Raw genomic sequence first — 70,012 nt, 5'->3', positions numbered from 1 at the left:
ACCTGTTCATCTGATATATAGAACTCGCCTCTCGTTGGGTGTGTAAAGAGGTATATTTTGGGGGTGAGTGTGTGTGTGCACATACACCTCTTATACACCCACCATGGCCCATGGCTGTGATGATACCTGTGTGTATATATATGATCAGATGTGTGTGTGTGTGAATGTCTCACAAAAAATGGAGCTCACAGCCCTGTGGGAAAGGGCAGTGAGCAAAGAGCCTGTGAAAACACAGTGTAAAGGTGTGAGGGCAGGTGTGAGAGCAGGCAGCCAGGGGCCGGCCTCACTCCTTGAGGTGAATGGGAGAGGGAACCTCAGGAGAGGGAGGGAGAGCGGCCCAGGTGTGTGCAGGGCCCAGAGGTGGGCGAGTGGGCTGCCAGCAGGGGGGCGAGGGGGCCCCCAGAGCAGGGAGGGGTGCCGGGGCGGAGGACGGCGCTCACGGCTCTTCCTGTCTCCTGCGTCTGCCCCGAGCTGGGGTGTCACTCCGCTTTCTCTGGTCCTCGGTTTGCAGCCGAAGCAGAAGGAAGGCCTGGCCTTCGAGGTCAGGGACATTAGCTGTAAAGGAGGGACGGATTTCGTGGGTGAATTCCCGAGCTTGGAGAGACTGTCAGGGCCTGGCTGAGACCTGCAGGCCGGGTGGGCCTTGCCTGGAGGAAGGCGCGCTGGGCTGTCTGCCGCCCCGCACCGCAGCGTTTTCTGCTCCACTGAGAACTGGCCCGTGTCCTGGCAGCACAGAGACAACTCTGTACCGCTGAAGGGCACTTGGGGTCGGCAGATGGAGGCTTCCTGTCGCAAGGGGCCTGTATGGGAACCCAGATGATCGCCCCAGCCGGCAGTCCTTGGCCGCTCCTGTTGGTTTTGTTTGTTTTTTATTTTTTTCCTTTGACTCTTTCAACTTTAGCATTTATTTTGCTGAGACTTAATTTATCCTGTCACTTGGAAGGCTCAGTTCTGTCCCCAGCTGTGCCCGGAGCAATTAAATAAATGTTGAAGGAACCTGCTGGAACTTTTGCTGCTGAGACAGGAAAACCACCAAACTTGCTGTGAAAAGAACATTGGGAACAGTTAGCTGTATTTTTCCTTTACTTAGCATCTTGCTGATGAGCCTAATAACGCCCCAGAGATGCTTTTCATTGAAAGCCAACTGTGAGCACAGCATTTATATTCCGTCAAGTCCTCAGAATGTTCCAGAGGGGAGGGTCACGTGCTCAGTTTGCAGGTGAATAAGCTGAGCCTCTCGGAGGTGACAAGACCTGCCTGGACTGGCCCTCCGAGGGGACAGAGCGGGCTTCACCCTGGAGCAGTGCAGTGGAGCGCCCTGCTTCGGACACTCAGGCCCGGGTCGTGGTTCTACCTCTAAATTCGTTAACTTCCTTACCTCTGCATTTCCCATCTGCACAAGTGGAGGTTATAGAAACACCCAGCTCAAGAAAAAACGAAGAATTTCTGCTCAGCCACAGATGCCATTGAGGAGTAGTCGAGCTGCAGTTGCGGGAGCATTGCAGTGTCTGGAGCTCACAAAGGGCTCATTCTGAATATATAAAGAACTCCTACAAACCAACAGTAAAACTCAGGCAACCTAATGCAAATGTGGGCAAGAGACAGGAATGAAAAATTTACACGTGGAAACGTGCAAATGGCCACTGAGCATCTGACAAGATGCTCGACAATCAGGGAAATGACAGAGCAACGTCCTTTCACATTGACTTGAAGGGCCAAAACCCAGAGTAAAAACGAATGCATTAATCGATCAAGTCCCCCCGCCCCGCCCTAGTAACTTCACTTCAGTGTGAGCCGTGACCTACGCGTATTACTGGTTAACAGTCGCAGAGTGTAGTCACAGCAACATGGCTTTGGAGGGCATACTGTGCGCGAGGACTGTGGCTGGCTCGTCCTTAGAGTGGGTGAGGCTCCCTGCTCAGACCTTCACCTCGTTTTATCGCTTAATCCGTACAACCACTCTGCAAGCTAGGTATTATCATTAATATTTTTCTTCTTTAAAACTCTTTGTGGGACTTCCCTGGTGGCACAGTGGTTAAGAATCCACCTGCTAATGTAGGGGACACGGGTTCGAGCCCTGGTCCGGGAAGATCCCACATGCCGCAGAGCAACTAAGCCCGTGCGCCACAACTACTGAGCCTGCGCTCTAGAGCCCATGTGCCACAACTACTGAGCTCGTGTGCTGCAACTACTGAAGCCCGTGTGCCTAGAACCCATGCTCCACAACAAGAGAAGCCACCGCCATGAGAAGCCCATGCACACCACAAATAAATAAACAAATTTATATATATTAAAAAAAAAGCTCTTTGTGTTATGCACCGAAGTTTGCCACCCCCCCATTCATATGTAATGTTTGCATCTGGTTTTGGTATTAGAAAAACGCTGGCCTCATAGAATGAGTTGGGAATTGTTCCCTCTGCTTCTATCCTCTGAAAGAAATTACAGAGAATTGGCACAATTTCTTTTTCTTTTTTTTAATTAATTAATTTATTTTTGGCTGCATTGGGTCTTCGTTGCTGCATGTGGGCTTTCTCTAGTTGTGGCAAACGGGGGCTACTCTTCCTTGCGGTGCGCCCTGGCACAATTTCTGTCTTGAATGTTTGGTAGAATTCACCAGTGAACCCATCTGGGTTTGGTGCTTTCTGTTTTGGAGGGTTATCAATTATTGTTTTAATTTCTTTAAAAGATACAGCCATAACAAGGTTGTCAATTTCTTCTTGTGTGAGTTTTGGAAGATTGAGTCTTTCAAGGAATCAGTCCATTTCATTTCATCTAGGTTGTCAAATTGTTTGGCATAGGGTTGTTTTAGTAGTCTTTTATTATCCTTTTAATGTCCATGGTATCTGTAGTTCTGTTCTCTTTGTCATTTCTGATATTAGTAATTTTTGTCCTCTTTCTGTTTTTCTTAGTTAGCTTGGATAGAGGCTTATCAATTTTATTTATATTTTCAAATTGCCAACTTTTGGTTTCATTATTTTCCTCTCTTGTTTTTCTGCTTTTAATTTCATTAATTTCTGCTCTAACTTTTATTATTTCTTCCCCCCTGCTTACTTTGGATTTAATTTTCTCTTCTTTTTCTGTTTCCCTAAGGTGGAGCCTTAGATGATTGATTGTAGATCTTTCTTGTATTCTAATGTATGCTTTCACGGTACTCCACAAACTCTGATGAGTTGTGTTTTCATTTTCACTTAGTTCAAAATATATTTAAACTTCTCTTGAGATTTCTTCTTTGACCCATATGTTATTTAGGAGTAGGTTGTTTAATATCCACGTATTTTGAAATTTTCCAGCTATCTTTCTGTTACTGATTTCTAGTTTATTCCATTGTGGGCTGAGGGTAGAAACTGTAAGATTTCTTTTATTTTAAACTTGTTAAGGTGTTTTACAGACCAGCAGGTGATCTATCTTGGTGAATGTTCCAAGCAAGTTTGACAATAATGTGTCTTCTACTGTTGTTGATGAAGTAAATCTATAGATGTCCATTATACTGATTGATCGCGTTGTTTTCAACTATGTCCTTACTAATTTTCTGCCAGCTAGATTCACCCATTTCTGATAGAGGAGTGTTGACATCTCCAACTGTAATAATGAATTCATCTATTTCTCCTGGCAGTTCTACAACATTTGCCTCATGCATTTTGATGCTCTGTTGTTTGGTGCATACATATTAAAGTTTGTTATATCTTCTTAGAGAATTGACCCCTTTATCGTTATGTAATGCCTCTCTTTCTCTCTCCATGTATATATTTATATATGTTTATATTTATAATTTTAAATAAGGACTGGTAGCAAAATATATAGTGTATATATATTTTTTCTTCCAGTCTATGATTTGTGTGGTAGGTAGGCAACTTCCAAGATGGCCCCCAGAAGATCTCTGCCTCCTGGTTTCATGCTTTTGTTTAGTTCCCTTCCCTTGAGAATTTTGTTACTTCCTTCTAATGAGTAGAACATGGCAGAAGTGATGATGTGATTCTTCCAAGAATAGGTTAGTTATGTAAAGACTGTGGTTTCTCATTTGATCTCTTTCTTTATCTCTCTCTCCTTCTCTGTCTCTCTCATCATTTTCTCTGAGGTAAGACAGCTTTCATATTGTCAGGACACTCAGGCACCATATAGAGAGATCCACTTGGCAAGGAAGTGAGTTATCCAGTGAGGAACTGACATCTGTTCACAATCACATGAGTGAGCTTGGAAGTGGATCTTTCAGCTGATTACAGCTGCAGCCAAAACTTTGACTGACTTCAAAGTGTTGCAGCTAAGCTGTTCCCAGATGGGAGACCCTCAGTAACTTTGTGAGATAATATATGTGTTTGTTTTAAGCTGCTAAATTTTGGGATAATTTGTTGTGCATTAATAGATAACTAGAACAGATTTTGGCACCTGGAAGTGGGTGCTTACATAACAAAATGCTAAAATGTAAGAGTGGCTTTAGAACCAGGCATTGAGCTTTGATGAGGTATTTGTGAAAGTCTAGGGTGCCTTGAGGAAGCTATTTATAGAAGCCCCATGGTCTTTGATAAGGGCTTACAGGAAAGTGAGGGGAGTTTTACTGGAAACTGAATAGAAGGGACACCAGTTTTGTAGTGGCAGAAAGTTTGTTAATGCTATTGCCCGCGTTAATGAGGAAAGTAGGAATTATGGTTAATGAACTGAGACGTCTTGCTAAGGAGTTTTCCAAGCAAAGTGTTGGAGGTGCCACCTGTTTTCTTTTTGATCCTTATAGTAAAATGCAAGAGGATATAGATAAACTAAATTAAATGCTATTAAACAAAAAGGAGCCAGGAATATGTGGTTTTGAAAATTCTCATTTTCTCCAGATGACAAACGGTGCTTCAGTTAAGAGATGAGCTCTAAGAAAAACTCAAATCCAGGGCACTGCTAGGAAAACGGGGAAAGAAATCAAGCCAAGGGTGTGACCATGAAATCCTTTGTTAAGACCTTAGAAGGATCTGAAGTGGTGCCTCAGTCATAAAAACACTTTCAGAAGAGAATAAGGATACGCCCCAAAGACCCCTTTACTCACACGATGGTACCTCTGTGTGGCACAAGGACATTGTCTGCCAGCAGAATGCCAAAGTATAGAAGGAATTGCCTCAAGGAGCCCCAAGATTTGCAGGACACCTTCCAGGTTCTTAAAAGAGTTAAATATGCAGGAGCACCACCAGCTAGCTGTGAGGAGGGCAGTGATAAATCAGAATGAGGAGAGGCCTTATGGTCCCCGGGATTGTGTGTATGGGCAGAAGTCAGGGTGAGAGAGCTGTTTAGCTAAACACATTTTACACCTTTCATGTAAAAGGAAAGATGGGTCAAATAGCAGAACTGAGAACCCAGAGGGCAGAGCAAAGAGCCAGAGAGAATTATTCCCAGGCAGTCCAGACATAATTAAGGAGCTTCCAGAATTTCCCAGCTAGATTTCAAACTTGCTATGGTTCAGTGACACCTTTGTGCTTCCCATTTCCTTCCTTTTTGTACAGGAATGTCTATAGACATTATCTTACTCCTGACCCACCATTGTATCTTGGTGTGTGGGGATGCAAATAACTTCTCTCTTTAGTTTTACAAGTCTACAGATGGAGAAAAACTGTCCTCAATGAGCCATAATTAAGCAACTACACCTGAGGAGCCTCATCTACACTTGGGCCTAATATAAATGATAAGATTCTAGACTTTGAGCTGATGCAGTAATGGGATGAGATTTTGGGAACCCTGGGATGGAATGAGGAGGGTGTTATTCATGTGGGATAGAAATGAATCAAATGAATAGAATACACAAAAATATGGGATGTATTTCTGAGATTAGATTATGAAACAACTCTGGCTTCCATCTTGGGGTTTTCTTCTTCCCATCTCCCGCTCTCTCTCTCTCTCTCTCTCTCTGTTTCTGTCTCTTATTGCTTATTCTGGAGGAAGTCAACTGCAATGTCATTAGTCAGTGCTGTAGAAAAGATGCATAAATGAGCTTGGAAGTAGAACTTTTGAGTCTTGTCTGTGGACATAGGAGTGATCTTGGGAGTGGACACTCCCCCAGTTGAGCCTTTAGATGACCACAGCCCAGAATGACATTTGATTTCTGCCTCAAGAGAGACCTTGAGCCAGAACAACCCTGCTAAGCTGCTTCTACATTCCTGACCCATAGAAACTGTAAGATGATAAATGTTTTGTTGTTTTGTTTTGTTAGTTTTTGGTTTTTTTAGCCTCTAATTTTGGGGTAATTTATTAATCGGTAATAGATAATAGAGCTATTCTAGTTTCTTTGCATTTCCTCGTAAATTTTAGAATTAGCTCATAAATATGTACCCGAAAAAAGAAAATCTGTGAGGATTTTGATTGGGTTTGCATTGATTGAATCTATAGGTCAAATTTGGGTGAATTGATATCTTAACAGTATAGAATATTCCAATTCATGACCAAAAATTACCTCTCCATTTATTTAGGCTTTCTTTAATTTTAAAATTAGTGTTTATAATTTTGTGCGAATATATCTTGTGCTTATTTTGTTAGATTCACACTGAAGCATTTCATTTCTTTGGTGCTATTGTAAATGGTACTTTTAAAATTTCAATTCCAATTGTTTATTGCTAGTATATATAAATATTATTGCTAGTATTTAAATATTTTGTATGCCTACTTTGTATCCTGAAATTTTGCTAAGCTTATTTATTGTCCTAAGAGATATTTTATAGATTCTTTGAAATTTTCTGTATAAACAATCATGAAGTCTTCTTAACTGGCATTATCTACTAAAGTTAAACTGTGACCCAGCAATTTTAGTTTACTTGGTATATTTGCAATATAAATCAGTACTTACAACCCTCAAAAGATATACAAAAGATTGCTCATAGCAGCTTGAGTTATAATAGCCCCCAAAGTGAAACAACTCAAATGGCTATCAACAGTAGAGAGGATAAATAAGTTTTGTATATCTGTGTGATAGAACACTGGGCAGCAGTGGGAAAGAATGAAGCACTGCTACCTGCAACAGCATGGATGACTTTCACGGGCACTGTGGTGAGACAAACAAGCCAGACCAAAGAGTATACATTATGTAATTCCATTTTTATAATGTTCAAAAGCAGGCAAAAGCAGTTTATGTTATTAGAGATCAGAATAGTCCTCACCCTCGGAGCAAGGTATTAATGGAAAGGAACACAAAGAAGCGGGCCTTCTTTGGTTCTGAAAGTGTTTTCAGTCTTGACATGAACGGTAGTTTCACGGGGATTCTCATGAGAATCACTGAGCTGCACACTTAGTATTTGTGCATTACGGATGGGGATGGAGGAGATTGGAGGACCTCATATGGAGATAGTGACCTTGGAGGTCACCGAGGGAGGGCAGATGACTACAGAGAGATGAGGGACAAGAACAGCCCCCCAGAGGGCACTAGCCTGAGTGAGAGGGTCCCACCAAAACTGTCTGGGTAGGATGGCCAGGGTTGTTTGGAAAGAACAAGTATTGCCAAAATAACATCAGACGCTGAAGAGCGAGCTGGGACTGACATGTACGATGCTGATATTCCCAGCAAAGACAGAAGGGCCAGACCAGACAGTGAAGTTCTTGGGAGAAGCCACTCTTGACATCCCGCAGGCAACTGAAAATAAACTGCAGTCCTTGCCTCTCCCTGGAACTTAGGAGAAACACCATGCGTGGTTGGGTTGTTTGGAGGACGCAAATGCCGCATTGGGGAATACTGCTAGCTCCAATCCACACCCTAAAGAAGGCCATATTTGAATGGGGGACTGAACAACAGCAGGTTATATCTGAGTCGCAAAAAGCGGTAGCTCTACCATGCCCTTGGCCCTGATGATCCCCACTCAGTTATGACTCTGGAAGAATCTGTAAGTCATACTTTGCAGACTGGAGCTCATGGCTAAAGCCCGTGAGTGCCGCCCAGTGGCAAACACTGGGATTTTGGACCAGGGCGGTTCCAGACCCAGCGGTGATGGCACGCACCATCTGAGAGACAATCACCAGTTGCTGTTGGGCATTGAGTGCGAGTGTCCCTAAGACTGAGGACATAAAATAGTCCTGAAGCCGGAGATACCCATAACGTCTTGGGTGATGTCAGAGAAACACTGTGATGAGGAGGGACTTCCATGATGACATGGAAATGGACGTTCAGGAGCATGCTGCCAGGGAGTGGGGGGGCCGGTTCCTTGTATTCACGGGCTGGGAGCCTCTTCGCCCATGGCTGGCTCTAGAACCACCTGCGGAGTGGCCAGATCCCGCTGCCACATGGACAACGTCCTATGACCGTCTCTTGATTGACCAACCATAATAGTCTTGGTTTAGGAAAGGCAGCTCAACCTGGACGGGCAGCGTCCTGTCCGGGCACTCCAGGAGGCTGTAAACGGGTCCTGATGGGAAGAGACGCTCCGGACAAGGCTTTGCATACCCGATGGTAGATGAAAATGCTGAAATACTGTAAAAAGACTGGAAATAAGATACTGTACCGATTTGGACCACGGAGCTACATTTCTTCAAACCCGGAATACGCTTTACAGCCCACGGTGTCCAACAGTGGGCAAAGAGACACCATATCCGGTGGATACATCATGTAGCATTTCATCCTCAGAGTAGTGGTTTGATAGGGAGTTGGAAAGGGTCATCGAAACGCTTGTTTAAAGGATACGTAGGACTGGCTCCCTCTCAGCACGAGGGAGGCCGGGAGAGGGTCCCTACTCAGTAGCCCCCTCCTTTGCTGGGGGAGGGGGAGGGGGAGACGCAGTTCTCAACTTTCCTCTTCCTGTGCAGTGGTCCTGGGACCAGGGCTGCCACCGCAGGTGCTGGAAGCAGGGAAGTCCCCTCAGCAAGAAACTATAAGGATGCTTAAACCTTTAGGCCAGAATTTCCGAGGGAGCTGGGGTGACTTGTGCCCCATTCTCTCTGGAAACATTGGAGCGGGCGGGGAATGCAGCGGTGTGGTCGGTGGTTGAGGAGGCCCATGGACTCTGCCCTTGGGTGCCCCCCCATGTGGGGGGAGCAGGCTGAGGGGGAGGCCCTTGCTGGACTGGCATTGCTGCCAGGATTCTGGACTAGCACAGGGGCTGAAACTAATGTCCCTTGCAAAGGTGGAAAAGTTTGGGCTAAAATCGATGACAAATGGAGAGAAAGAAAGATAACACCTGAGGGCAAAGGAATGCAGAAATGTGGTCTGCAAGGAGGGAAGTCCAGACAGCTTCCCAAATAGGACACGGGAGACCCCCTGTGACTTTGAGAGAACAAACATTTCTTGAACAGTGCCAACCTAAAAGAAAACGTGAACCAATGAGACTGATAACGGAGAAGGCATCTCTCCATTAATAAGGAGTAACTTCCCTCTATCAGCACCATGGGCCAACTTAGGTCACACGTCTACCTGAAGCTGAACTCTTTCCAAGGCAACACTGTGAGCTGGTTTTCTGAATTCTGGGTTCTTGTGGATCTATTGAGGGCAAATGGATGTAACAACCACGCTTAGTATACAGGCTTAGACTAATTAATACTCTCCCAGGAGTTAGGAACAGGTGGTCTTGCCCCAAGTCCCACGGACTCAGTAGGGAAGGGATGGGCACCCAGACAGACTGGTGCCCAGGACTTCTGTTCATCAGAAGAAACCAGTGAGAGGATGAAGAATGGAGAATATACCAATATACAGAGTGGAGAATATACTTGTAATACAAATAAATTACCAAAAACACTAGAAGTTATGAATACAGAATTCAAATCAATGAAAGAAATACAGTGAGTTCAATTAAAAACAAGTAAAAGACTTAAGTCTTTTACCAGGGGGTAAGAGGATAAGGGGTAAGGAGGGGAGGGATTAATTGGGAGACTGGCATTGACATATACACACTACTATATATAAAATAGATAACTAATAAGGACCTACTGTGTAGCACAGGGAAATCTACTCAATACTCTGTAATGACCTATATGGGAAAAGAATCTAAAAAAGAGTGGATATATATATATGTATAACTGATTCACTTTGCTGTGTACCTGAAACTAACACAACATTGTAAATCAACTATATTCCAATAAAAATTAAAAATAAAACCAAGTAAAAGACTTAAGTAGTTGTTTCTCAAGAAAGAGAGCCAACTGGACGCTAAGTATATGAGCAGGGGCCCAATTTTATCAGCAGCTAGAGAAATGCACATTGAAAATGTAAGAAGATATCCAAATGGACAAAAACGTATAAAAATGTGAGCTCCATCCACACTCTTCATTAGTTGGTTTGTTTTTATTGCGTGGACGTAGTACAGTTTGCTTGTTAAAGGACATCTGAGTTATTTCCAGCTTTTAACGATTATGAAAAGAGCTGCTGTAAACATTCGTGCACAGGGTTTCGTGTGAATATACACTTGGCTTTACAAGAAACTGCTGAGCTGTTTCCCAGGGTGGCAGTACGACCAGAGTTGCAGCCGCGCCAGCAGTGTCTGGGAGTTCCCGTCTCCCTGCGTCCTGGCCAGCAGTGAGGTTGTGGCTAGTGGTGGTGCACACTTTTTCCTGTGCTTTTGGCCGTCCTTTTATCCTCTTTGATGAAGCGTCTGTCTGCCCATTTTGTAATCGGCCATCCTTTTTTCATTCCATTGGCTTTCCCGAGAGCAGGAAAGTCACTGGCAAGTTGGGGTATTTATTCATAAGAATGACAACCTCCCCTCTGCACCCTCCTCCCCATGTCCAAGCTCAGTGATTCTCCAACAAGGGCAGCCCCAGACTCCCTGGGCAAGCACAGGTCTCTAGGTCACTCCCGTTTCTCCTGCCAACACAAAACCATCTTTTGGAAATGTTTGCAAGACGGGCCTGTTTTGGCTGAGACTAATACAATGGTGTGTGTGTGTTGATTACATAGATGGGAGAAAAGTTCTTATGCCAGAAACTCAAATTTCCCTGCCCCTTTGTGAGTAATAACATCCATGAACCCTGAGATAGGGCAGGGTCCCCACCGAGTCCATCGCCCTGGACCACGCCACGGTCATGGCACATGGAGCAGCCCCTGTCTCCAAGCAGGAGTCATACCCCTCCCCAGCCCCAAAGGAAGGGGTAGCAGAGGTCTTGGTAAGGACAGTGCTGTGTGGCTGGAGACTGAGTGGACGGAGGGGGAAGCTCGGTCAAGGGCCTGGACACCTGGACAGGGCACAGGGCTGTCAGCAGAGAAGCCCAGTAGGGCTGTGCCCCCAGCAGACGTCACCAGCAGGGGCCAGAGGCCCGGGACGGGAGGTTCCGCGCTAATTGGTGCTGTGGGCAGTTACATCTCTGCGGAGGGGTAATTGGACCCTGGAGCCCCACATCTATGTGGGATGGGGAGGAGGCCAACAGCCGTTCTTCCGGCGCCGCCTTTGAACTGGCAGATGCTCAGAGCCAGGCGGGCGCCTCAGGACGGGCCAGGCCACGCTGGGGGCCGCCCGCTCAGGGGTCAGTGGGCAGAGAGGAGCGACGCCCGGCCTGTGCTGGGCTGGGGGAGGCCAGGGACACCTGCGGCTCTCCAGGTAGGTTTCCGCGGGGTCCTGCCCCTCGGTGAAGAGGCCGGTCTGGCTGCCTCTGGACCTGGTCCCTCGGGGGGAAGTGTTTGGGGCGGGGCCAGGGTTGAGAGGTCCCTCACCACCAGCGGCCCCCGGCCCTGATCTCACAAGGTGGGGGCTTCCTCCCCGCGTGCTTCACCCCACTGCACCCCGCATCTCCAGCATCCTCCCCCCGAGCTCTGAAGTGCCCCACCCAGGGGCACTCTTGCCACCGCCCACTTTGTCCGCCCCCCAGGAGACGCCCCCCACTCTAGGAACATGGGGGAACCCCTGCCCAAGGACTGCTTGTCCCTGCCCTCCACCCCAAGCTACTTATAGGAGGCTCTTCTCTCTCTCCCTGACCCAGGCCTGCCTGCCCTGTCCCCCTCCCGTTCCCTCCCGCCCTCACAAGGAGGCTGCTGAACCTGGACATGGAGGGACGTTTTCAGACAAGAACACTCTTTGTGTCTATTCCCCGTTTGCTGCAAAGCCAGAGCGGGTGTTGGTGGGAGAAGGGGGTGCAGGCTGGTGCTGTCTCCACTTTGCTCACGTCCCCTATCGGGGGTGCCCTGAGCCTCAGTGCAAGGGACCCCCGATTTGGGGGAGAGCTACCCCTGCCGCCTGCCCTCCGGCCCCGCATCCTCCCCTCCAGCTGCAACACCTGCTCTCCCTCCTCTTCCTGCTCACCTCCGTCTTCGTGCTGGTGGAGCACCTGGCCGTCATCCTCACCTTCTGGGGCAGCTCCTCCCTCCACAGGCCCATGTACTACTTTCTGGGCATCATGTCGTCCCTGGAGATCTGGTACGTGTCTGACATCGTCCCTAAGACGCTGGACGGCTTCCTCACGCAGCGGGGATGCGTCTCCTTCATCGGCTGCATGACTCAGCTCTACTTCTTCAGCTTCCTGGTGTGCACCGAGTGTGTGCCTGGCCTCCATGGCCTGCGACTGCTGCCAAGCCATCATGACCATGGGGCTGTGCGTCCAGCTGGTGGCCTTCTCCTTCGTGAGTGGCTTCACCACCTCCGTGATCAAGGTCTACCCTATCTCCAGCGCCACGTTCTGTGGCTCCAATGTCCTGAAGCACGTCTTCTGTGACATCTCCCCCATCCTCAAACTGGCCTGCACGGACTTCTCGACCGCCGAGCTGGTCGACTTCGTCCTGGCCTTCATCATCCTGGTGGTCCCGCTCGTGGCCACCATGCTTTCGTACGGACACATCCCCCTGGCCGCCCTGCGCATCCCCTCGGCCACGGGCCGTCGGCGAGCCTTCTCCACCTGCGCCTCCTACCTCACCGTGGTCACCATCTTCTACACGGCCTTGATCTTCATGTACGTCTGGCCCCAGGCCATTGATTCCCGGAGCTCCAACAATCTCATCTCTGCTGTTTACACTGTCCTCACCCCAATCATCAACCCCTTGATCTACTGTCTGAGGAACAACGAATTCAAGGATGCTCTGAAAAAGGCTCTGGACTTAGGTCAACTTTCACAGTAGCACAATTAAATGTCCTACAATCTCACCTGTGGTGCCAATAAAAACAACCTCTTACAGGACACTTTACTTTCTTTAATAGTGACAATTTATGTAATTAAATTAATTAATTAATTAATTAGTTTAGTTTTGGCTGTGCCACGCAGCTTGCAGGATCTTAGTTCCCCCACCAGGAATCGAACCTACGCCCTCAGCAGTGAAAGCGCAGAGTCCTAACCACTGGACCACCAGGGAGTTCCCACTTTACGTTTTTTAAAGTAAATTTTTAAATGAAATTTAGCAAATCTACAGAACTGTGAATAAATAATAAGTCTTCATCTGGATTTGTTTTCATAAAAGAACCACACTTATGTCACCAGCACCCAGATCAAGAATCAGAAGCTACCCTCACGCCCCCGGCCCCAAGATTTCCACTATCTGGACTTCTAACACCAGATACTACTTTTGACGTTTTTGAGGTTTTTATGAATAAAACAATGAAGGATGGTTTTACATTTGACCTCTTGCATTCATTATGATGCTTGAGTGAATGCTCAATGTTTCTGCCTGTAGCAATAATACACGCATATAATGTGTACTATCCCACAGTACAAATACATCACAATACATTTATGCATTTTACTGTTGGGGATAGAATTATGGATACTGCCTATTATGGGTAGTGCTGCTATAAATAACTGGTTGGTGTCTTTTCGTGAATGTACATACAGTTTTGTGAGCTGTGTGCTAGGCCAGACCTACGTACATAAAGGCTATGCCTACAATTCCTGAAACAAAAGATTCATGTATGATCAGGCTTCGTAGAAACAGCAAGACTGTTTTCCCAAGTGGGTGCATGAGAATTCCAGTAGCTCCATATCCTTACCAACACTTGGTATTCTAAGCATTCTCTGTTTGCCATTCTTCTGGGGTTGCAGAAGAAGTTCTCACTGCAACCTTAACTCGCATTTCCAATGACCAAGGCTGCTGGGCACTTTTGTAAGTTTAGTGGTTTAATGTCCTTCTGGACGTGCCCTTTCTGAAGGGCCCTTGCAATCAAGTCTTTTGCCTATTTTTATATTGAGTCACTTTTTCTTTTTAACATGCAGGAGTTCTTACATATTGTGGGTCCATGCCCTCTGTTGGTTATATTTACTGCAAAAATGCCCTAGTGTCTGGGCTTGCCTTTCATTCTCTTAACGGTGCCTTTTGATGAAGAGAAGTTCTTTATTTTGATGTCCAATTTGTTCATTTTCCCCCTTTAGAGTTAGTTCTTTATGTTCCATTTGTTTGCTTATTCCAAGATCATGCAGATATTCTCCTGTTTAATTCCAGAAGCTTTATTGTTTTACCTTTCATGTTTAGATTCAGTCCATCTGAAACTGATTTTTATTTATGGTATGAGATATGGGTCAACATTAATTCTTTTCTATAGGGATATGAAATTGACAAGAACCCACTATTTATTGAAAAGACCATGCTTTCCCCTATGCAATGTCACCCTTTTCATAAACCAAATATCCATCTATCTACCTGTCTACCCTCATCTCTTTTTGGACTCCTCATTCTGTCCCATTGGTCTGTCTATTCCTGCACTAATACCATGCTGTTGTAATTACTACAGCTTTTTCATATATCTTGATACCTGGTAGTAAATCCTCTGTCCTTGTTCTTTTTCTTCAAGATCGCCTTGGTTATTCTTAGTCCTTCCCAAATGGGGGTTGGGGGAGATACATTTTAGAATCAGCTTGTCAATTTCAACAAAAGAAAACTTGGGGGGCTTTTTATTGGGATTGTATTAAATCTATAGATCAATTTGGAGGTAACTGTCCTTTTACAATTTTGAGACTTTTAATCCAAGAATAAAGCAAATCCTCTCTTCATTTACAAGTCCTTCAATTTCTCGATACACTTTTGTGGTTTTCAGTGTAGGGCTCTTTCACATGTTTCTGGGGATTTGAGTTTTCTGCGTTTTTTTAAAAAAAATTCTAACACAAATGGCATCCTTTCTTTTATATTTTTAAAGTTAAAATTTTAAATTTTTCTCTCTCTTTCCTTGTTGCTGGTACATAGAACACAATTTTTTAAACTTTCTTCTTGAAACAATTACAGATTTACAGGAAGTTTCAAAGAAAGATGGAGGGAGGTTCTGTGCACCCTTCACCCTGTCTTCCCTGATGACACTGTCCTACATGATGGTAGCCTCCACATTGGGACACTGACTTTGATGCAATCCACGGAACTTAGATTCTACCACTTATACATGCATTCACCTGTGTGCGTGCACCTGTGTGTGTGTGCATGAGCATGTATATGCAGATACGCTTGTAGCTCTATGCTATTTTGTCAGCTGTGTAGCTTCGTGGACCACCACCATCAAAATACGGAACGTTTCCATCACACACCCCCATTCCCTAGCCTCTGGTGACCACTAATCTGTTCTCTATCTCTATATAATTTTGTTATTTCGGGGATGTTATATAAGCAGAATTATACTGTATGTAATCTTCTGAGATGGACTTTCTTTACTCAACATAATTCTCTCCAGGGGTCCAGGCTGTTGCCTGTATCAACAGTCCATTGGTTTTTCTAGCCGAGCAGTGTTCCATGGTATGGATGTACCACACTTTGTTTAGCTGTTCACCTTTGAAGAACAGGTGGGTGGTTCCCAGTTTTTAGCTGCTAGGAATGAAGCTGCTACGAACATTCATTCGAGTTTCTCTGTGAACCTAAATTTTCATTTCTCTGGGGTTAATGTTTAATAGTATAATTGCTAGGTTGTATTACAGTTCATTTTTAGTTTTACAACTTTTCCAATTTGGAAACTGCCAAACTGCTCTTTAGCAGAGTGGCTGTACCTTTTTACATTCTTACTAGCAGTGTGTGAGTGAACTAGCTTCTCTTCATCTTCTCCACCATTTGGTGTTATCACTATTTTTTTAATTTGGCCTTTCTGGTAAGTGTGAAGTGGTATCTCACTGTGGATTTAATTTACATTTTTCTAATGGCTGATGACGTTGAACATCTTTTCATGTGCTTATTGGCTATCTGTATAACCTCTTCAATGAAATGTCTGTTCATGTCTTTTGCCCACTTTTTAATTGGATTACGTGTTTCTTACTGTTCAGTTTTGAGATTTATGTGTTCTAGATGCGAGTGCCTGGTCACACCTGTGGTCTGCAGGTGTCCACTCCCAGCCCCATCCCCAGAGTTGCCTTTTCATCCTCTAAGGGTTTCTCACAGAGCAAAACTTTTTAAAAATTTTGATGAGGTCCAATTTACCAATATTTCCTTTTTTGTATTATGCACTTGGTGTCAAGCCGAAGAATTCTTTCCCTAGTCCTAGGACAGTGATGTCTGATATTTAATTTAAGGTTATTTTGTTTCCTACAGGGATCACTCTCCCTTTTTCGCTAGGCCATCAGTAAAAGTTGTTAAACACAGAACTTTGTCTTGGGAAGTGAGATGAAGGGTGTGTGTTTGCTTGGGGTGAAGCAGGAAAGACGACCGGAGTGCTGGAGGGAAGATGCGAACGGGGTGGACAGTGGCGCAAGGCCAGAGAATCCGACAGGGAGGTGTCCCCACCCTCACCACCCCCCCCCCCGACTTCTCAGATGCGCTGGCAAGGACACGGAGCTTCTCAGACATATCGGAATGTGGAGCTAAGCCTTGGGTAATAAGCGGTGACTCCACCGGGCCGGGTGACTTAGGGCTACCTGGTCACACCTGCTCATCCAGCTGTATTTGAGGTGCACCTGTGATGCGTTAGGAGCTTTGCTTGGGGCTGGGGCACAGTGGTGTAGGGTCTGGAGGTGGCCCACGCTCTCGGACAACGCAGGGTGTAGAACACTATTCTCTGTGTGGCTCATCTACATCAGAATTAGCTGGAAGCTTGTTAAAACACATTTCAGGGCCCATCCCAGATCTTCTAAGTCAGACCCTCCGGCATTGGGGACTAGCAATCTGTATTCTGGACAAGCAGGGATTCTCTTATTAGAGAAACATCCATTGAAAGGACCTTCGTTTTTACAACTCCATGATCATTCTGCAAAGTTGAAAACCAAATGAAATTTAAACAAAAGAAAAGTTAGGGTGTTAAAAACAATAAGCCCGAGGAGGAGAGTGAAGATTATAAAACCTTTTCAAATGGCAGGCGTAGTAGGTAAGAAATCTCACGTTAAAGTCACCTACTAACCTGAGAAGAACTGAGGCCCCAGGTCATTGGGTCGACCGCGGGTTTAACGGGGGAATGAGGACAGCTTTTGTTTGCATGTTACTCAAGGTGTCAACACCACCAGGCGCGCCAAGGGGTATGAGACCTCTTAGACCTGGAGTCGTGAGCCAGGCGGGGAGATGGGCCCTGGGGAGGTGGAGGACGCGCGGACCTCAGCCAGGCCGGCCCTGCTGGACGAGCGCCGTGGGGCGGGAAGGTCAGTCTACGGTCCTTCTTCAGAGCCTCTCGGACGCCCGCGCTCGTCCTGGGTCGCTCTCACACCGGCCCTCCTTTCACCCCCCGCCCCAGCCCCAGGCCGCCTTCCTAGCCTCGGGTGGTTTGTGACACTTTCAAGGAGGTGGTTTTGAAGTCCGCACCTGCCGGTCTAGGGAGTTCGGGAGGGTGGCGAGCGTCCTGGACGCGGGATGTGCTGCAGCAGTAACTACGAGGTCCGGGGCGGCCTCGGCTCCCGCACTGCGCGCCCTCAAAACCGGGCAGTGGGCAGGCCTCCCCCTGGAGCCCGGGCGGCGGGAGGCCCTCCCCTTGGAGCCCGGGCGGCGGGCGGGCACGACAAGGTCCAGAGGAGGCGGACGCCAAGGCAGACCCGAAGTAAATCAGCCCCCGACTGCGCTCCGCGCGCCTGCGTCCGCCGCCCGGAAGTTCCCGACAGGCGCGGCGCGGGCATCCCGGCCGTGACGTCACTGTAGCGCGCCGGTCGCGGGAGGGGCCCCGTCGCGACTGCGTCCCCTCGGGTCCTTGAGCCGGTGCTGACCGCGGAGCCATGGCCTTGAGGCTGCTGAGACTGGTCCCCGTGTCCGCGACCTCTCGGAGCCTCGCGGCGGTCGTCCAGCGCGTGGTGAGGCGGCGGCGGGCGGGGGCCGCGGGTGGGACCTGGCTTGTCCTCCTGGCGTCGCCCCTTCCTCACCTCCCGGGGCCTCCCGGGGTCATTCTCGGGGGGATCCCACTGTCCCCTGGAGTGTTTGGTCCTGAGTCGCGAGGGCAGGCCTCGGAAGGGCCGCCGCGAGCTTCTCCAGGCCGTTTTCTCTCAGCTCCGAGCAGACGTGGGGCCCGGAGGGGAATGGGCGGCCTGGCCGCCCTGCTTGGGGAGGCCAGGTTGCAGATATCATTACCCAGTGCGGTTGTGCGATAGACGAATGAGCTGGTGTGGGCGAGCCCCGAGAGCCTGGGGGCGCTCATTCATTCATTCATTCATTCATGTGGCAGCGCTGTCAAGGGCCAGGTGAGGGGCGATGTGACGTTGAGCAGAAATGACAGAAGGCATTCAGGTTAGATCTGGAAGGATTAGGAGAACTTACTATGGTCGAGACAGTGGAATGACATTGTACGCGGAGCCAACAAGACAAGCAAATGAACTGTGGCTGGAAACCTTAGGAAAGCTATTTTATGACAGTGACTGTATCATAGCTCCTTTGGGTACTAGTGGCTGGAGCAGCGTTGGTGTCGAACTGTAAAGGGACTTGACCTCTGTGCTCAGGATTTTGATGAGCAAGGATTTTGAACAGAACAGTGTAATAGTCTTATTAAAAAGTCGTATAAATGCTTTCAGGAGATAACTCGGGCTGCAAAATAGAAGAAAGAGAGAAAGAATGAAAGAGGGAAAGGTGATTGTCTTTATAACACCCAGCGTACTTCTCTGCATTAGTGAACGTGAGGGCCCCGGAGTAGAGGGGGCTGCCGGGCACCCACTAGGTGGACCCACCTGTAACTGTGTTCACTTCTGGACGCTACTCCCTACAAGGGATGTCGATGGACTTCAGTAGGTCCAGAGAAAAATGAATAAGATGAAAAGGGTATACAGCTTGTTACTTGGAATAATTGAAGGAATTGGAAATGTGTCGTGAAAGATCACTTATTCCCTGTGATTCCAGAGAGCAGAAAAATGGGACTGAGGGTGGGAAATAATAGAAAGACTATCATAACCATAAAAAAGCACTTTCCAAAGACTTGAAGTCAGGGAATAGTTGATTGCTTTATTCACATGTCACTGTGCCCCTGCTGTGTGCCACATCTGAGGTATATTCAAGTTGGGGATACAGATGGGAAACAGTTTGCACATGGCTCAGAGGTAGCCTGGAGGGGAGAGTGATTTATTTCTGGGATGCAGGGTACCCATATGATTAACACCCCGTCACTTATCTGCTACTCTTGCCCCATCCGGTCCACTTGGCACCAGCTACCCTGGCCTTGCTCATCCTTGCAGTACTCTTGCCTCAGGGTGTTGGCGCTTACTGTTCCCCCCGCCCGAGAGGGAGACGCTCTTCCAGGTAGCCACGTGGCCAGTTCCCTCACTGCCGTCCAGTCTTCGTTCAAATGTCACTCTTTCTGTGAGGGTCCCGTGACCACCCGTTTTAACGTACATCCCATCCCGTAAACCGTCCTCCCCTTCACAGCACTTACTTAATATGCTGTATAATTACTTGTTTTGTTATCCTATGGAATTTTTTGGCTCACTGCTGTATCCCCATTATGTAGAAAAAAGACTGCATAGTATAGGAATCTAATAAACAGTTGCTGAATGAATAAATGAATGCGTGAATGACACACAGTTGCTGCTGAGTAACTTAGGTATTCACAGTTGTTGGGATTTGAGAGTTTTGGAATATATAGAGAATATCCTGCCATTTACTATCCTGGTCTCCTGTCGATGGACCTTTGGGTGGTTCCAGTTGTTTGTTGTTGCAGGTGTTACTTCTATGAGCATTTTGATACGTATCATTCCTCCTGTTTGCTTCTCTTGGTTGCGGTGGTTTCTCAGATTCTCCTTGTTTCTGATGACCTTGGCAGTTTTGAGCAGTACTGGGTGGGTAGTTTGTCCCTCCGTGGGACTCGTCTGATATTTTCTCGTGACTTGCCTGGGGCTGTGTGTTCTTAGGAGGAAGAGCACAGAGGTAAAGTGCTGTTCTCATCACATGATATGAAAGGTACACTGTGAGCCTGACTTACCACTGATGACCTTAATCACCTGGCTGAGGTAGCGGTAGTGTCTCTGCTGTGAAGTTACTCTTTCTTCCCCGTTTCCAGCGTGTCCTCTTTGGAGGGGGGTCACTGCGTGCACACAGGGAGTGGGGGATTATGTGCCCTTCCTGGAAGGCAGAGTAGCCACATAAATTGTTTGGAGTTCTTCTTTATGGGAGGTTTGTCTCTTCTCCGCATTTATTTATTTATACCAGTATGGACTTGTGTATATTTATTTTATATTTTGGGGTAAAGTTCAGTACAGCTCTACTTTGTTACTCAGACTGTTCCAGCTGTGGCCATTGGGAGCTCTTTCAGGTGGCTCCTGTATCCCTGTAACCTGCCCCTCATGGTGTGTGTTGGAGCACTTCCTTACTACCTGGCCCGGCAAGATGGTAGTCATAGAATCAGCCGTTTCTCTGAGGAGCCCTTGTGCCTTTCACTGGAGAATGACATTAGAAACCAAGACCTAGGTACTCCGTGTAATTGATCTTGGAGTATTGTTGCTTCTAGGTCCTCTCAGCAGACAGAGCAAGGAAATGTACTATACTAACCTGTGTGTATACCCATATCTATAAGTGTTTCTCTGCGTGACTCTCTGCATCTGCAGTCAGCTAAACGTGCGTTCATACTGACGTCTGTAGCTCTGATCCAGTACTGCGTGGGTCATGCCAGCGCCTCCCCTGGCTGATCGGTGGGTTTTTTTTGTTTTGTTTTTCAGGGATAGGGGTTGTTTGAGTTTTAGTGTGGAGAGTAGATTGGGACACTGGAGACAGGAGATGGAGCAGGCATTTGCGTTGCAGACGAGAGATGTGAGGATGTCCGCAGAATCGGTGCACCGGGGGGAGGGAGGGGCCGCTGGCCAGAGAGACTTAAGATTAGGATCAATAGGGTTTTGTGAGTGATTATGGAGTTGGAGGAAGGAGGAGGGTATCAAAGGTGACTCTTGTCTTTGCTCTGTTCCGCTTGGTGGATGGTGGATGGGGAGCTTGTGAGGGGAGCAGATTGGGGTTTGGGGTGTGGATGCTGAATTTCAGTTTTAGGTCTGTTAGCTTTCAGGTATTTTCAGAACATCTAAGACATCAGGAGCTGTTTAAAGGCATGAGCTAACCCGTTCCCGAGCTCAGGACAGGAGCCTGCACTAGAGAAATGTTCTTTATCCCCTTCCGCTCTGTCTCCTCCTCCCCCTCCTCCCTGCCTTTCTGTCATCCATCCATCCATCCATCCAATTTTTACTGAACGTGGTAAGTGTGTCCTGTTCCAGGCCCTGAGGATTTAGCAGTGATCAAAACAGGCAATCCCCTGCCTTTACGAACTTACGTTGGGGGTGGGGCTGAGAGGCAGTAATTCAACAAGTAGGTTATACAGATGTCCATGTTGGCTGTTTTGTCACCAAGGGTCTTCTTGGCATTTATATTTACCTAATAGCTGCTGATGCCTGCGGTGACCAGAATGCTCACGTTGTGCTGTTCTGTGATGTGTGTTTTTCAGGGAGGAATTCATACAAGTGTCCAGTGCAAGCTGCAGTACGGCCCGCTGGCATACCTGCTTGGTGAAAGAACGACCAAAAAGCTGACAGAAAAGAGCAAAGTGATAACTGTAGATGGCAACATATGTTCGGGGAAAGGCGAGCTTGCAAAAGAAATAGCAGAGAAGCTAGGTATGAACTTGTGTCCTGCAGAGTAACACGATTTTCTCAGATATACAGTTACTTATCTGAGTTGGATTTTACTTTAATATTGAGTAGATAGAATTGCGCCTAAGGTAGGTATTTTACACTTTTGAAATATTTACTGAAAAAGTTGTTTTTAGTCTTTCAGATTTGGAAAATTTTAGAAGTCCATGCTGGTTGTCAGTTTGAATTGGGACTTTATCTTGACCATGTAAGCAAAGCAGTTTCCCAGGAGCAGTCTCATTTGAACTGTGTAACAGCCCGTGAAACAGGGCTGACATTCTGCTCTCACTTACGGACGGGCAACCTCAGTAAGAAGCTGGGTCACAGGCTGCTTAGTATAGGGCCAGGCGTCCACCCCGTTTCCCGACTCTGGAGCCCGTGTCGTCCCTGTGCCTTTCTCTAGTATTTGACAAGCCGAAGCCCAGTTGCATGCAGCGGGCACCCACGCTCAGGGGCAGCTCTCCTCAGGAGGAGTTCGTACGACGGTACAGTGGGAAATGCTGCCATGCAGCCCTGGAGCTTCATGCTGCCCTTACACACGTGCTTCAGACAGGTCGTCTTCCGTGTCTCGTGTGCTCCCTTTCACGCACCAAGAACACAGGTGTCAGGGCAACTTTCCCCAGGTCTTCGCCGACCGGCCTCAGCGATGGTGTGCAGGTGCACCTCGGCCGCTCGCTGGTGGGATGCGCCGTGCCCATAGCACGTTTTGTCCGGTTGTTTCTCTCCTCAGGCCTGAAGTACTTTCCCGAGGCGGGGATCCATTACGCAGCCAGCACCACCGGGGATGGGAAACCCCTGGACATACAGCTCAGCAGCAACTGCAGTTTGGAGAAGTTCTACGATGACCCGAAAAGTAACGACGGCAACAGCTACCGCCTGCAGTCCTGGTTGTACGCCAGTCGCCTCCTGCAGTACGCGGACGCCTTGGAGCATGTGCTGAGCACAGGTGCAGTATCTGTGGTCGGGTAGCTGTCGGGCATGTGCTGCACTTGAACCCTTTTCTGAAATGCAGTCGTTTTAGATTGCCGCTCATTAGAGCTTTTTTTAAAGGGTATTTGATGAGGCAAGCTCTGGCTTTCCAATAAGATCATGGATTCTCTGAGATGCGTGGGGCGGACGCCCCGGGGTCTTACTGAGCAGCTGGGATAGGGGCAGGGTTGCAGTGGGCATCGGTGGGGGGGGCGGCGGGGCGGGGCAGGACCTATGGTTCAAAAACGAAATCCTTTTCTCTAGTAGCCGGATGCTTTCGTCAGGGCTGAAAGAATGAAACAGAACATTGTATCGCCAAAACCAAAAAAGTATTGTAGTTTTGAAAATGATTTCGCACTTAGAAGTGCATGTATGTTCTTTTGAAAATATTTGGTTTGGAAATGGAATTGTAAATAATTTTTTCCCTTTCTAAAATGAAAGGGCTAGTTTTCATTGCTTTAATTACTATCTGAGTTTTGATTTTTTTTTTTTAAAGTAGAGGGAAGGATTTTATTTATTTATTTACTTATTTATTTTTGGCTGTGTTGGGTCTTTGTTTCTATGTGAGGGCTTTCTCTAGTTGCGGCAAGCGGGGCCACTGTTCATCGTGGTGCGAGGGCCCCCCACTGTCGCGGCCTCCCTTGTTGCGGGGCACAGGCTCCAGATGCGCAGGCTCAGTAGTTGTGGCCCACGGGCCTAGTTGCTCCGCGGCATGTGGGATCTTCCCAGACCGGGGCTCGAACCCGTATCCCCTGCATTGGCAGGCAGACTCTCAACCGCTGCGCCACCAGGGAAGCCCTGAGTTTTGATTTTTGTTTCCATGTTTTTAAACAGGGCAAGGTGTGGTGTTGGAACGCTCCATCTACAGTGACTTTGTCTTCTTGGAGGCGATGTACCGACAAGGCTTCATCCGGAAGCAGTGTGAGTCCGGCTGGCAGGCTGGCCTTCCCGGGCGCGTGGGGTAACTTGGTAAAGGCCCTGCTAGACTCACCCTTCAGTTAGTATGCGTTTTGTGAACATGTGTTAAATAGATGAATAATGCCATTCCACAGGAAAAACCAGTTCCTTCCACCCTCTTTCCTTCCTAAATTCGTCTCTCCCTGTGAAAGCACAGTGGTGTCCAGGATCCTGAACGCACAGCTTAAGCCGAGTCTCCACACAGCCTCCCAGGAAACTTCCCTGGCTCTCCAGCCACCTGTGGCACAGCTACGTGGCTCTGTGACCTGTGGCTAGCTTCACGGAGTGGTCCTGTTCCCGTGCCTCCCTCACTCCTCTTTGCTGGCCCCTGTGACTGCAGCATTCTCGTCCTTTCCTTCTCTCCTGCACGTGCTGGTCTAGTGCTTTTAGGGACACTAGCACTGGGTTGGGGGATTGTTAAAAGTCTGGCAAGTGACCAGTGACAAGAATAAAGGCTCCTGGCTAAAGTAGTCTGGCCACGAGGAGCGAGGGAGCCCGTCCGGTTGGGGCCGGGTGTCTGGAGCTAGGCGTGTGCCAGACAGGGCTGTGGAAAGGCCGTGTGGTCGTTCAGCCCGTGGGCATGTTCACGGCGAGCTTGGTCGCCTGGATCCAGTAGGCGGCTAGATCTGGAGCGCAGAGTACGAGCGGTCAGTTCCTGAATGGGGAGACCGAAGCCAGCCAAGGCTGACCGGCGAGGGGGCCGCCCTTGGTCTGCGGGCCCATCCTGCTGTCTGCACAGTCCTGGTGCCTGTGCGGAGAGCAGCCGGACCCCGTGCTTCTGAGCCAGGCGCTGAGTCACGCAGACACTCGGACAGCCTCAGGGCCAGCCAGCCAGCCTTGCCGGGGTGCGCGCTGTGTGCCGGGCTCTGCCTTAGGTGAGAAGGATGTGAGAATCGGTGAGACCAGGCCCCTGCCATCCTGGGGGCAGGGGTGGGAAAGCAGCCTAGATGCGTGGTTGCAGTGAGCGCGCTTGCTGGCTGCGTGGCGTGGTCCCCGGGTGCGGAGGGAGCGTGTCGAGAGCGTCTGACCAGTCGGGAGACGGGGTGTTGGGGGCAGCGTCCCTGAGGAGTGAGCCCTGGCTGAGCCGTTGGTGGTGCCGCCACAGGAGCTCTGTGGGCAGCAGGGGCTGGCGCGGCCTGTAGGGGGCCGTTGCTGGCGGAGGGGCAGGCCGGGCCATGCTAGCAGGCCGGGCACCTTGGCCGGGACGCTTAGGTTTCTCCTGAAAGTACTGCGGAGCCCCTGAGGGGTTTTAGGTCCGGGAGGCATGTGGTTAGGTTTGAATTTGTTTATCTGAAGGGTACGTTCAGGGAAGGCAAGTCAAGGAAAAGGAGACCCTTGGGAGGAAGTCGGGGTTGGAGGGAGCACCGCGGGAGGGAGGCCCCTGGCGGGCAGTGGAGCAGCCTGCTGGGCTGGGTGGACCTGGGCACGGGGCGTGCATTGGCAAGCCGGCTGGTCAGCTCTGGGGGAGAGGAAGGGTGGACCCAACTGGGCCGATGGGGCCACCAGCGAGGAGGACCTGGAGGGACAGCGGGCTGAGAAGAGGTAAAGGTGCACCCTCACATGTGGCCAGGCACACTTCAGATCTGGCCTTTAGAAAGCTCTTAGGCTGGGGCTTAAATCCCACTGTTGGTGTAAGTTGCCTGATTTCTCTGGCCTGATTCTTTTGGTCTGTAGAGATGAGAAGCACCGCCCTGCAGGGTGGCTGTGAGTGCTGCGGTCACCGTGTGCCAGCCTCACGCGTGTGCAGCCGGCGGTAACGGCCATGACTGTTACGTGGTTCGCAGGTTGACACATGGCTCTGAGAACCGCGTGTACCTTTGCCCTCTTATTTGAAGAGAAGTGTGCGTGTGAGGGCTGTCCGTGGACCGTCGGCTGACAGATGGTGCCTCTCTCGTGCCAGGTGTGGACCACTACAATGAGGTGAAGAAGGTCACCATTTGCGAGTACTTGCCCCCTCACGTGGTCATCTACGTCGACGTGCCCGTTCCCGAGATCCAGAGCCGGATCCAGAAGAAGGGAAACGTAACTCAGCCTTTAAGTCCGAGACCACTGTCTCTTTATGTGTCCTCGTTACGTTTAAAATAGATCAGCGCTTCACACCGATACTTATAGTGGGGTGCTGTGAATTCCTGATGGCCCCTACAGGGACGGGGGCACGCACATGGGTCCCCCCGGGAGAGCGGGCACTTGTGTGATGGACGACTGAAGAAGGCCCCGGTCACTCACTGCTCTCCTCCAGTGCTCTCCGTCCCTGGTGCCATCCTGCCATTGTCCCCTGGCCCTGGGTCACCTGAACCACTCTGAGGATGGGCGCATCTCCTGACAGGACTTCCCTGTGTGTTTTCTAACGGGCTTTTCATGCCCTGTTGTTTCCTACAAGTTGAAAATAATTTCTAATACCCTTTCAGTTTACCACTCCCATATGTCGGGCCTGTCTTCCTCCTTTTCCTACTCAGTGACCCTAAAACGGTAGAGCGGTGATCTCCACACACGTTCATTTACTCTTAGGGGCGTTGAGACAGTCCGGTGCCTCGAAACCCTGCGATTTGAAGTTGGCTCTGCAGGCGTGATGCAGGATGCAGGTTAACACGGCCCGTCTTTGCCCTTTTGACTAGTTCTTATTTGGAAAGATCCCTCCCATTTAGAGTGTTTTTCCTGGGAGGAAATGCTCCTTTTGACATCGCGATGGAAAGGCAGGCTTGCCTGTGTATCTGTCGCCCCAGGGCCCGTCCTCAGCGCTGGGAGTCCCGTGGTGCTCCGTGAGTGCCTCTCTGATGGCAGGTCCTCGCCAGGGTGGCAGAGACGCTCGGGCGTCTTCGCTGCGACTGAAAGAGGCTGTGGGTCACCCGCCTCGCTCATTTGGCAGTGAACACACGTGACACCCGTGTCTCCCCGTTGATTACCAGTCTGCACCTGTATAAGAGTTTACTCCTAAGTGTGATGTGTAATGTAGGCTCTGGAGAATATTCCACCAAGTGGCGGAAGGAGGGAACTACAAGTCAAAAGTATTTAATTATGATTCAGTGGAATAATTTTGAACACTTTTGCTTATTAGAGTGACGTTTATTGAGAAATACGAAGATATATATTTAGAATTCTCTAGATAACTCTTTTGATATCTGGATAGCAATATTATAGAAACCATCTTGAGGAACAACTTAGAGCTATGAACATTTTTATTTTTCCAGTATTCGATGAATACTGTCACCAGCTAAAATTACCACTGTGTCTAAGTAAAGGAGACATTTTATCAAAGAAACATTATGTCATTAATAGATGTGTGTTCTTATATTCTAGTGGGGAGACTAACAGTAAACAAGGAAATAAATAAGTATGGGAAATAAAGGCAAATACCATGAAGAAAATCAAACAGGGTGACAGATAACTTAGCCTTTAGAGTTGCTAAACCGTGAGAGGTTTTCAATATGGAAACTTGCCACTCATAATTGGAGTTTTACGTTTCTGAAATTGGCAAACGTCTTATGAAAGGGAAGTGGAGATGGAAAAAGCGGGAGAGGTGGGGGTAAGTGGTAGAAAAGCGGGGTGGGCAGAGAGTTGGCAACGGAGAAGGGTACTGCGGGTCAGTGGAGGGAGTGGGCCAGTCCCCTTGTGCGGTGTGTCATCTTGCGTCGCCCGCACTCGGGCACGGCCCAGAATGGGAGGCGGGGGCCATAACTGTAAAGGGGGTTCTTCCTGTTCCTGTTCTAAGTCCACCTCTTAGAGTCTGTGAAAGAAAGGTCATGCCGTACGTTCACCTGGGCAAGCTTCCGTGCTCTCTGCGGCGGAATGAGAACGGTTCTAACCGGTACCGAAGCCCCTCCCATCACCCCACAGTTCCTAGAGCGCCCAGCATGACTTGTTCTAGGAAAGCTGTTCGTTGGTTGTCTCACGTTTTCCATAAGCACAGGAAAAAGAAAAGTCCAAACGTATCGCACTTCTCTGCTTTTGTTTAGCCACATGAGATGAAGATCACCTCCGCCTACCTTCAGGACATCGAGAATGCCTATAAGAGGACCTTCCTTCCCGAGATGAGGTGAGCCCAGGGCACGGTGGATTGATTGATTTATTTAATTTAATTTAATTTAATTTTTTTAGATGTTTTTGATGTGGACCATTTTTAAAGTCTTTATTAAATTTGTTACAGTATTGCTTTTGTTTTATGTTTTGGTTTTTTGGCCTCGAGGCATGTGGGACCTTAGCTCCCTGACCAGGAGTCAAACCTGCACCCCCTGCATTGGCAGAGGAGGTCTTAACCACTGGGCCGCCAGGGAAGTCGCAAGGATTTATCCGACAGAACTCCACACATGCAGTTCCTTAGGCCCCACCAGCCCAGGGGTGCTGGGCTGGTGGGGCCTAAGGAACTGCAACAAATCTTGTTGCAGTTCAGTGGATGTCGTCTGGGGAGTTTTAGTCTGACGTTTATAAGCAACAATGACAGCAGATATTTCAGTTTGAGTTAGTAGGTTTGGGGTTGATTTGTGTTTTTTGATTTGCTTATTTTGCCAAGACATTTTTTTGTTGTGTTTTTAGAATATTTTGATGCTGGAAGTGAGCTGCAGCTGTATTCTGTGACAGGTTTTAGGGTTAGGGAACTCATGTATTCACTCTAGGTGGCAGCTGAACGGTCATGTGCATCACCTGGAAGGCTTGCCTGAAGGTGCTCAGTGAGTCCCCACAAAATTGGGGAAAGGTCAGCCACGTCTGTACGTACTTTCTTTTTTCTTTTTTTAATTTTATTTATTTATTTATGGCTGTGTTGGGTCTTTGTTTCTGTGCGAGGGCTTTCTCTAGTTGCGGCAAGTGGGGGCCACTCTTCATCGTGGTGTGCAGGCCTCTCACTATCGCGGCCTCTCTTGTTGCGGAGCACAGGCTCCAGACACGCAGGCTCAGTAATTGTGGCTCACGGGCCTAGTTGCTACACGGCATATGGGATCTTCCCAGACCAGGGCTCGAACGTGTGTCCCCTGCATTGGCAGGCAGACTCTCAACCACTGCGCCACCAGGGAAGCCCTGTACATACTTTTGAACGATGTTCTTAAGTGGGGTCTGGGTTAAATGAAAACACCACCAGACCTTTTTCCCATTTGGTTTCTTCTCTCCCTCCTTTCTTTATTGAAAGCACCGAGGGATTCGTGGTTTCATCCACTCTCTCTAGATGATCATTCTGTGGTCCGCGTGTGTGTCATGTGGAAGGGGTCATTTTCTACTGTCACTCAAGTCCAACTAAAATTAGGATGTTTGAATAATGCTGTTACTGAAAGTCTCTAGTAGTATTTCTCAGATTTTTAGAAAACGTAAACCTCTTTTGATACCTTAAAATATTATGCTCTTGTTGTTTAAAATTTCAAAGTAACTATAAAATTGTGAATAAAAACAAAGTAATGTCTAGCAGTTTTGGAAGAAAAGTTTGATTTTAAATTGGAATATAGTTTTTTTAGCTGTGAGCATTGATGCTTATAGTATCCCTGCTTGCTTGTGATAAGCGTTTCTCTCATAGGCAGTGGAAACAACAGGGCGGACTGTAGGTCGTACTGCTCTATTTTCAAGGCTAGAAGTGCAGGAAAAAAGTCAGTTTTGTAAATCTTGTCAAGGGGAATATATAGAGCTATGAGAATAAACAGAGATAGTTGACCCTAGGATTTCAGTTCCAAAGATTCCTCTTGGAGATCTTCTGGCTACAAAACCACCACCGAGACAAGGCTGCCCGGCAAGTTCTCAAACAGGACTTTGAGCTGTAACATCAGGAGAGTAAAGGCTACATTGAACTTGCAGATGGGTGGGATTTTTCTTGTACCTGGCAGTTATTTTCCAGAACTTACCCTAAGGGCTTCCTGATCATGAAAGGTTTAGCAGCGATTCTAAGTATCCATTGCTTCATCGGGCGCTCCGTCTGAGCTGCGTTGGGAGTCAGCTTGTGGCGTCTGCAAGGTTCAGCGCTCCCGAGGGGCCGCTCTCCGTCGTACTGGAGATCAGACAGCTTCCTCCTCAGCTGCTGAACCCAGCCCAGCACGTTGCCCTCTGGTGACTGCTGAATCCCAGCCTGGAGCGAACGGTTTTTCACACCCTCACCGATCAGGGCAGACGGTCAGACGTGCAGCTCTGTTTTCACATCCCTGCCTCGGTGGTCGGGTGCGGGCCTTGTGGGTCGCCGCACGGTTTGGGAGCCGTGGCTCGCTGGTGATGGACTGTTATTTCCTAAGGCTGGGTTTTTACTGGCTCTTGGTCTCCGCTGGACGGTGGTGCCGCATGCTGGGTCACCCCGCCGGGGTCAGTCTGGGGAGCTTGGTGGTGTCACCGTAACAGCGCAGATGTTGCGCCTTCCAGCTGATTCCCGGGCTTGGAACGGCAGCTTTCTCGGCAGCGTCATTACCTGCACCTCATTCTGAGAAACCTCGCGGGTGGGGTGCGCTTCCTGCGTTGTGGTGTGCACTTCCTGCGTTGTGGTGTGCGGGGCCCTCGTTGGGAGGCGCCCCTGCGGACGTGAGGTGCGCCGGTGGTTTGCAGCGGGGCCTTTGCGGCCTCTGCTGGTTCCTCGTGTCAGGGCCCCTCACCTAAGAAGCAGGTCGCACTTTGGAGGGAGAGGCTTCTCGGGCGTCTTCGCAGGTTGGGCTGACTCTGGATGTTTTTAAGTGCCACGGGCTTAGTTAGGTCAGAGTCGCTCGGGAGTGTTAGGCCTACTGTGCGTTGTGAAACAGACCTCTGTTTCTGCCGTGTGGACTTCCCAGATTCCCAGCTTGGCTCCTTTCTCTCTCTGTCCCCAGCCTCAGCCACCTGAAAGGGGAAAGTGCAGCCAAGGGTCTGGCTCTGTGTGTGGAGCCGAACCTGGGGGCATGGAGTCAGGCCTCCACTCCGAGAGGCTGCGCTGCTGTCCTTCTGTGTCCGTCTCTCTCCTGGCAGACTCACCCCCAGTCGGGCCCCTCAGGCCCGAACGCTGGCTTCTACTTTGATAAGCAGTGAGCAAACCAGAGGAAATAAGGAAGAGGGGCTTTTTGTTGATGTTTGTTTGCTTCTCACGCGACACATGGAGCGCGGGACTGTGACTTCAGAACACGTGTATTTTGAGATGATGCGTTTATGCACCTGGAAAGAGGAAGCTCCACGCTGTTCATGACGGCGTTGCGGGCCGTCCTGTGCGCTGCCGCCCGACACTGCACAGGCGCCGGGCTGCCCGCCTGGGACCGCTTTGCAGGAAGGTTGCGTGGAGCCCTGCTTCCAGTAGTTCGTATCGTAGGAGCTGGATGTGGGCACATGCACGGGGGGTCGTGTGTTCTTGGAGCGTTGACCCTGGTGTAGATGCAGCTCCCGTCAGTAGGGGGCACTCTGGTGTAAAGACGCCTGAACGAGAAGATGCCCCCAGTTCACGGGAGCGGTGGTCCAGCCTCGCCTTTCTGCTGTACCCTCCTGGAAGCGGGCGCGGTGGGGGTCGAACATTTCCGCAGAGACAGGCTCTCCAGCGGGCCTCTCCGAAGCGGCCCTCGGGTTGGTCTGGAGGCGGTGGCGGAGGCAGGGCCACACTGACTAGGAGGCGGGTTTCAGGCTTCGCCTGGTGGGCAGCCAGGTCTCCAGACAGCAGTAGATGTGGTGAGGACATGGGCAGAAGTGCAGGAAGCTCACGCCACTGTCCCCCTTTTTGGGACCCAGCGTGACTTTTCAGTGTCCAGACTAAGGACCTGGACGAAGGGAACCGTGTTGCTGCTGTCCTGTTGCGTAGTTTGGTTGAAACAGGTTACTTTGAGGGTTGCATTTGTCTCCGAAATTCCAGCAGCTCAAGTAACGTGCCCCTCCCGTCCCCCCTCTGGCTCCGCGACCCCCACCCCCCAAACACCACTTAGCTGCTCTCTGTGTGTCTGTCCCACTCAGGCCCCGGGCTCCCCTGTACCTTCCTGTAGCGAGTGCTGCAGCTGGAGATGGTTTGTGCGGCAGCAGAGATGACTCGTGTCCCTGCCCCCTGTAGACGCTGGCCGCACGCCCATGCAGTGGGGGGCGGTCCAGTCAGAGGGGGAGTCAGGAAACAGACCTGCAGCCGTCACCGTCCAGCCTCGAGCATGTCCCTGCTTCTGACTTTCCCTCCTTAGCTGGTCATGCCCTGTGAGCCAGTTCATAGAGTGTAGAGTGTTGATATTTAGAGTGGGAGCCTTGATGTCATGTATTCATTTGTACAGTAACGTCCATGCGGAAAATTTACATGAATGTCATCTTGTTTTCTCTTACAGTGAAAAATGCGAGGTTTTACAGTACAGTGCAAGGGAAGCTCAAGATGCAGAAAAGGTAAGAAAACAGCTGAAAAATTTATAATTATTCTTAAATTTAATTCATGTGTAAGGTTTTTGCAAATCAGGTAATGAGTTCAGCTCCTACTGGTCTTAGAGGCGTCTGTGTTTTATAATCTAAAAGAAGTACTGAGCCAATCCTTCACATTCCCCTGGTCATGAGATTTTGATTTTCTTTTAAATTATTCAGCTTCTAGAATCTTAAAATTATGGAATGGTGAAGATACGAAGAACCTTAGGTTATCTGCACTAACATTTTTGTTAAACAGCTGGTAAAATTGAAAGTTGGATTAGTTAACAGGAAAGACTTATTAAGACTGTTGACCCTTGAACTACATGGGTTTGAACCGTGCGTGTCCGCTCATACGTGGATTTTTTTCAGTAGTAAATCCTACAGCACTGCACGGTCTTCAGTTTTCAGTAATAAGCACCCTGGTGCTACAGGGCACCGCGGATGTGCAGAGACCACTATCCACGCACGAGGAGGGCCGCCTGCGAGCTGCACGCGGGCTTTTGACCGCGTGGGGCATGTTGTTCAGCAGCCAGCTGTGTAAAGACGCCGGCTTTCCCCACACTCGTGGGTGCGTTTGTGAAAGTCAGGGCAGCCTCTGCGACTCTCAGGAGAACTTAGTGAGCGATAACCAAAAGTTCTGAGAAAGAATAACATTTTCCTGCCCAAGTATGAAAACATATTACAGAAGTATGTTAATTAAGGCACTGTGGTATTAATACAGGGATAAATAAATAGCTTAATGGAACAGAACAGCGTCCAGAAACAGGTGTACATGTGTGCTCATGTGCGTTTGTGACTTTAGCTTGGAAAAGTCAGTGCCTTAAAGGATGATAAAAAACAAAGTAGAGGAAAATAGATTATTTCTTAAATGGTATTGAGGCAAATGACCATCCGTTAGGTTAAAGAAGAAAGGCCCGTATTTTATGTTATGTATTAAGCATAAATTACTAAAAACACAAAACAAAAGGTGTAAAAAATCTAGAAGAAAATGCAGGTTTTATGACTTGGGGTTGGGGTGTAGGTGGTGACAGCAGACAGACAGCAGACAGACAGCAGACAGACAGCAGACAGACAGCTTTGCAAAGCGGTCGGCTGCTTGAATGACAGCGCAGCCCTCAGCTGCCTCCTGGCTTTTGGCGAGAGAGGGGGAGAGAGGGGGAGAGAGGGGGAGGGGATAGGCCTCTCTGCTCCAGGACGGGAGACCCGCAGTCAAGTCCGGCTCTGGGCCCAGCCCTGGCAGTTCTTCTAGGCTTGGTTCTTTCTACTTGGACCAATTGAGTTGCATTTCATTTCCTTCCAGCCTTCTTTTTCTGCGATGTTGATTTTTGTTTGTCTTTAGGTAATTTTTGTTCCTTTGACAGACTGTTTCCATGGCATGTGCCTGAGCAGAAGAGTAATACATTTTCTCTGAGACTGGGTTATTATTTGTGTTCGTAACTGAATGTGCTCCAATTCTTGAAAGCTAAAGAGAGGTCCCCAAGTTTGGTGTGTTTTGGGGGAGAATGCATCTGGAAAGGCTACCCCGCTGGGAGGTCAGGCTGTACAGACCGCAGGCTTTGAGGCTGAGGAACTTGGATTATTGGAGCTCTCTAGGAAATGTATTTATTGTCTTGTCCTGTTGTTGTTTTGAGTGGCTGAATCTTGCCTTCTGGAATAAAGTTACATGGGAGGAAATGGGGAGTCTGTGAGGAATGCTGATTTTCCTCCCTCATCTTGATTCTTCTGCACCTGTTCCTTTTCTTCCAGCCTGCCAGGTGGTTTCCACAGCACCCCGGTGTCAGCTGGGCCAGGTGCCCACACTGGGCGTCGTCACTCGGCCCCCACTTCACAGAAGGCTGTCTGCCCAACTTCCTTTCTTTTTGACTTTCACGGTGCGATTCTCCCTGCCAGGTATTTGTGGTTTGTCATGCACTGAATGTTGTCTCATTAAATTCCTCTGTCCAGGTGATCGAGGATATTGAGTATCTGAAGTACGAGAAAGGCCCGTGGCTGGACCAGGACGACCGCACTTTCCACAGTCTGAGGATGCGGTGAGTCTGCCGGAGCTGGGCGTTGCCGGGATGGGGTGGGGCTGGTTCCAGTGTGGCGCGTTGCCTGCTGTAGGAACTTACAGAATTTTGGAGTAACTGTGTTGCAGGTTGTCAGATACTGAGGCATATTTCCTATTCCCTTCCAAACAGGCTCTGGCTTTCTCTGATCTGACAGTGAATTGATTGATTGCCATTATTAATTCAACAATATTTTGCTTGCACCCTGTGCCAGGCAGTGTTCCAGATTTAGGGAATATAGTGTCTAATAAAAGTCCTGCTGTCACTGAGTCAGTAGAGCCATATGGGTGCGAAAGGCCGGGGAGAAAGGTAACCCTGAGGAATGGGGCAGCGGGTGGCTGGGGTGGGTGACAGAGGGCGCTCTGGGGAAGGCTTGGAGGCCTCTCTTCTGAGGAGCCCCGAGTGTGTGGGGACTGGGTCCCGCAGTGTCTCGGGTGAGCGCGGGGCAGGGATGCCGGCGGGTGGAGAGGCCCTGAGACAGGAGCCGCTGCGGCTGGAGCCAGGGAGGCCGTGGTGAACGTGGAGGTGGGGGAGGCCACGGAGGGGAGGCCACGGCAGAAGGGGACATGCTGAGTGAGCTACTTTGTTCATGAGAGATGCAGTAACACGTGGGCAGTACTTTGCCCAGAAAGCCCATCAGACACTCGGTGCGCAGAACTTGTGCTGGGTGCTGGTCACACAGCGCCCTCTGCTTTAGTACCTACTCGGGTCCCAGCCTCCCAGCAAGGAGGCAGGTGCTCACCGTGGTCACACTGTCCCTGGTGCGTGGGGCTTGGTGCTCCAGCCCAGGGAGACGGTGGTGCAGGCCTGCTCTGCTCGCAGCAATGGGCAAGTTCTGTAGGCCTACGAGCTGTGCTTCTGCAGAAGCGTTCCAGGCAGAGAAGACAGCTCCGACCCAGGAAACGTCACTTTGCTGTGAGCATAGGTGACTGCCCCTGTGCTGGAGGGACCCAGGGAGCCGACCCCCGTTGTGCCCCGGGGCGGGGGCCTGGCGGAGGCTCGCATCGGCCTGCGCTGCTGGCACCCGGGCTCAGGCGGCGGCGGGGCTGGGTCAATGTTGGGGAACAGACATCTGTGTGACCCTCGCGTGGCCTTCTGCCTGGGTGACCGCTCTGCAGTCAGCCCATCGGGTGAGCGCCGCGGAGCTGGTCCGCTGGCCTTCTGCGGTGCAGGGCACTTTGCTAGGTCAGTTTTTCTCTCAATAGCGAACGCACTTGCTTTTTTCCACTTGGACGCATCCTAATATGAGCATGTATGGAAAATGGACTGCCATTAGTTTTCCATATCCTGTGCTTGAAAGCGAATAATTTTTCCTTTTGAAGCTATTGATTTAGTTGTTAAAACTAAGACTTAAAATTTTATTCATTTTTCACGGTTTTTGTTGTGTGTTTTAAGGTGGAAGAAATCGCATGTTTTGTACCAATGAGAGAGGTCCTGTGGCTGGGCTGGGGGTATGGATGCCGAGAGGACAGGAGAGGCCCCGGAGGAGGGCGTGGGCTGGTGCACTGGTGGCCGGGGACAGGGCGGGGCTTAGGGAGGTGGGTCTGAGCCACGCGCGCCTGGAGCTTCTCTTCAGCTGGCTTCTGTCTTCATGGTGAAGTGAGAGACGAGTCATCAGCCCAGAGCGGCCTTGAGGGCGGGAGGGGCCGTGCTGCAGGTTTGAGGAGGGAGGAGAGGGTCCAGAACGCTGCCCAGGCCCGTGGGGAGCACCGGTCAGGGAAGGAGCTGTGGGCGGCGGCCGGGGACGGGGGGACATGGTCGTGGAGGTACAGTGGGGGTGAGGCAGAGCTCTGCGTGCGAACGAGGTCGGGGTTTGCCCAGTGGGTGTGAGCGGGCAGGAGAGCTGAGAGTGAGTGTGATGATGAAGAGTTTAACCTGGGGAGGAGCACTGAAAAGAGACTGGGGTCAAGAGGGTTGGGGGCCAGAGTCACAGCCACTCGTAGAAGAGAGTTAGGAAGCAGAAGTCCAGGGCGGAGCCAGATCACCTACGGTTCTGCCACCACAGGAGCCAGTGTCAGAGTTTAATGCAGGCTCTTCCAGCCTTTTGTAAAGTGTTGGTGTGTTCACATATTTCTAAATAAAAATTACCTTGCCTTGTGTCTTTGTATTGTAACTTCTAATATGAGCCTGTCCCTATCTTGTTAAACGTTTAAAACTCGATGTTTTAATGGCTGCTCATGCTGCATAAACCCATTGACTGATGCCAGTCAGGGGTTGGCAAACCATGGTCTGTGGGCCCACCCAGGCCTCAGCTGCTAAGAACGGTCCTTACATTTTTAAAAGGCTGTAGGAAAAAGTACATATATGAAGCCGTACGTAGCCCTCTCAGGCTGAAATATTTGCTCTCTGGCCCTTTACAGAAAAAGTTGTTGACCTCTGAGATACAGGCATAATCCATTTACAGTTTCTTTAATATCAGTCTTTTGGGTTATTTCCATTTCTTCATAATCGTAATAACAGTAATGAGCATAGTGTACTTATTTTTGTTCCAGTTCAGGTTACTTTCTTAAGGTATAAAAGTGGAATTACCGGGTCAGATTATATGAACACATTTTGCAACTATTGGTATGTTGTGAAATTGTTCTCCAGAAGATGTGTACCAGCTTGCACACTTGAACTGGTCTTCTGAAAGCCCTTATTAAGACAGAATAGTTAAAACAAGAAGCAAACAAAAACTTGTGATTTTGATATCAAAGAAAAGCATTTGCTTTATTTTTGCATTTCATAAACACTGAACTTCAAACAGGTGTATTTTTATTGGCTATTTATTTGTCCTTTGTGAATCTTTTCTTCATGTTTATTGATCTTTTTAAAGCACAAGCTCTTTGTTTTATTGATTTTCTCTGTTGTTTTCTTACTTTCAGTTTCATTGACATCGACTCCAATTTTTATTGCTACTTTTTTTAACCTGTTTCCTTTAGGCTTCAATTGCTCTTCTTTCTAGTTTCCTAAGGTAGAAGCTTAGATGATTGATTTTGGAACTTTCTTCTTTTCTAATATATGCATTCGATGCTATAAATTTCCCTCTAGTTTAATTCCATAGTGGTCTTAGAACATACTTTGTATGATTTTCTGCTCTTTTACCTTTGTTAAGACGTTTCGTATGGTCAGCAATGTTTTCTGTCTTGAATAGTGTTCTGGCTGAGCGTGAGAAGAGTGTGTACTCTGCTGTTGTCAAATGGTGTGTTCTACAAATGTCAGTGAGATTGCGCTGATTGGTGCTGATGTTCAGGTCATCCATGTCCTTGCTGCTTTTCTGTTTGCTGGATCTGGCCGTTCCTGAAGGAGAGTGTTGAAATCTTTAACTACAATGGCAGATTTGTCTGTTTCTCCTTTGAGTTTTATTCATTTTTGCCTCGTTGTATTTTGGTGCTCTGTAAGTTGCATACGTGTTTAGGATTGTTAAGTCTTCTTGGACAGCTGATCTCTTTATCCTTACACAGTGCGCCTCTTTATTCCTGATCCTTTTCTTGTTCTGAAGTCTGCTTTGTCTGAAATTAATGTATCTGTTCCAGCTTTCACTTAGTCTAGGAATGGTGTATCTTTTTCCATCCCTTTACTTTTAGCCTGAGTCTTTGGATTGATTTCAGGTGGGTTTCTTAAAGATGGCATATAGTTGGTCTTATTTTTTTAATCAACTCTGTCAGTCTCCATCTTTTAATTGGTATATTTGGATAGTTCACATTTAAAGTGGCTGTTGATATATTTGGATTAATTTTTACCATGTTTGTTATCATTTTCTATTTGTTGCATTTGTTCTTTGTTTTCTTCCCCTGCCCCTTTTTTCTACCTTTTCTGGTTTTAATTGGGCATTCTCTATGATTCCATTTTATCTTTTCTCTTAGCACATCTGTTGTACTCTGTAAAAATTTGTTACCGTTGTTGTAGTTTCCAGTTCACGTCTGCCTGCTTTCAGGTGGTGATACCGCTTCACGGCTGGGGCAGATTCTTCCCTCCGTCCCTTATGGCGTTGCTGTCATTCATTCCACTCTCTGTGTGCTCTAATCACCCATATGTTGTTGTTACTGTTATTCCAGGACAAGCAACTGATTTTCATTTTTCTCAGCTTCCTTTGTTGTAAGGACTAGAGAGATGGTTTCCAGGCTATTTCCTTGTTGGAGCTGAACCTGGAGTCCCTCTTTGTTTTTTAAAGCTTAGTGGTTGACTTTGTTTTTTGTCAGATACTTACATATGTGTATGTGTTTGTAAATTTACCTAAATGATATTATGTACTATTTCATTCTGAACCTTATTTAGAAAAAAAAATCTTTACAGGCAGACTTGAGAGATAACGCAGGTTGGTTCCAGACCACCACAGTAAAGCAAGTCTCACAGTAAAGCAAGTCACATGAACTTTTTGGTTTCCCAGCGCATATAAAAGTAATGTTTACACCAAACCATAGTCTATTAGGTGTGCAGTAGCATTATGTCTAAAAAAATGTACATACCTTAATTAAAAAATACTTCATTGCTAAAAAATCGTAACCACCATCTGACAACGCAGGGTTGCCACAAACCTCCAGCTTGTAAGAGACGCAGCGTCTGCGCAGTGCGGTAGAGCAGAGCACGCGAGATGAGGTCTGCCTGCACTGCTGCGTATTGCTCTCCCTCTGCTGAGAGCCAGAGGTGTCAGCCCGATCCCAGGCACACCGTCACGTCGACACCGTGTCTGGGAGGTGTCTGAGAAACGTTTCCTGAGTCCACAGCACTCCGCCTGGTGGAGGCTCCCGTCCTCTTGCAGGTGGGGGACCGGGCCTCCAAGAGCACTGCCCCACGGAGGTCCTGGAGCCGTGGCGGGCCACGCAGCCCGCAGCTCGCCGCGCCCTCCTGCGGTCTCCGTTGTGCCCTCCCTCCTATCTCGGCCTCGGCTGGAGTCCGGGCGGGGTCGTTGCTTCCTCCCCTGGGGTCATCTGCTTGAACCCTCCTTTTCCCTACTGCCCCCTCACCTTCCCCTGGGTCCCCCCCTCAGGGTGGTGCTGGTCTCCGGTGACTCTTCTTCTTTGGGGTTTGATCTCCGCTCCTTGGTTAGTTATTTCTTCATCCCACCCGTCCCCTGTGCCTACGCCCGCCAGGTTAATTTTCATAAAATGTCACAGTGACCCTGTTCTTTCTTTACTCAGAATCCTTCAGTGGCATATCTTGGTTTAGGCATAAACCCAAGTTTCATTTCCTAGAAATAATTCAGAGTCCTAATCATCTGGTTCTACCTCTTCCATCAGGATACAGACAGTCTCCTGAATCCGTTACCTCCCCCTCTGCCCGGTAATTACCCAAAGATCTGAGCATTCTCCTAAGCCTCGCTCTGTTCACCTTCTTTTCTACTTGAACCCTTCTCTTAACTTTTCCGGCTGTCGTTTTATGTGGATTTATATGTGATTCTTGTTAGTATTAGCTACTGCGGGGCAGAGTACATGAAAAACATACAAAAAGGTGACTGTCCTGGCACCCTGACATCTTGCTGAGACTGGGCGATGTGGGATGACTTTTCCACTCCTTCCACGGGTAGTAAGTACAGTGTAATTTCTAAAGGTACTCTGGAATGTGTATTAGTTAGATGCTAGACCATGTCCAAAGCTCACGTCTTAAGATCATAATCTTATTAGTTATTCGGTTATGTTGATATCAGAGCATGGAGCGGGAGCCTGTCATTCCCCCACAGTTTACAAATTACAGCATTCAATTGTTTTAATTATTTTTGAAATAAATGGTATTGTTCTTTCCTTCTCCCAGTTTTTTGCTCCTCTGCCTCCCAAGGATATTTCATAATGGTTTACAATGGTAATTGTGTTTATTTTCATTTAAGTACCATTTCTTAATTTGGGAGACTCAAGTGAAAACTATGACCATTTTCTAAGATAATTATGGTAAACATGCCATTTACCAGTTATTCTCATTTTGTCTAGAACCTGACCAAATTATTGGTTTAGGACATTTTTGTACCATCTCCGAACGTGTGTGGTGTATAATTATGTGTGTGTGAGTGCTTATTTCCCAACCTTGATGGCATTTTGTGTTCGTATACGTAATCCATAACTGACTGGTGCCGCCCTGGTGGTTTCATCCTCGTGCTGGAGACTTGTTACCAGTCGGGCCTTCACTGCGCCCACCTTCCTCCCGCCCTCCAGAGCCTGGGCTCCCCTCTCGCCCTTGCTGCTTCATCACTGCGACTTGTGTTTCTAAGACTCCTGGAGGATGGCTTTCTAACAGGAAATTCCAGTGCTACAAAAACTGCAGGGTATGAGTTTGGTATCAGAAGTATAGGGTTTCAAGCAGAACTTTGCAATTCAGGAGAAACTAAAGAATGTGCTTTGGACATGTTTTAGGAGAAAGTATAAGCATTCTGTTAATTGGGAAACAGTTCGAGTCATAAGTCATAGTTTACTATTTTTTTTTTCTTTCTCTTCTTGGCCTCACCCTTTTGTTTTGGAATCATGTGGCAGAGCGCTTCGTTTTGTGGACCACACTGTAGGGCGCTCTGTCTTCTTACGGGGGCTCTTTGGCCTGTGATGTGAAGAGTGTGTGCTCGGGTTTGGAATCTCCTTAATTAAACTAAGTGCTCTGTGAACAGAATGTTTCCTTTCACCGCTGCTTGCTCCTGAGTCATAAAAGGCTTCCTGTTGTCTTCGTTCCTCCCTTATCTTCAATCTGGAATGTGTCCGTAGTTTTTGGAGGCTGAGATTTGGGGTTTACTGGACACGGGACACACGGGCTCTTCTTGGTCATCGTTTAAGCTGGTAGTCAGAAAGTGAAGGAGCAGTTTATCCAAGTTTGAGTAAGTGGTAGAACAGTCACTGTAGATTATTTTTTTAATCTTCAAAAGCAGTTTGAAGATGTTTGTTCAAAGATACACCCATTTTGAAAGGGGGTGGCGGGTTGTGTGTAAACTGTAATTCTGCCAAATTACGCATAGATGGTGCTGTTGCTGTGTATATTACACACAAGCCCCTGGGCCAGTCTGTGCTTTCCAGTTCCTCAGGGTGGTTTTAGGTTTTTCAAACCACAGAGAAAATCAAATCATACCCCACTTTGATATTTATTAATATTTAAAAATATAAACTTCATTTTTAGTTGAAATTGTTTATGGTGAGATCACTCTAAAAATTATACTTGCTGTAGTAAGTATAGAATAATTCTATTTGTGTTAAAAATAAATATGTACTTTACTTTATTGATACATGCTGACGAAAGGTATTCTATAACCTACTTACGGTTAAAACTGAGAAAAAATTCTCATGTTTGAGCGTGTACGTTATAGCCGTATGCAGGATGTCACAGCAGTGCTTGCTTGGAGTGATGTTTAGTTATTGGGTTACTAGTTGTCATACGAGTGACACAGACACAGCGTTTACGGTGGCCCTGGGATGTGCCTGTGCCTCCTGTTCAGTCACATCCACCCTGTCGCAGGTTCTCAGTGCTCTGGTCCTCTATGGGAGAGGGCCGAGCGTCCCGGGCTTGGGCTGGGGCCAGGCGGCTCTGACTGCGGCCGAGTCTGCCCAGGGTGCAGGGTACAGGCCTGGGCGTGTCCTCACAACGCGGCTGAGAGCCAGATCCATTTAAAGAGCTTCCGTTTGGGCCATTACAGACAGAAACGTCTTTTGCCATTATAAGTCATTAATGGGAAAGGGGCCATTTAAAATAATCATTTTCTTTGTTTTGAGCCCTTAAGAAAGGAAACTTTATTTTAACATTTTTTCCTAAAAGCACTCAAAATGCTTTTTATCTTCAAGTATAGTGGTTATATTCTGACTAAATTTAATTTAAAATAAGCAAGTTATAACAAAGTATAAATATTTTAGCATTCAAAATAAAATGGTGAAGCAAGGAGTGTGTCCTCTCCTGTGTGTTTCTCAGTGCCAAGAAAAGCAGGGAAGCAGATGTTTATAAGCAGGGGTGCAGCAGGCCGTCCTGCGGGGCCGTTCACCCCAGCCCCGCCGTCCGGTTCCACGGAGGCCTCATCAGCCTCCGCTCCTGGAATCGGCCCCCCAGGCGGCGTGGGCATCGCGCGGGGCGGCGAGTTGGGGGGGTGGAGATGCAGGAGAGTTGCTCGTCTCTCTTTCCCCCAAGAGTCATTAAATGTGCACATTTTCCATGAGAGCAGACCACGCGCGCGGCACTGTGACATGTGGTGTTTGTGTTTAGCTTTGTATTCCTGGTAGTCCTATGTTTAAAGCACACTGCGGCTCCTTTTTTATTTTTCAAAACTGTGTCCGTCCCCAAAGGGAGTCACCTGTGGCCATGAGACTCTTGAAAGACCCCGTCTCCGGCTCTGGAAGTGGTTTCAGAAGAGCAGCTCCCACAGCCCAGATGGTCTTTGGGGGAAGGTTTGGCTTCTGAGATGACTGCTCGGGAATGCATGGATGAATTTTTTAATATGGACGTTTTAAAAAATCAGCCTGATAGCTTATTTTATTATATTCACTTTGGTGTTTAGTGTGACTATATCTGCCTTATCTTCTAGGGTTCAGAACAAGTTGGAGGTGCTGAATTACACAACCATCCCTGTCTATCTCCCAGAGGTCACCATCGGCGCTCACCAGAGTGACCGGGCCTTCCATGAGTTCACGGAGGTGAGGCCCTCGAGTGCCGGCTCTCAGACGACTGGCACAAAGTCACGTCTCTGAAGAATGCTTTCTGTTTGTGTGTTTTAGCGAGAGAGCTCCGTTTTCACTGCGGTAGTTCTCCTTTCCCCCTTCATCAGTGTATTGACGCAGGTCCTCGGAAGGCAGGGCCGCTCGCAGGGCGCTGCCCCTCTGGGCCGTGTGTGCCGCGGGCAGCCTTCCGGGTCAGCGTGTTGTCTTGCCGTCGGAACCTTCTCTCTTCCTCAGCTTTCCTCTACGTCCTTTCACGTCAGATTTCACTTCTGGCGTCGCCTTCCCCTTCACGGTACATCCTCCATAAGGAGGGACCTTTCTGTAGAAGGTCCTCGGGTGGACGGGAGCCCTCGGGAGGGCGAGGGGCAGGAGTGAGGCGGGAGCTGGGCGGGGCCGAGTGTTTGTTGGGCTTCTTTCTAATTTCCGTAGCTTTTTAGTGAATTACCTGTTTGCAGCATGGTGAATGGTGAACTTAGAGAACATTGCAAGTTCTGCCTTGGAACCTGGCCGGTGAGTGAGCGCCTCCTCTGAGAATCGTGGCCTCAGTGGGGTAGTGAGAACGTGCCCCGTTTCCCCGTCAGTGGTGGTTGTGTTTGGTTATCGGCAAAGGCGTGAAATGATTGTACTTAGATCAGAACTTCAAGCTGAGCAGTCAGTACTTAGGTGAGTTGAAATCTTAGTTAGATATTTTTGCATGACTGTGATTCTCTGCTTTGATGCTTGCACATTGCTTGCAGCTGCGCTGATCGAATGTCCAGGGATACCCCGTTGCTCTCTTTCTTACCTGAGATACTTGGCATTTTCTTTTAAGTAAGTTCTTTTGGTGGCCTTGGAAGTGGTTTTATTAAATGTAGACATTTGGGGAAGTACATAAAACTGTGAAGGTATCACTCGGAGGTACCTACAGTTAGTACTTTGGCGCGTTTCGTTCTTCCTGATGTTTGCGGGTGTGTGAGTGCGTGCGTGGTGTCTCTTTCTCTTCCTGAGCGGAGCTGGCAGGCCGGAGGCCGAGATGGCTCCTCGCTGCCGCTGGTGCCGAGGCTGGGAGACCCGCCCCCGGTAACTGTCCCCACCTACACGTAGTGACCCACCGGGCCTTGACGAGGCCGTCTTACAGGCAGGCGGCTTTGTCCTGTCCTCAGGGCTACTGCCTTGTGCCGGCCTCCATCGTCCTGCTTAAATGTGTCCTGCAGCTTCCTGTCTGGCCTCCTCCGCGTCGGGTCTCTCCCTCCAGCCCTCCTCTGCAATGCAGAAGCGCCTGAGCTGAAATGCCAAAGAGGCAGAGTCTGTCCCATGCCTGCAGCCCTTCCGTGACCTCTGATGAATCCGGCCCTGCAGGGTGGGCGCCCTGGCTCCTGCGGAGTCTCCTCCCTCATCTCAGCCCTGCGAGCGCCCCTCGTCTCACTGGTGGTGTCCCTTAGTCCTTATACGGGCCCTGGGGGCTCGGAGGTGGTACACAGAGAATTGTGAAACAGATAAATAAATTGCCCTTTTAACTTGTAAATTCCCCTGATTACACCAGAGTAGTGATTTACTGATACTGTGTCTTTAACGCCTCTGTCACGTTTTGTGATCTCACTTTTAAGCAAGGAAGCAACCGGCGGCGGGTTCAGAGATTGTGCACTCACCCACATGTGAGTGGGATTTAGGGACGTGGCTTTGTTTTGGTAGTTTTTCTTATGCTTGCTACTGTTTGTGTTGAGTGGTACTGGCTATTCTCTTGTATTACTGATATAAAGTTTCCTTTTAAAATGAATTTATGTAATAAAAAAAGGCATTGCATTTTTTAATGTAAGCGGCAGTGCACTTGGTATGCAGCTGTGACCTGATGGGCAAGGTGCCCTCGGATGACTTGAGTAGCCGCCTCTGCTCATTTCAGGTTCTTCAGGCGTCAGGTGCTTTCATCTTGTTCTTTCATGCATTTACTCCGTTTGTTCATTAGTTCAGTTATTTATTCCACTAAATATTTATCGAGTGCGTACTAGGCGCCAGACCTGTCCTAGGCCCTGGGAACAAAGCAGCGCGTGACCCGGAGAAGAATCCCTGACCTCCCAGGCACTTACATCAGAGTGGGAGGAAACAGAAAATAAACAAAAGGTGAAGCAAAGAGTTCGTTAAGTGACGGTGGCAAGTGCTGTGGAGAAAATTAAATTCCCAGAAGAGGGCAGGGCCGAGCTGTTGTGAGCTGGGGGAGTTGGATTTAAAGTCTTGGTCGTGGTCCAAGAAGGCCTCACTGAGAAGCTGATGGCTGAGCAGAGGCTGCAGGGGGTGAGGGCAGTGGGTGGGGATGCTGGGGGCGGTGGCCACACGGGGAGGAGAACGGAGGCAGCGGCGAAGCTCAGCCGCTGGGACATCAAAGACGCAGGAAGGAGGCCACTGTGGCTGGAGCGTGGAGGCGGGGGGGAGGGAGGGCGGGCAGGGACAAGCAGTAAGAGGTTGCGGAGGCCCCCCGGGCTGGTGTGAGGGCTCTGGCTTGTCCTCTGCAGGATACGGGGAAGAAGAAGGATTTGTGTGATGCACTTGGTAGTGGGAACGTTCTGGTTTCTGATTAAAGGATGGATTGAGTAGGGGCGCAGGCAGAAGCAGGGAGATTAGCTAGGAGGCTGGTAACGGCATACGGGCTGAGAGGTACGTCAGCTGGGACCAGGGTGGTCCTTGTAGGCGTTTTGGACGGTGGTCAGGTTGTGGATAGAACCAACAGAGGCTATTGAACTTTTGTATTGGGAAGTGAGAAAAGGAAGCTGATTTCTAGGTTTCTGGCCTCCGGAACTAGAACTCTGGAGTTGGAACCGGCAGACTTTGGGAAGGCGCAGAGGTACAGGTTTCCAGGAAAGATCGAGAATTTTTCATTGGCCATGGCAAGTTCGAGATGATCATTATTCCCCAGAGGAGGTGCTGGGTGGGTGGTCGCCCTCGTTTCATCGCGTTGTGTGCATGCTGTGCTTCTCACCGACGGAAGGTTTGCGTTAAGTGTGCACAGTGGTTTTTTCAGACATAATGCTACTGCACACCTAACAGACTACAGTATAGCATAAACATAACTTTTATACGCGCTGGGAAGCCAGAAATTCACGTGACTTACTTTATTGTGTTGTTTGGACCTGAACCTGCCTCCGAGGCCTGCCCGTAATGGGTTTGGGGTCTGGAAGTCGTCAGCGTGTGACTGTTGTGTGAAGTTGAGGTGGCTTTGCGGTGAGGAGAGAAGGGGAGCACAAGGTTCAGGGGGCGGGAGACGGAGGGGGCCAAAGTCACTGTCTTCAGGGAGCTCACGCTTCAGTGTGTTTATTACTTCGTCAGTTATCTTTACAAGTGGGGGACTGTTCATAGGAATTTCGTCTTTTCTGTTGATGTATGTCTCTTTATAAACAGCTTGTGTTTATCTCTATCTCTGTAAACAAGGAAGATTGAGCCAAATGACCCCAGAGAAGTTGAATGGTACCCAGAACAGGCGGGACCCTCGTGGTAGCCAGGTAGGGGGGCGTGCACCGCGGCTGAGCATGGGTGGGCGGATGAGGGGCTCCGGAGGTCCAGCAGGGCTCCTGGGGACGGAGTGGCCTGACGTGTCGTGGAGGAGACCCAGTTGCACCGACGTTGTCCCTCGTGGAGTGGGTGAGGGCCCCAGGTGGCCCTGCTAACTGCTGGGAGGAGACGCTTCTCAGAGCAAACAAATTCCAGCGAACCAACAGCCCAGGCCATCGTCACGACAATTACGGGAGACACTACAAGTTTCAAAAATTAAATCTGTATGGAAAATGGGCATTTGAAAGTCCCATATAAAAAGGAAAATGCATGCCAGCAAATAATGACAGTTTTGTTTCTTTCTAATCTTTATACCTGTTTTTCTTCCTTGCCTTAATTCACTGGGTGTGTCTCTAGCTCATGGTTGGATAGAAATTGTAACAGTGGTCGTTCTTCTCTTCTGTCTGATCTCGTGGAGAAAGTTTTCAGTAATTCACCAAATATTATGTTTGCCCTGCGTTAGGTGTAGATACTCTTTCTCAGATTAGGGAAGTTCCATTTTATTAGTAGTTTCCAAGGACCTTCTATCGAGTACGGGTGTTGCGTTTTATCACATTTGTCTGTCACGGGTGATTTTTCGTTAATATGGTCATAAAAATTATAGTGATTGATTTTCTAATGTGAGGGCAACCTTGATTTCCTGGATCAGTCCCACTTGTGTGCTTTATCCTCTTCATGTGTAGCTGAACCTAATTCACATATTTAGTTTAGGACTTTTGTATTTATATTGGATGGTAATTTTTCTTTCTTGTAATATCCTTGTCAGATTTATTATCAGGATCATGCTGCTATCAAACACTAAGTTGAGGTGGGACCCTCACATTTTATCCTCTGGAAGCGTTTGCCTAAGATTGTTATTACTGCTTCTTTCAGTGTTTAGAAGGATTGACTGATGGAGCTATTTTGAAATATTTTAAATTATAAATTTGTTTAATAGATGCAGAATGTTCAATATTCTGTTACTTCTTAGGTTTTGAAAGTTGTGTTTGTTGAGGAAGTTGCCCTCATTTCTAATTTTCTAATTTCTTTCACTAAGTTGTTTAAAGTGTCCTTTTTTAATGTTTTTAATTAGATCACATCTGATGGTGACGGCTGTCCCCTTCTCCTACTCTTGAAAGAAGTTTGTCATTTAGGGAACTAGCTTCTTGCTTGGTATTGTTTGTTGTACATTCGAATTCACTGATTATTGCTCCTTATTTTTTCCTTTTCATTTGCTATTTTTCTATCTTCTTAGTATGAGTGGGTGGATCATTGATTTTCAGCCTGTCTTGCTTTTGAATATATGCGTGTAAAGCTGGTCACATTGCCCTCCAAATTTGTCTTAATTAACTTGATCTCATAATTCTTTCTTTTTTTTTTAATTTTTCAAAAATTTTATTTATTTTTGGCCGCATTGGGTCTTTGTTGCTGCATGCGGGCTTTCTCTAGTTCCGTCGAGCGGGGGCTACTCTTCGTTGCAGTGCGTGGGCTTCTGATGGCGGTGGCTTCTCTTGTTGCGGAGCACGGGCTCTAGGCGCGCGGGCTTCAGTAGTTGTGGCACGCAGGCTCAGTAGTTGTAGCTCGCAGGCCCTAGAGTGCAGGCTCAGTAGTTGTGGCGCACGGGCTTAGTTGCTCCACGGCATGTGGGATCTTCCCGGACCAGGGCTCGAGCCCGTGTCCCCCGCGTTGGCAGGCGGATTCTTAACCACTGCGCCACCAGGGAAATCCTGATCTCATAATTCTTGATATTATGTTTTCATTATCCTTCAATTCAAAATATTTTCTATTTTAATCTGATTTCTTTTTTGACCAGTGTGCGAATTCAAATTATATTGGATCATTTAAAAGCAGTTGGAATCTTTCTAATTGTCTTTTTGTTACTGATTTCTTGCTTAATTTCACTCTAGTCAGAAACAGTCTTATGATTTCTGTTCTTGGAACGTGGCTGAGACTGACTTTTTGGCTGAGCATTGGTCATTTTGGTGATGTTCCACGGTCCTTGAGAAGAAGACCTACTCTGCCCCGTTGTGTGCAAGGTTCTTGTAGCGTCATTGAAAGGAAGTCTCTTGATCACATTCTTCAGATTGTCTCTATCCTCACTGATTTTTGTTTCCTTCTTCTGTCAGTTTGCTGTGAGAGGCGTCTGGAAATCTGTCACTCTGTGTGGGTTTCTGCCTCCTTTATTTCTGTCAAGTTCTGCTTTGTGTGTGTCTTGAGGTCGTATTATTAGACATGCACAAATTTAGACTTGCTCTACATTCCTAATAGAGTCACCCTTTTATATGTTATGAAATTTTCCCAGTTAACTTTAGTCATGGTTCTTACCTTAAAGGTTACTTTATTTGAGACTTATGTAGTGTCTACAACTTTCCTTTGGTTAGCATTTGCATGGTATTGCTTTTTCTGCATCTTTTAGTTTCATTCTTTCTGTATCTTTGTATTTTCAGTGGACACCTTTTAACCTGAAAACAGTTATGTCTTTAATTTTTGTCCAGTCTAAATATTGGGAATATTTGTCCATTCACATTTAGTGTAATTATTGATACATTTGTGTTTAAATAGCTTATCTTACTACATGTTTTATATTTTTCTTACCTGTTCTTTGTATTTGTTGTCTTTTTTTTCTTGCCTTCTTTTGGATTAAGAGGCTTTTTTTTTTTAACATTTTTATTCCATTTCCCCCTCTATTTGCTTACTAGTTATCATTCTTTTAATAGTTTTCAGTGGCTAACCTGGTAATTACAATATTCATCCTTGATTTATTAACTTCTGTTATAAGTTAGTAGCTCTCTAGTTCCAGAACACTGTAAGGACCTCATAACACTTCTAACTCCGTTTACCCAACTCTTGTGTTTTGTCTTGTTTTTGTCATATATCGTAATTCTTCGTGTATTTTAAGCCCTCGGGACATTGTGCTTATTGTTTATGTGGTCAGTTCATGCAGGTTGACCCATGGCTGCCCTGCTGCTGCTCTTACCCTCCCTGGTCTCCATACCTTCACGTAGGATCATAGTTCTGCTGTCTGAGGAAGCTTTGCTGACAACAGATTCTCACCCTTATTGTTTAAAATGGTCTTTAATTTGTTCTAGTTTTTATTTTGGAATTTTTCAAACTTACAAAAATAGCAAGAATAGAAAAATAACTTCTGAACCTTTGTAAGTGGTCATCATTATACCCCATTATCTTCAAACATCTTAATGCACAGATTCTCAGAGTGTGGTCCGCATATCGGCATCACCTGGGCACTCATGAGGAATGCAAGTTCTCAGGCCCCAGCCGGGGCCTACTGGATGAGGTTCTCTGGGGATGGGGCCCAGCAATCTATTTTAAGGAGTCCTCCAGCCAATTCTGATACGCACTAAGGCTTGGGAACCACTGCTTTAATGTGTAATTCTTATAAACAAGGACATTCTCCTACATGACCACAATATAGCTATCAAAATCAGGAAACTAACATTCATACATTGCTACCTCTAATCTACAGACCTTGTTCAAGGCTAATCACTTGTCCCAGTAATGTTCTTCAAAGCAAAAAGATCTAATCCAGGAAAATGTGTTGCATTTAATTATCTTGTCTCTTTAGAATCTTTGAATCTGATCAGTTCTTCAGGCTTTCCTTGATATTCAAGACCTTGACACTTCTGAAGATTACAGGATGGTTACTTTTTAATATCCTTCAATTTGGATTTGTTTGATGTTTTCCCATGATTAGATTTAGTTTTCATGTGTTTTTTGTAGGAAGGTCACAGAACTCATTACATCTTATCAGGTAGCATGTGATTCCTATTTGTCCCATCACTGTTTCTATTAACTTTGATCACTTGACTGAGATAGTGTCCTCGCTGTAAAGTTACTCTTTTACTCCTTGTAATTAATAAGTGTTTTCAGGGGAAGTGCTTTGAAACTATGTAACTATCCATTTTCTCATCAAGCCTTGACCCAGTAGATAGCATCTGTTGATTTTCTTGGCTAAATTAATGATTATTGTAATTTTCCTAATTCTATCATTCCTTCTACATTATTAGTTCCTATTCTGCTATAAAGAAATGCTCTCTCTTCTCTGTTTATTCATTTATTTATTTATATCACTATGGACTCACAAATTTCTGTTTTATCCATATTCATTTCTGTCTCTCAGTATACTGACAGCTGTGAATTCACATCAGTACCTTCAATTCCAGAGTGACACAACAAGGCTCGTTCTCACGGTCCCCCAGCCCACGTCCTTCTCAGATAGTGAGAAGCCTGGCTTCCCTCAGGTCAGTGCATCTGCTTCCTGGATCAGTCCCCCCAGTGTATCACCAGGTTCCCACCACTGCTACCACTTCTTCCTTCCACAGTTTCCACTGGTGTTTCCCCAGCCTCTGCTGTGTCCTGCTGCCCACCCATGTAGGTGCAACCTCTTTTGAAGATCGTTTTCCTACGTTTCTGGCAAGGTTTTGTTTTGTTTTGTTTTGTTTTTAGGTGGTGTTTCTGACTTGGTTTTGAGCATTTACACTGTCTTGGGGTGTGTGCGTCTGTACTTTTGTGTGTACTTTGCTTGTAGTTCAGAACATTCTTTGGCTGATATTCGTTGTCAGTTTTAGAAGAGTCTTGCTAGTACCTCTTCAGTATTGCTTGCACCCCGTTTTCTCTGCTCTCCTTGGGCTCCACCTGACCACATGTTGGACCTTTTCACCATGTTCTGTGTCCCTCTTTTCTGTATCTTTCATTCTGTTTTCTCTATGACCTTCAGCCCGGATATGTTCTTCACTCTGTCTTCTAAGTTACTACTCTTTTCAGCTCTTCCCAATCTGCTCCTAGACATGTATTTTCTATATTTGAAGTTTTAACTTTAATTGTAGTCCTTTTTGATTTTAGAATTTCCATTTTTTTTATAATTTTGAGTTGTCTGTTGAAATTATTTTGTTATCTAAATTCTTTGACATATTAATCACAAAGTTATCTGATAACTGTAATATCTGGACCTCTGTTCCATCTGTTTAAACTGATTCTCCCTCTGTCCTTTCCGTTTGGGGACATTTAATCTTTTTTGGTATGCTGGTATTTTTTAAAATGCCAGTCATTATTTTGGAAGAACTATAAAGATAGCGTGAGGCTGCTGTTGCTGTCCTTGCTGTCTTCTGGCAGCGTTTTAGTAGGGCCGACTCCCGAGTCCATCAGGAGCCGAGCCAGGGGACACTGCGCTTAGGTTTGTGAGGTCTGGTGTATTTCCTGTTTGCCCTTCCTGATGGAGCACTTTTACTAGAGTCCCTTCTCTTTGGTGGGTCCTGACCTGCAGTTTTGTCCCCACGGTCCCCTCCCTGCTGAGGGCTGGCTCAGCCCCTCAGGGTCCTGCCAGTGAGAGTGGGCGGGGCCCTGGGGGGAGGCAGTCACCTTGCAGCCACCCTTTTTGCTTTCCTCTCCTGGGGCCTTGGAACCGCCCTGCCTTTGAAGTCTCGGCACAGATTTTTTTTCATATGTTGTCCGTTTTTCTTGGTGGCTTGGGAGGGGACTTGATCTGCACTAGTCCACCAGAAGCTGGACATATTAGTCATTTTACCCAGTGACACGGGGAGACTATTTGGCAGTTTTTCATTGTTGTTAAGTTCTGTCTTATTTTTAATCTGTGAGCATTAAAGGGAATCTATTAATACTATTTTGGACTTACAATTTTAATGTTTAGAAATGTTGAAATTTTTAATCAATATTTAAATGATTGGGGAAATCTAATTTTTTAAATGCAGAAGTGTTTTTAAAAAATAACTTCATTTTTTAGAACGGTTTTAGAGTTACAGAAAAATGAAGGTACTGGAGAGTTCTCATATACCCCAGTTTCCCATATTAACATCTTGTATTAGTGTGGTATATTTGTTACCAATACTGAACAATATTGATACATATTACTAACTAAAGTCCATACCTTATTCAGATTTCCATCGTTTTTCCCTAATGTCGTTTTTCTGTCCCAGGATCCCATGCAGAACAGCACGTGACTTTCAATTGTCACGTCTCCATCAGCCCCTCCTGGCTGTGACGACTTCTCAGACTTCCCTTGTTTTTAGTGATTCTGACAGTTTTGAGGAGTCCTGGTCAGGTGTTTTATAGAATGTCCATCAATTGGAGTTTGTCTGGTGTTTTTCTTACAATTAGCCTGGATGTGTGCGTTTGGGGGAGAAAGACCACAGGGTTGAAGTACCATCAACGTGACGCATCACTGCTGGTGTTGACGTTGACACCTGGCTGAGGTGTGTCTGTCAGGTCTCTCCACTGTGTGTTTGCTCTTTCCCCCTTTCCAGAAGTCACCATGCCTGCCATAGCCTTTATATTTGTCTGTGGGGTAAAAATTATGTGACTATTTAGAGGAATGCTGTTTTTTGAAAGGAAATTTAGTTGCTTGATATTTTAAAAAATGATAAATTGAAATTAGAATGTAAATAATAGTGGCTATATTTCTTCATTCACAGAATTTCTCTTGAATGTTAAAGACATGAGCAACAGTTATTACCAAATTTCCCTCTAGAAGGTGTGTTGTAAGGGATAAAGACGAATGAATAAAGCCCTTCTGTGAGTGTCTTTTGCAGCTGTTTGTAGCTGGAAAGGTTTGTTGCTCCTCAGAGAAGGTTCCCTGGCCAGGCTGCAGAGCGTATCTCTAGAAACGCCCAGGCGAGCAGCCGGTGAGGCAGGGAGGCTGGTGTGTCTCTCAGACACCCAGATGCCGGTTGGTTCCCCACAGGGAGGGAGCGAGCGGTTTGGGAACATCTTAAGGAATTGTTTCTTTTACAGAAGGACTGGTTCAGTATCAGAGCGGAGGGTGTTTTGTGGCCATTTATTTCCTGGAATAAGGGGGCTTGACGGGGTGCATTTTTCTGGCAGTGGTCTGTAGAAATCCGTTTCCCTGGTTCCTCATTTTCTAGGAAAAAAAATTTTAATGTTAAGTATGTTTTAGCCAAACTCCACTGACGACGTGAAAAGTTTATACAGTTGACCCTTGAACAACGTGGGGGCATAAAACTTACAGGCAGGCCTCCGTATCCACGGTCTGTGGTTTCCCCGTGTCCGTGGATTCAGCCACCCAGGGCCCGGGTAGTACGGTAGTGTTCACTATCGAAAAATATCCACAGATAAGTGGACCCACAGAGTTCAACCCACGTTGTTCAGGGGTCACCTGTATCACCCTGATTAATATAATAAGGGCAATAAACTTAGTAGAAACACACTTCATGATTTCATAAGAAGCTTGAAGTGCACTTGCCCTGTGCTTATGGAGATGCTTGGGAAGCGTGAGGAGGCTGGTGTTCTCATGATACATCCCTTAGGTCGCATGCGTGTTTTATAGTGGATATGGAACTTGTTGATACTTTGTGGCTGGAAATTATTGGCTAACACTTCTAATTCTTGGAAAAAGAAGTCATGCAATGACCTTTTGTGGTTTTTTTTTCTTTAAACACAGAAGTAAACCGAAACTTATTCATATGCATATGGGGAATTACAAAATAAGTAGGTGGTAAATGGCTAAAATTAGACGCTTACATGGTTAACTTCAGAAGGGAAAGGGAGGGGCAACAAGAAGCTTGCATCAGAAGAACAATTTTGTTTCTAGGGGAGCAAACGGGAGGTAAGAAAATTTGTGATACTAATTGTTTATGCAGGTGCAAGTGGTATTTTCCATATGTTCATGGCCATAAACACCCCAGCAATAAGAATTTATGACAGTTTCTTCTTTTTGAAAAATAAATAAATAATTAATTGATTAATTTATGGCTGTATTGGGTCTTTGTTGCTGCGCACGGGCTTTCTCTAGTTGTGGCGAGCAGGGGCTACTCTTTGTTGCGGTGCGTGGGCTTCTTGTTGTGGAGCACAGGCTCTAGGTGTGTGGGCTTCAGTAGTTGCAGCACTTGGGCTCTGTAGCTGTGGCTTGTGGGCCCTAGAGCGCAGGCTCAGTAGTTGTGGCGCACGGGCTTAGTTGCTCCGCGGCATGTGGGATCCTCCCGGACCAGGGCTGGAACCTGTGTCCCATGCATTGGCAGGTGGATTCTTAACCACTGCACTACTAGGGAAGTCCCTTTATGACAGTTTCTTCCCCAGAAGTGTCTGCTTCCTTTTGTTTTTTTTAATGAAATATTATGGTCTCCTTTTCTCTTTCAGGAACTTTCTACTCTTTCTGTCTTTGGTGTTTTAGAGTTTAACCAAGATAGGTCTAGATTTAAATTTCTTGTTTGTTACGTGGGTACTTTCGGATTTGTGGGTAGGATCTTATTCCTTGCTTCTGTTTTCAGTTTCTTCTCTTGCTTTAAACGTCTTAAATGTAGTCGTTATCTGCTGCGTGTGATCTCAGGGCTGGAGGCCTGTCTGACTGTCGTTTATTGTTTCCTCTGATTCTTACCCATGGTCGCTTATTTCCTTCTGCATTTTGGAGACTTTGGACACTGAGTTCATGCTTCGTGGGTGTCTATCCCTGGGCCCCTCCTCAGTGCAGGATGCCCAGGGACGTTTGATTTCAGGTGAACCCAGACTCTCTCGGTGTAAGCACGCCCCAAATATTTCGTTCGCGGGGCATCCTGTGTTGTTTGCTAACGCTGACAGCCCTGCTCCTGGAAGGACTGTTGCCGCCTCCAGGCCCTGAGATTCAGGAGGAGCCGGGATTTCAGCTTCCTTTGCTGCCTGTGGGATTCCAGGCCCTGGATGGTGAGGATTGGAACCCCACACTTGTGTGAGGACAGGCTGAGGGTGTGAATTCTTAAGACGCCCGCTGAGACCCCCTTGCCGTCAGGGCGCTTTCTTCCCTCCCGCCTTCCCCTGAGGGTGCGCCCTCGGAGCTGCGCCTACGTGCAGAGGGGCGTCACAGGTGTCCCCCTGCACGGCGCCGCTTTGCCGTGCCTCCCAGCCGCTCTGCAGATGCCCCGGGGCGGCGGAGGCTGCAGCTCTCCCTCTGGTTTCCAGCTCGCTCTTCATTTCAGCCCCTTGTGATTTCTCGTAGAGCCCATCAGTGCATTTAAAAGCATTTCTAGAGGTTTTATATCAAGAGGTGTTTCAGGGTATCGGGCTGTTGTTTTGCTGGAAATGGAAGGCGTCTTTCTCTGTATGATCTGAAAGCTGATTTGGTGCTGGTTCTTCTCATGTCCCTTCCACAGAGGGTCCAAGTGGGGAGCCCTGTGTCTCCCTTCGCTCAGTATGTATTTGCTCAGTGAACCCCCGGGGTGGAGAAATCTTTCAGTCCCCAGCGTTGAAGGCGTAGGAGGGAAACGCAGAAGATAAAAGGCTTGTGCGGTGGTGGGAGGGTTCTGTCCGGGAGAGCTATTCGGGCGTCTGGAGAGCACTGAGTGGTACAAGGGATGGCGGCTCACCCCGCGCACGTGCTGCTGAGCCTGACGTTGCAGACACGCCCCAGCGGGGTCACCTCAGGCCGCGTTCTGCATCGAGTCACTTGCCACTCAGCAAGTGCTTGCGTTCTGTTGTAGGCGCTGTCCTGAGCACTGGGGATATTGGGGAATAAGACAGAGCAGGGGGAGGAATGGGCCAGCGATCACCAGATACGTAGGGGGGTCTCGGAGCGCTGTGGGGCGGAAGTAAAGCCGTCTCGGGTGGGAGCTGTTCTGTAGAGAGAGGCCTTGGGTACCAGAAGGCGTGGGTGTCCCGGCTACACTTGTGGGGAGGGGGCGGGGTTGGGAGGTAGAGGCAGGCTTGGCACATTCTAGGAAAGGAAGAGTCCACGTGGTGAAGTGGAGGGGCAGGCAGAGCGCAGGTGAGCTGAGAAGGTAGCAGGGCACGCGCAGCGAGGGCCCGTGGGCCGTGGTGTGAGGACTTTGGTTGAAGTCGCGGGGAAGCTGTGGCCCGTTGGCGTGCTCTGAGTGATAGAATCCGAAGTGCGTGTTAGGAGGATGGCGCCGCGTGCCGTGTTGGATGTTGACTGGGGCACAGGTGGAGGCGGGGAAGCAGAGCTTCAGGGTGTGGGTGAGCGACGACGGGGGCATGGCTGTGACCAGGACAAGCTCACCTTCCTTCCTCGCAGCTGCTGTCTCCCGGGGCAACCTCGCCGTTCCCTGTGCAGCCAGATTTGTTCTTACTCCCTAGGTTTTCAAAACTAAACTATCGTTGAAGGATTCAAACGAAAGAGGGTCCACAGGGGAAGGGCTGTGACTGCGGGACAGGAGAGCGGGCACCTGAGGTCCCTGTGATGGACGTGGGTGTTGGTCTTACGACTTTCAGACTCACATGTATGGTCCTAGGAAGAGAGTGGGGAGCAGTGTAGACCACACCTGGGTGTGCTCTGAACTGGGTACTGGTGGCAGTGGGGACGATATGGGGGCGCAGGGGATTCCTAAGAGGGGGAGTTAGTTGCTTGTGCAACAGTGGCCTTTCGTTGCAGACCGTCAGGCACACTGGTTTATGGATATCTTTCCTTTAGAGGCTGGACAGACTCAGGGGCACCGGGGCCTGAGCTGGGAAGTGTCCAGGTCACAGGGTCCAGACAACTCATTTTGCTTCTTGGGCTTTTGTAATTTTTTCTTTTGCCTGCCCTTGTGTAGTTTTTAGGGCCACGCTGACATTTGGGCACGCGGTCTGCATCACTTATGCCCCAACAGGTAGCCCATATCCTGGGAAAGGGCCTGTTTTTCCGGGAACTTCTTCATGGGGCCTCTCAGCTCTTGTAGCCCCGGAGTTGGGCGCCTGGTTTCTGGCTCTGCAGCGTACAGCGTGATATGTTTCCGTGGTGGCCACGATTGTCACGCCGCAGAGCCAGGAAGAGGCCCTGGGCGCTCCCCTGTCCTGTGTATTCAGCTGGTGCCCATTGGTTGCACTGTCCGTGCCAGACGCTGCTCTAAGGACACAGAGCTCTGGAGAGTCACTGACCAGCGGGAGTGACAGACACGTGGACACGGGATGCGATGCGGTTCCCGCTGGGGGCCGACGGGGGAGAGGGCTTCACGGCGGTGGCCCGGGCGTTGGGATTACAGGACGAGGGGTGAGCCGAGTCGCCGGGGGCCTGGGGGCCTGGGTCTTCTCCGAGAGGAGCAGCGTCGTGAGGGCTGAGGCCGCTGGGACGGGGCTGCCGCGGGCAGGGCGGCTGGTGTGGTGGCTCCGGGGCGCGTGTTCGTGAAGGGAAGGGGGAGCGCTGAGGACTGAGAACCGAGGCCGGTCCCTGGGGCTCCCGGCCTCGGGGATCCTGAATCTCGCTGTAGGGACGGGGCTTTGGGGGGCCCCCTGGGGTGAGCTGCGGGCTTTGTTTGGAATCACTGGCCGCAAGCAGCCCTGTGGGGAGAACCTGAGAGGTGAGGCAAGGGGGTGAGGCTCGGGGGCCAGCTCAGGGCGACGCTGGTAGGAGGCGGTGTGCGGGCGGAAGCGGGCTGGAGGGCGGGTCGGGAAGGCGTCTCCCCACACCTGGGGCACCTGGGGCACCTGGGGCGGCGGGAGCAGGCGGGAGTCGGGGAGGCCGGCCTGAGGGTGAGGCCGGAGCGTCCTGGTGGGAGCGGGCCTGAGGGCACGGGACGGGAGGGGCAGGAGGCTGACGAGGAGGGGGCCTCGCCGGCCAGCTTGGTGCACCCGTGTGGGCGGGCCCCGCGCTGCGCCCACAGGACGGCACGACGGTTCTCATCGCCGCTTGTAGGCGAGGCCCCGCGGCTCCGGGAGGGCAGGTGAGGCCACGGCGTCTGCCGCCCATGGCAGGCAGCCCTTCACGCCCAGCTCCCGCGGGGTGCGGGGCCTCCCGTGCAGACCGGGCTCGCGGCATAGCTCACGTGTCAGCGCTGCCCCTTCAGCTGTGTTGTGGCCCTGGGGCCTCCACTAGTGCGGAGCGACCTTTTCAGGAGAGAAAGGATCTCGGGTTTTCATAGGAACAGAAGGACTTTTAACGTCGGTTTGGTTTTGTTTGGTTGATCCGGTGGTCTGGGCGTTTGGCTCAGTCCTGTGGCTGGACTGGCTGGGGTCCTGCTGGCCTTCAGCCTCCCATCTGGTCTCCAGGGACTGCCCGGGGACCTCAGAGGGGCCTGAGTATCCGGGGCCTGAGAAGCATTTGTCAGCGCATTTTCCATTCACACAGCCCCTCCGATTTGGTATTTGGAAGTGACCCTATAGACAGATTCATATAAACGCCGAATGTGTGCATGAGCGCCTGCCTGCTAATTTTTTTAAGTCATTTTTCAGGCACTGTGCCAGGTCACTTTTTATTACTGTGCAGCCCTCCCTCGGGGTAGACAAACTGTGACTCAGTCTCCACTTTACCGACTCCATCTCTTTCCAATTTAAGGAGGCCAGATGCTATTAAGATACTGTGTTCCTTCCATGAATCCGATCTTGTCCAAGACAGTTAGTTGCTAGGACAACAGGATCTTCGGTTTTCTCTCCTGCTATTTTTATTTCTTTACTATCTCAGGTTACTATTTTCATTTTCCGTATCAAGTTCTTCTTTAACATTTTTTAAAATAGAGATGTTTAATAACTTTAATATGTTAACACTGTATGTTCTTGCCTTTACAAAGTTCACCTTAATAAAGACAAACTTGCAATAAACAGAAAAGCCTTCGGATCAATGTATCTAAACCTGCCGAAGAAGAAAGGTACAGACTTGGTCGTTTCATGTTTCCTCTCGATGTTCAACCCTTAGTTAGAACTTAATTTGGTGTCTGTCTTTTATGTTAACATACAAATTCTCAGTTTAGAAGTCGTTTAACGTGAAAGTAGGTGCTAAATGTCTTCAGTCTGTCCTTCATTAGTTGTGGCTGGAAGAGGCACGCACCCCTCTGCCCTCACTGCGTGCTCCATGGGAAGCTCATGGTTGAAGTTCAGTGTTCGTCTCCATGTCCCATTGTTTATATTCCTGCGTACAGAAAATAACGTATGTCCCTTGGAGAAGAAAGTTAGTATATAAAGGTAGACTTTTTACCAGGTGCACTGATTTGTGTGCAGTTGCAGGTTTTCACAGGGACCTGCTGGTGCGAAATGATAGGGTAGCGTTTCACACGCACCCTGACCCACCAGGGGTGCCTGGACTTTGCGTGTGTCCAGTCATTACTTTGGTTTTAGAAGTTTTAGGACACATCCTGCTTTCAGGTATTTGAACGAGCGCTTGAGTTAGGAGCTTTTCTTTTTCACAGTTAATATGAGTTAAATGGGATTAAGACATTTAAAGTATATGATGTTATGACGCTTGTGGCGTGAAGATAGGACCTCAATGTGGATGTATTTGTAATAGGCTGTGGTGTTCGTGTGCTAAAAATAGGAGGCACTTATTTTTAAAATAAAAAGATTGTTTTTGAAAATGGACTTTGATAAAATAAGATTTTTTGGAAGTTGATTTCATTTTTTTATACTTGATTTATGTTTAATGGTAATGGAAAATTGGGGAAATTGTATATCAAAGAAGTGACTTTAATAAATAATTTCTCTGGTGCTCTTCTTTAAAGTTAATGAGAAATTCTTAGCAGGGCTCATCAGCATTTGTATGTAATAATGAGTAACAGGGGTGGGAAATTGGAATCCCCAAGCCACCCCACAATTATTTAGTAGTTTTCAGCTCCTTGGTGCATCTAGAGAGAGCAGAGTCAATAGTACCTAATATTACCATTTATTGCTCCAGCGGAGTGAAGCAGATCCAGAAGAGGCAAGGCGTTATTCCATCCTTTTTAAAAAAATTCACCTTTTTACAGTAATACAACACAGGATTTGATGCTAGAATTACTACATATATTTAGTCCTCCAGGAAAACTCTTTCAACCAGGAAACCCCGAGCATCATTGACTGTCCCTGAGGTGATGCTAAGAAATGACAGTGCCCCCCGCTCCCCGGGTAGTTCTTTGAGGCACACGTAAAAGGGCAGGAAAAGCGGGGCAGCCGGCCTTCCCCGGGCAGGGTGGTTGTGGACCGGACCCTGATACGCGTCCTGCAGTCCCACAGCGGCGGAGCTCAGTGTGTACCGGCGGACAGGAGGGGAAAGCTCCGCACGGTGCAGGGACTTCACGCGTTAACGGCGCACGGAGACGTGCCATTTAACTCAGCGGATATCTGCAGGGGGCGATGGGCAAGACGTTCCTGGATTCGAGGGTCAGAGCATCTGGGCTCGGGTGTCAGCCTGCCCCTTCTCGCCTGCTGACCTCGAGTGCATCACTTAACATCTTCTACCTCGGAGACAGTGCCTGCCTGCTGACCTCACGTGTCCGATCCCAAGGCGGTGCTGGGAATGGGACTGGTAGGCAGGCCGCCCTCTAGGATCCAGGTCCATCTTGATGGCGGCAGGCGTCACCAAGGTGGGTGCCCAGAGGATGGGACGGTGGACTCGGGAGTTCCCAGGAGTGGTGCTGGCTCCCTCAGCTTGAGCAGAGGTGTCGTGGAGGAGCGGGCCTCGTTTAGGGCAGACGTTCAGGAGGAAGAGGTAGGTGCTCAGGAGGGCACTCCAGGAAGGGCAGCGAGTGCCGGGGGTAGCGGCTCAGCCGCACGTCCAGGAGGGTCGCTTGTGGGCCCGTGAGGACCCTCGATTTGTCTGATGGGGGCTGAGCAGGGTAGGTTTGGTCGGCTTTCTCCCGAATGGTGTTTCCAAGGGCGTCGAGTCATCAGACTCACTGAATGTTCTTTCCTACCGAATTGTGAGTTTTCATAAAGCGGCAGTCTTCTTACGGGACTTCTTTCCTGGGAGTGAGTCTCTAACTGGTAGATAACTGCGTGGGGTAGCAGCTGGGGCTGGGAGAGTGAGACATTGTCTGGGCAGAAAGCGAAGTAGCGGCACAGAGGAGGTCATCCCTCGAAGGGGGCGCGCCCGTGACGTGTGTGCTGTCCGCCGGGTCAGGGCGAGGCGCTCCAGCTGAGGGGCCTGCTGCGCCTGGCTCGCTCACATTTCAGCCCTGCGGCGGCGTCTTACTCCCTCCGTCCCTGGCTTCTGTGGGTTAGTCGGTTGTTTTCCGTGGTTCCGTTTTATTCCCTCCGTCGACCTATCAGCTGCACCTCCGTATCTCATCGTTAGTGACTGCTGTGAGGCGTGCAGTGCACACCTTTACCTTGTCACGGTCCCCCAGAAAGCCAGCGTCGGGCCACGTCGCAGGTGACGTGAGCCCCTCGCAGTGGCCTTCTCTCCCCCCTTCTGTCCTCTGTGCTGTTACGCTGGTGCACTTCACTTCCACACGTTAGGAACCTCAGGATACACTGTTACTGCTATGGCTTTACGCAGTGCATTAGAGCTTTTCCTTCAGCCTCTCCTGCTTCCTGGCCTCCTGCTGCAGCAGTCCTTCCTGCTGTGCTCCGCTCCTTTGGGTGGGCCCAGGTCTCATCTGGCTCAGCAGCCCCCTTTAGTAGCCGGCGTCGTAGTCCAGGCCTGCTAGCGACGGCTTCTATTAGCTGTTGTTTAGAAACGTATTCATTTCCGTTTCTTTTTGATAGATTTTTCATTCATCATAGAATTCTGGGTTGACAGTTGTTTTCTGCCAACACTGAAGATACTCCATACATTCCTGGCTTGCACAGTTTCTGATGAGAAATCTGAAGTTATTCTTATCTTTGGCCCTTGTACCTGATAGAACTTTTTTCTCTGGCTGCTTTTAAGACTTTCCTTTACTCTCTTTATCACTGGTTTTCAGTAATTTAATTATTATGTGCTTCTGTGGTTTTCTCTCTGTTTGTCCTGCTTGGGGTTTATTGAGTTTCTTGGATGTGAGGGTTTCTAGTCTGCCTATCATTTGCAAGATGTTTGGTCGTTATTTCTTCAGATTGTTTTCCTCCCCCATCGAGGACTCTGAGGACACACATGCTGGATGACTTGATCCTGTCCCACAGGTCACTGAGAGTCTGTCCATTTGTCTTTGGCCTTTTTCCCTCTGTGTTTTGTTTGGGATAGTTTCTGTTGCTCCGTCTTCAAGTTCACTGCTGTTTTCTTCTGCGGTTACACGTAGTGCGCTATTAATTCATTGTGTTAGTTGGGTCCCCCGAGAAACAGAAGCCAAGATGGGGTTAAGCACTGCTGAGGTTTTGGAGGGAAGCCCCTGTGAAGGATGCAGGGACGAGACCCGAGGTGGAAGGGGTCTGGCCCTGTGACAGGGGAGGGCAGGGGAGGAGACTGGGGAGGAACAGTCCAGGAAGGGTCTGGCCAGGCCAACGGGGCGTCCTAGAGCCAAAGGCTCCTGCTGAAAGAGGCCCACGGCCCACGGATAGGCTGCCATGGAACCTCTGCTGCTCTTGGTCGTGGGCTGAGCCCCTTACGTGGGAAGCGTGGCCTCGGCGTGAACAGGGTAGTGGGCCCAGAGGGTCAGCACCTGGGCCCTCGGCCACTTGTGCCTCCTCGCAACAGGACATCTGAGCAGCACATTTGCATGGCTGCCACACCTACCCAGTGGAATTTTTATTTCGGGAATCCTGGGTTTTTTTAAACTCTAGAAGTTCTTTTTATATTTTCCAGTTCTTTCATTATTTTCCTTTTCCATTTAATTTCTTGATTACGTTGAATATTTTTATAGCTGTTTTAATGTCCTTGTTTCCTAATCCATCATCTTTGTCATTTCCTTAGTCTGCTTGTTTTTTTTCCCCCTGGTTACAAGTTACATTTTTCTCTTTCAGGTGTCTAGAAATTTTCCATTGGTTGCCATAAATCATGAATTTTTATGTTTATGAGCGCTAGGTTTTGTTTCATTCTTTTGAAGAGTGTTAGGATCCTTTCTGGCAGGCAGTTAAGATCCTTGCAAGTCAGTTTAAGCTTTGGGGGCTGGATGTTTAGCCGTTTTGGTGGGTCTAGAGCGGCCTGTCTTCTCGGGAAGGGTTAGCCCGGCCCCCGGTGTGTCCCGGGGATCTCAGTGCCCGTGTGTGCAGTGAGCGGCCCCTCTGCTCTGGCTGACGCAGCCCCAGGGCAGCTCTTGGACTGCTCACCCGGAGACACCCCGGGACGTCCTGTGCCTGGGGCGCTCTCCACCCGCCTCGGGCGCGCCGCCCCACGCACCCTGCCCGCTGCTCAGCCAGAGACCGAACGCGCTGGACTGACGGGGCTCTTTTCTGCCCAGGTCCTCCCCCCTAGCACTCAGCCCATGTCTGCCCAGTGCCACCAGCACACTCAGTTTGCCCAGTTTCCAGAGGCGTGTGGCCAGGGGTTGAGTCCAGCCCTATTACTCCCTTGTGGCGGGAAGCTGCAGACGTCACCTGGCATGGGTTGGCCTCTCACCTGGGCCGTCCCTAGTGGTGGAACCGGAGGCTGGCCGAGGCGCCGCTGGAGACCAAGGTGACTGAAGTCGCGGCCGTCAGGGAGCAGCTTTCCACGCCCTGCGGCTCCAGTAGGACGGGTTCCACCCCATTCTGTCACCCTTGCTCCCCCTTCCTCCTGACCGTGTCCTCTTCCCCGCTGACCGGGTCGGTCAGGGAGGACTTCTCCATCCCTGCCACTCCTCCAGCACTTTCCACCTGCCACCATCCCACTTCCCAACTGGTTTATACATTCTGTGTAGTTTATAAGGTTAGAGAAGAAGGGACTTTTGTTCATGTCTCAAAGCAGCCAGGACACAGTGTATCAAATGTAGAAGGAATTCACAGTTTCCTCCAGGAGGATGAGTGCCTATATATTTCTCTTCTCAGCTGGCTTTTGTCCAAGCAGCTGGCAGTTTAAGCCTGTGCCGGCATCTCTGAGCTGCGTGTGACAGCAGTGGCTGGGAGGAGCGGCCTCTGTGAGCTCGGACCTCTTGAGCCACTTCACGGCACCCATGCCGTCCCGGCCTGTAGCGCGTAGAGCTGGGCGCATTTTTCTAAAATCAGAACTCACCCAGGGTTTAAAATGTCCTCACAGTCAAACTCAGCGGCATCACTTTGTTTCAGCCGCACCACCCTGAGCTCAGACCTACCGTGCCTGCGGCTCCCCGGCCTGACCCAGGACAAAACTGACTGCGGGCCCGCGTCCAGGAGTCGCACTCTTGTGCTGACGGTCGGATGAGGTGCCCGCGTCAGCTTCTGAGAGGTGCTTCCGCCAGGAGGTCCTGGGCCACTCCGTCCCCACAGGGCCACAGAGCGTGTTTTCTCAAGTGATGAATGTGGTGGATTGGGGTTGGGAGGTTTGAAGGTTGACTTAAAGGAGCAGATGCAGATATGAAGAGATGAAAAGGAAGAAGCTTTTTTTTGCATTCTCATTGTGAAACATCCCAAATGGGAACCCTCCTGGGGTTCTCTGTTGGCTTAACTGCACTGAAAGGGAACCCTGAGGGTCTGGGGACCCTTGTCTGGGTATCAAAGGCCAGTTAGGTGCTGCCCCAAGAGGTCCAGAGAGCAGATTTTGTGATGCAGTTGATAGACGCTGGCTGCACTCAGCGGTTCCACATTCTGCGGGTTTTTATTCTCTGCTCTATGGTTTAAAATTTGGTTTGCAAAGAAGACAGCAGAGCCAAACTGTGGCCTCCCCGGCCCTTCCTCAGCAGGTGCTGGGGGCTGGCCCAGTGCCGGTTTGCTGGTGTCGGTGAAGCTTGAAAACCTTTCCGATGAAAAGAAATCACTTTCTGGTGTGATAAAAATTACGGAGTGATAAAAATTAAGATTGCTCTTTTCTTGCTACAGCAGTTGTGTATTCATAGCAGTTGGCTGGGAACGTCTTTGTGGACAGGGAGAGACCACACGGGGAGATGCACCCGCGGCTCCTGCTTTGTGGCTACTCTGCCCCCGTCCTGGTTCTCGTTCTCAGAGGGTGGCCGCTCTCCCACGGCCTCAGCGCGGCCTCTCTCTCGTTGTACAGACACTCCCAGTGTCTCCGTCATAAAACGCAGAACATGCTGCTGAGTTTTCTGTAGCAGCTGTAACGAACGGCCACAGGCTGAGCGGGTGAGAAGGTGCCCGTGTCATTTTCCAGTCTGGGGGTCAGAGCACAAACCCAGGCGTGGCGCTGTGCTCCCACTGGGGCTCTGGGGGGCCTCTGCTTCTTTCCTTTCCAGCTTCTGGAGGCCCCTCGTGCCTTGGCTCCCGTCCCCGGTCAGGCTGACCTCTGCTTCTGCCACCGCATCTCCTGATCTGAGCCTCTCCCAGGACCCTCATGATGACCCTGGGCCCACCTGTCAGTCCAGGGCGGTCTCCCCGCCTCGAGGTCCCGGCTTAATCATGTCTGCACAGGCACAGGGTCTGGGGGTGAGGGCGTGGGAGTCTGTGGGGGGACTTTGCGATCTCAGTGCCCCCTGGACACAGAGGCTCTGCTCACACCCCGTCTCCGCACACAGCGCCCCCGCTCACAGGCTCCGGGCGTCTCCTCTCCTCGGGTCTCCCCCGCGCCGTCCTCGCTGCGATGGCGGCCCCTCCCTCGAGCTGCTGGGCGGTGGCTGTGCACCCGGGTCTCCAGCACAGCCCTGCCTTCTCGGCCACCGGCCCAGTTCCCCGCTGCCCGCTGGTGGTCTCCCCGCAGCGGCCCACGCGCGGCTCCCACTCTGCTTCGGAGCCGACCTGGGTGCTTGCCTCCCGGGGGAGCCACCCGCCGCTCCCGCCTCCCCCGCTCCCGCTCCCGCTCCCGCCTCCCCCGCTCCCGCTCCCGCTCCCGCTCCCGCTCCCGCCTCCCCCGCCCCCGCTCCGCTGTGTTACCAGGCTCTCCTGAGCCCTTAAGGCCCGTGGAGGTCACTGAGACCCTAGCGCAGGGCGGCACCTGCAGCTCTTCTGGCCCGGAGACCACCTTCTGCCGGAGAGCCTGTCAGAGGTGGAGAGCAGGGGTGCCGATCTCACTCCCGGGGTCCTCCTGCCACTCCTGTCTCCGGCTCCTGCGGTGGCCACGCCAGGCGTCCCCACCCTCCCCACCCCCGGACTCTGCTGCTCCGTGTGCGCTCCCCACCGGCTCCCCCTTGGCGGGCACCCTGGGCTGTCGTGCGCCACTGGCTCCCTTCCCAGTCTCCGCCCAAGAGGATGACTCCTGGGGGAGCCGGGTGTTTTCTTTTTTCCCCTGTTGTGTACCCAGGATGCTTCTGGCACCTGGACGAGACCTTGTGCCCAGAGGCTCCCAGGGCAGGAAGCTGCGGTCAGCCTGCACTTCTGTCCTCCCCACTTGCAGGTCCCCGCTTCTCTCAGCGCCCTGCAGCCGCGCACGCCCACTGCAGGCCTGTGCACCGGCCAGAGGGGACGCAGGCTCAGTGCCGGGATGGGTAGTGTGGCCGCGGGGAGTGTCCAGGCGGGGCCGTGTCTGGCCTCGGGGGTGACTGTGACCCCCCTCCTTGCACTGCAGCCTCTGCCTCCACCTCGGTGTGGCTGGTAATGAAGGCCCTCTGCCAATGAGAATCAAGGAAAGGCTGATTTCTTTTTTAAACTGCTTAGTACTTGTTCTTAAGGGCAAAGTGTGGAAGATTTTTGTGTGTAGTATGTAGTGTGTACGTATCTACTGTTGGACCATGTTAACTGGAAAGTAGGAAAAAGAAAACTCCGTATTTTGTGCCCACTGTGTAACTGGATGAATCTCATCGTGCTTGCCTGTTCCCCGCCCGGCCTACGCAGGACTCCTCCTAGCCTGGCCTTCAGAGCCAGGCTGCCACGCTCCACGGTGGAGGCCGGCCCCGTGACGCTCCATCCCAGCCTGTGGACCCCTCGCCCTCGCCGCAGGCTCCCTTCCCCTGGGAGCCCTCCTGGCCGTGTGAGGGAGCCTCTGTGCCCCTCCAGGTCCACCCTGTGTCTGCCCTGTGCCCCTGGGGCCCCTGCCCCCGATTTGTGGTGGGGTCCATGGCAGGAGGTGCTGGCAGGAGACGGGCAGGTGAGGCAGAGAGAGGGGCTGAGACATCTCCTCTAGGTCAGTGCCACTTCTGCCCGCGGCTCCATGGCCACCCTCCCGACAGCAGCACGGACACTTGGGTTGGCCACTGACGTGTTTGTAGCACCCCCAGCAGCATGGAAGCTCCCGAGGGCAGGGTCGTGTTGTGCTTCATTCCGCGGGACCCCTCACCCTTAGAGCGGGACCACGAGACGCAGGCCCCGCCGGCGCGGGGAGGTGAGGGATGGAGTGGAGGAGGCCGTTAGGTGCGCTGGGGGACGGACGTACGCTGTAAACTGCTGGTGACCACGGCTTTCCCTCCCGCAGCTGCCGGGCCGCAGGTACAGCCCTGGGTACAACAAGGACGTGGGGGACAAGTGGATCTGGCTGAAGTGACGGCCGCCTCCGTGGAAGCTGCCTCGCGAGGATGAAGCTGCACCCAGGCCGCCTGACCCCCCTGGATGCCACGTAGCTTAAAATCGGGGGTGGGAGCGAGTGATCCTGAAGTTGCGCAGTGGAAGAGACGGCCCAGCAAACAGCAGTCTGCCCTGCAGTGTAGTTACGGGGGTGGAAGGAGGCACCCCCATTTAAGGGGGGGGCCCTCCAGCTTTATTCTGGGATAATGATCACTGGGGAGAAACAGTCTGCTGTGAAAGAGCAGGTATCACTTGGAGAATCTCATTTCATCACAGTCGTGCTCTGTGTCAGGCAGGTTTTGTACATTGTGTGTTCAGACTTCAAGAAATAAAACCGTTTCTATGGCACTTCTCTCCATTATACATCTGCCCACACACACGCATACGTGTCACATACGTGTGTATGCACACACGCTTACCATTAGCCAACAGTTTGCTTTGATGTGGTTTGGTTTGATCAAGACATATATTAGGATTGAAGAGTTTTTCTGAAGCATTTCTTCTTTTTGTTTTAGAATGTAACTACTACGTTAGAGAAAAAGGAAAAAAGCAAAGAGCAAATACCAGAAAGAGGAAGCAATTACCCTAGATTTATAGAGCAGAGTATTTGTTGTGAAAGAGATTTTGGAAGTCTCCTGTGATGACCATCATCAGCTGGTCTTGTGACCCCTTCCTCTGAGGGGAGATTCAAGCACAGAATGTCAGTGGGATAAAACACAAAAGCAAAACAATATACTCTCTTTATTACCTAAAAATCAAGTTGTCGATCAAAAACGAGTCACGTGAGAGAAAATCACCCTTGTTTATTCACCTCAGTTGAAACTTAGGAAACAAAAGTAAGATTTCCTGAAGGCCAGTTGTTGAGGTGCGCGTTTTATTTCCGGAGTTAAGCTGTAGGTTGTGAATCCTGTTAAATTGGGTTTTCTACCGTGGAGCTCCACTGTGTTAAGCATGGTCACTCCGAGCCGCGCGTGTCCATTTAAATGTAAATGAATTAAAATTCACTTCCTCGGTTGCACTGGCCACAGCGCAGGTGCTCGGAAGCCACGTGGCCCGTGGCTTCCGTCCCGGACGGTGCAGGCGAGACGGCGCCCTCACCGTGGAAGGTGCCCTCAGGTGTGGCTGTGTTAGAGCCCCCGCTGGCCCTGCGCCATCCTTCCTTTCCCTCCCTCCCTCCCCTCGCCCGTCTCTCCCTCTCTCTCTCTTTGGATTTTAAGAACTGAACGTAAAGCTTCCCAGCAGTTTCCGAGTTGGAGTCCGGATTTAAGTGGGCGACATTTTGCATTTCACTAAAACACGAAGCGCTTTCACCGCTGACTGAAAGCGCGCCAGGCGTGGGGCCAGTCCTGCAGTCTCGCGGCCCGGACGCCTCACAGGCCCTTAGAGAGGGCAGGACGGAAGAGGGGACCACGTTCAATTGTCTTGGCTGCTCTGGCGTCTGGGCTGTAACGGGCCAGCGCGTCCCTTCTCTCGCCGCTGCCCTGCAGCGTCCCTCCCGCCAGGGTCGCCGTGCGTGTGGCCAGAGGGCTTTGGTGGCAGACAGGCTTTGGGGGCAGCCTGCAGCCCCGACGGGGTGTGGCTTTGTGGTTGGTGGGGCTGAGAAGGCGAATGGTGTCACGTTCGGTGTTTCCTTTCCCGTGAGGTTGGGCAGAAGAGCAAGTGGATGGCGCCCAAGTCTCTGCACCCTGAAGCCCCGAGGGGCCCGGCCGATGCCCCGTCTTCCCCCAGCGCTGCCGTGTCTTCGCCTCACGAGAATGCGCGCAGCCCTGAGAAAACCCAGGGTGGCGATCAAACTGCGTTCTGAGTGTTTCCTGCTCGAGGATCGGGAAGTAAATGTGTCGTCGGAACGACGCGGTTGTGTGTCTGGCAGGTGTGTGTTTCCAGGCGGGAGACTCTGTATCGAGGAAAAAATGCTCATTCTTTCCCTAAGGTACCTTTTTTGTTCTATCAGGTTTTGTAAGCAGAAGGGTGAGAACGTCGGCTGCCCAGAGGGAAACGACAGACGGTTCCTTCCGTCCGCCCCAGCCGGCGGGTCGCCCCGGCTTCACCATCCCCCCGCTGGCCGCGGCCATTCAGCAGCCGCGCGCCGGGGCCTGTGGCCTCGTGCCGACAAGGCGTGTGGCCCGGCGAGGGCAGGTGACGAGGCTCCTGAGACGGCAGGTGTGCCGAGGACGCTCCCTGCTTACGTTGTTGTCACCTAATCCCGGGGGCTGGGGTCTGTGCTACAACAGGAATGAAAGGCGCGCCTGCCTTGCCTGCCAAAACCCCTTTTGTTTGTCAAAAGCCTCCCCGCCCCCCCGCCGCCAAAAAGCCCATCAGCCACCAACTTGGCTTGGGGCCTTTCTGTGTCCTGTTTCCTTACCAGTTACCCATTTCTGGGTTGGTCGTTCTTAGCGGTGTACGTGTCAAAACAAAGAAGCAAACCTTCAGCTGCTTTTTTGTAAGAAAGCACGGTCTGTGCTCACACTGGGTGCAGATGAGTGAGATTCGGGGATGGGCAGAGCGGGGGTGGAGGGAAAGCTGCAATTACTGTCACGTTGGGCTTTTGAAGAGAAGCCTGTGTGGGCAGCAGCCCCTGGCTGGGCAGGACTGGGTGAATGGAAGCGTGCCCCCGAGGGATTCGGGGCTTTCATCTGGCTGGAAATGAAAGCCGGGAACCTGAGGCTTCCTTCGGGAACATGGGGAAAACGCGAGGGCAGCGGCTCCGGTGCCACCCCGCTGCAGGGACCACCGGATACTTTTTTGAATTTTGCCGAGGAAAGTGTGCTTTGAAGTCCACATCCAGGACTTGAA

General features: G+C 49.5%; 2 protein-coding genes and 1 long non-coding RNA gene across 3 annotated transcripts; 2 read left to right on the top strand and 1 right to left on the bottom strand.

The window, feature by feature from the left end:
* Nucleotides 1-9,331: 9,331 nt before the first annotated feature.
* Nucleotides 9,332-13,296, top strand: LOC309662272 (olfactory receptor 226-like; the record flags this gene model as incomplete). The annotated part of the gene is given in 4 exon segments (XM_082464728.1): nucleotides 9,332-9,388; nucleotides 10,918-11,043; nucleotides 11,479-12,410; nucleotides 12,412-13,296. Coding segments are annotated over 4 exon segments (1,686 nt in total). The 3' UTR covers nucleotides 12,983-13,296.
* Nucleotides 13,297-17,864: 4,568 nt separating this feature from the next.
* NDUFA10 (NADH:ubiquinone oxidoreductase subunit A10) lies at nucleotides 17,865-67,567 on the top strand. Its single transcript, XM_082466250.1, has 10 exons — nucleotides 17,865-18,027; nucleotides 21,639-21,807; nucleotides 22,553-22,768; nucleotides 23,626-23,712; nucleotides 25,649-25,770; nucleotides 27,702-27,781; nucleotides 31,962-32,016; nucleotides 33,976-34,061; nucleotides 42,538-42,646; nucleotides 67,131-67,567. The coding sequence occupies exons 1-10, from the start codon at nucleotides 17,953-17,955 to the stop codon at nucleotides 67,197-67,199; spliced, it is 1,068 nt and encodes a 355-aa protein (XP_082322376.1). The 5' UTR covers nucleotides 17,865-17,952; the 3' UTR covers nucleotides 67,200-67,567.
* LOC309662997 lies at nucleotides 23,272-28,770 on the bottom strand. The gene is made up of 2 exons (XR_014265064.1): nucleotides 28,456-28,770; nucleotides 23,272-23,589 (listed from the first exon to the last, which is right to left on the bottom strand). It is a non-coding gene; the product is annotated as an uncharacterized lncRNA (long non-coding RNA).
* Nucleotides 67,568-70,012: the final 2,445 nt, after the last annotated feature.

This window comes from Balaenoptera physalus (genome assembly GCF_965194825.1).
Source record: "Balaenoptera physalus genome assembly, chromosome: 6".
NCBI classification, from domain to species: domain Eukaryota; kingdom Metazoa; phylum Chordata; class Mammalia; order Artiodactyla; family Balaenopteridae; genus Balaenoptera; species Balaenoptera physalus.
Note: the sequence above shows the minus strand (reverse complement) of the source record. Positions and strands in the feature narration are given on the sequence as shown.

Coding starts and splice junctions, on each gene's coding strand:
- NDUFA10 (XM_082466250.1), top strand. CDS start 17,953: ATGGCCTTGAGGCTGCTGAGACTGGTCCCCGTGTCCGCGACCTCTCGG. Junction 22,769..23,625: donor GGAGCATGTGCTGAGCACAG/GTGCAGTATCTG, acceptor GTTTTTAAACAG/GGCAAGGTGTGGTGTTGGAA. Junction 25,771..27,701: donor GGATCCAGAAGAAGGGAAAC/GTAACTCAGCCT, acceptor GCTTTTGTTTAG/CCACATGAGATGAAGATCAC.